General features: G+C 49.2%; 6 protein-coding genes across 12 annotated transcripts; all 6 read left to right on the top strand.

Moving 5' to 3' along the window:
* Window positions 1–438: 438 nt before the first annotated feature.
* On the top strand, window positions 439–11,153 carry LOC136963344 (DDB1- and CUL4-associated factor 1-like). The gene is made up of 26 exons (XM_067257450.1): window positions 439–578; window positions 1,262–1,385; window positions 1,578–1,654; window positions 1,739–1,812; window positions 1,951–2,064; window positions 2,178–2,315; window positions 2,473–3,111; window positions 3,278–3,379; window positions 3,977–4,135; window positions 4,324–4,503; window positions 4,639–4,851; window positions 4,997–5,166; window positions 5,327–5,451; window positions 5,576–5,820; window positions 5,957–6,742; window positions 6,905–7,182; window positions 7,503–7,710; window positions 7,827–7,909; window positions 8,003–8,087; window positions 8,191–8,424; window positions 8,578–8,671; window positions 8,753–8,869; window positions 8,953–9,026; window positions 9,155–9,247; window positions 9,390–9,639; window positions 9,756–11,153. Exons 2-26 carry the CDS (start codon window positions 1,270–1,272, stop codon window positions 9,830–9,832), a joined length of 4,731 nt encoding a protein of 1,576 aa, XP_067113551.1. The 5' UTR covers window positions 439–578; window positions 1,262–1,269; the 3' UTR covers window positions 9,833–11,153.
* Window positions 11,154–14,717: 3,564 nt separating this feature from the next.
* On the top strand, window positions 14,718–28,271 carry als2a (alsin Rho guanine nucleotide exchange factor ALS2 a). 3 transcript variants are annotated; one of them, XM_067255103.1, is made up of 34 exons: window positions 14,718–14,868; window positions 14,966–15,032; window positions 15,184–15,332; window positions 15,453–16,754; window positions 17,037–17,199; window positions 17,278–17,374; window positions 17,544–17,621; window positions 17,733–17,948; window positions 18,058–18,229; window positions 18,474–18,660; window positions 18,839–18,904; window positions 19,034–19,193; window positions 19,470–19,601; window positions 19,839–19,967; window positions 20,131–20,154; window positions 21,508–21,578; window positions 21,804–21,870; window positions 21,983–22,161; window positions 22,258–22,323; window positions 22,500–22,598; window positions 22,761–22,925; window positions 23,102–23,213; window positions 23,303–23,380; window positions 23,536–23,672; window positions 23,790–23,945; window positions 24,036–24,153; window positions 24,249–24,406; window positions 24,536–24,658; window positions 25,058–25,234; window positions 25,346–25,391; window positions 25,914–25,975; window positions 26,057–26,206; window positions 26,308–26,404; window positions 26,602–28,271. In XM_067255103.1, the coding sequence occupies exons 2-34, from the start codon at window positions 15,013–15,015 to the stop codon at window positions 26,638–26,640; spliced, it is 4,995 nt and encodes a 1,664-aa protein (XP_067111204.1). In that variant the 5' UTR covers window positions 14,718–14,868; window positions 14,966–15,012; the 3' UTR covers window positions 26,641–28,271. The 3 variants fall into 3 exon arrangements, 2 of the variants coding, with proteins under 2 accessions (XP_067111204.1, XP_067111205.1); XM_067255104.1 differs by lacking the exon at window positions 20,131–20,154; XR_010878861.1 differs by lacking the exons at window positions 24,036–24,153; window positions 25,058–25,234; window positions 25,346–25,391; ... (2 more) ...; window positions 26,308–26,404; window positions 26,602–28,271.
* A 1,904-nt stretch (window positions 28,272–30,175) lies between these two features.
* On the top strand, window positions 30,176–37,341 carry mpp4a (MAGUK p55 scaffold protein 4a). Its single transcript, XM_067261149.1, has 21 exons — window positions 30,176–30,230; window positions 30,696–30,817; window positions 31,072–31,149; window positions 31,275–31,358; window positions 31,526–31,657; window positions 33,964–34,045; window positions 34,150–34,235; window positions 34,331–34,402; window positions 34,535–34,731; window positions 34,945–35,006; window positions 35,140–35,163; window positions 35,302–35,339; window positions 35,456–35,480; window positions 35,616–35,630; window positions 35,787–35,828; window positions 35,929–36,096; window positions 36,194–36,274; window positions 36,380–36,473; window positions 36,571–36,679; window positions 36,884–37,024; window positions 37,153–37,341. The coding sequence occupies exons 1-21, from the start codon at window positions 30,176–30,178 to the stop codon at window positions 37,339–37,341; spliced, it is 1,896 nt and encodes a 631-aa protein (XP_067117250.1).
* Window positions 37,342–39,610: 2,269 nt separating this feature from the next.
* tmem237a (transmembrane protein 237a) lies at window positions 39,611–42,589 on the top strand. Its single transcript, XM_067257334.1, has 10 exons — window positions 39,611–39,682; window positions 39,934–40,068; window positions 40,225–40,315; window positions 40,440–40,594; window positions 40,780–40,909; window positions 41,034–41,225; window positions 41,344–41,417; window positions 41,841–41,928; window positions 42,136–42,257; window positions 42,384–42,589. Exons 1-10 carry the CDS (start codon window positions 39,616–39,618, stop codon window positions 42,449–42,451), a joined length of 1,122 nt encoding a protein of 373 aa, XP_067113435.1. The 5' UTR covers window positions 39,611–39,615; the 3' UTR covers window positions 42,452–42,589.
* A 1,053-nt stretch (window positions 42,590–43,642) lies between these two features.
* On the top strand, window positions 43,643–60,312 carry abi2a (abl-interactor 2a). 5 transcript variants are annotated; one of them, XM_067251700.1, is made up of 11 exons: window positions 43,643–43,767; window positions 50,687–50,854; window positions 50,981–51,157; window positions 51,648–51,748; window positions 52,940–53,089; window positions 55,087–55,211; window positions 55,718–55,957; window positions 56,523–56,711; window positions 57,072–57,158; window positions 57,551–57,721; window positions 58,456–60,312. In XM_067251700.1, the coding sequence occupies exons 1-11, from the start codon at window positions 43,651–43,653 to the stop codon at window positions 58,629–58,631; spliced, it is 1,701 nt and encodes a 566-aa protein (XP_067107801.1). In that variant the 5' UTR covers window positions 43,643–43,650; the 3' UTR covers window positions 58,632–60,312. The 5 variants fall into 5 exon arrangements, with proteins under 5 accessions (XP_067107801.1, XP_067107763.1, XP_067107782.1 ...); XM_067251662.1 differs by lacking the exon at window positions 55,718–55,957; XM_067251681.1 differs by lacking the exons at window positions 55,718–55,957; window positions 58,456–60,312 and adding an exon at window positions 58,347–58,431.
* A 617-nt stretch (window positions 60,313–60,929) lies between these two features.
* LOC136932920 (secreted phosphoprotein 24) lies at window positions 60,930–62,221 on the top strand. The gene is made up of 4 exons (XM_067228238.1): window positions 60,930–61,070; window positions 61,345–61,472; window positions 61,685–61,807; window positions 61,952–62,221. Exons 1-4 carry the CDS (start codon window positions 60,956–60,958, stop codon window positions 62,153–62,155), a joined length of 570 nt encoding a protein of 189 aa, XP_067084339.1. The 5' UTR covers window positions 60,930–60,955; the 3' UTR covers window positions 62,156–62,221.
* Window positions 62,222–67,492: the final 5,271 nt, after the last annotated feature.

Raw genomic sequence — 67,492 nt, 5'->3', positions numbered from 1 at the left:
CAGTATGACTCACAAAATAGACAGCTTCAGGCAATATGGACGTGGAGGAGCCAATGTACTGGCTTAAAAATCTGAATTTAACAGTTTATGACATTTAATTAGTTCAGTACATAAACAGTAACAACATATTACTTTTGCCAAAGCCTCAGCGAGCTATAACTTGTATTTATATAGCTTGAATGAGCAATCATAACATTGTCTTTGAACAAATAACACATAATGTTTTTTTGTTTTGTTGCTGTCCCTCAGTATGAGGCACAGCCCCTCCACCCCCAACATACACAAATTTCTGCATCCATTGTTGTTACCAGTACAACCCCAGATATTCTATATGGGCAGTAACAAGGTGGAGATTTTCTGAACGGATGACATATTAGGGGGGATAGAATTTGAAAACTTGGCAACCTTGCCTGTGACGTTAGCAACGTGCAGTCGTCAGTGAAAACGCCAAAACAAGCATGTGAAAGTTTTAGCTAATACTTTAAAAGCTAATGAGCGTTGTTCTTTGTTCTCTAAAATTCAAATTAATAGGTGTAGATGACATTTACACTGGAGTATTAAACGGCGGAGGAATTAAGGTAACTATTTACAGTTGACATTGGCGCTCAGCTGTTGACATGTTGTACTTATGTGTCATGCTGCCTCTCAAGCTAGCTAGCTAGCTAGCTAACGGTAGCTGTCAATGTGTCATCAGTAATATGGCAATAGTTATAGCCAAGTGGAGATATCAATCATGATAAGAGATGTTAATGAAAAACAACCATAAGGTTATGAAAGTGCGCCTGCTGATCACTTTCAGTCGTCTAAGATGGTCAACTACCTAGCTACCATATCCTGATCAACTAGCCTCATTCTAGCTAGCTAGCTAACCAGCTAGCTAATGGTATGTAGCAAGGTAGCTAGCTACTTATGAATCTGGGTGTCCAGTGCGACCAGCCAGCTACTAGACTAGCTGCTAGCTAGCCAACTCCCTTGAAAGTTCGATCTAGCTTCAGCCGGTTAAAGCCACCTGTTGTTTGGTCAGAGTTAAAGTGACAGATATGTTGTTGTACCTCAGATATCCCCCCTATATTGAATATGTGTCATCACTCAATATGCTATCAGGGTATCGATTCTTTTTCATGTTACTAGTACCTGTTGAGGAAACGTTCAAGAAGGAAGGAATTAGTATCAGTCCTTTCGAGTAGAATATAGTTTCACTGACAGCAATATCGACTTTAAGTGTAGGCTAACTGTCTTGCCGTCTCCTCTCCTCTCACAGGCGCAGCCATGGATGCTCCTGTGGTGGAGGCGGTGGATGCCAAGGCAGAGCTGACCTCCCTGCTGGAGACATGGGAGCACGAGCAGCAGGGCAGCACCGACAACCTTGTCTCCACCCTCACCAAGTCAGTCAACAGCGACAACCATATCCAAATGTTTCCCTCCACCTAATGCATTTCTTCTTCTCCGGCTGTTCTTTCTGGCAGCATTGAAATAGCGGTTGAGCCCTGGCTTGTCTCTAGCAGCATATGGTCTTTTGATGAGGCTGATTATTGTATGCTGTGGTAAAGATGTAATGGTTTACTTTATGTTTTCAGAATCTCTGAGCTGATTGAGAAGGAAACAGAGGAGTATCACAAAGCAGACCCTGATCCATTTGATGATCGCCACCCAGGTGACTGTTCTTATTCTTACTCAAGACTGTGGGCACACAGTGTTTCATAACGACCAGATCATTAACGTGTGAGTTTGTTTACAGGAAGAGCAGACCCAGAGTGCATGCTGGGACATCTACTCAAGATCCTGTTCAAGAACGATGACTTTACCAACGCAGTGAGTCTTATAAGGGACATTTGTCTGTGGTCATTTGAAATGTATCCCATTTGACATCCTTTTTAAATGTGTTTCGAAAGGAGATTGGTTATTGGTCATTGTACTCAATATTTTTACTGTGTTTGTGTGTCTCTCTAGCTGCTGAACAGCTACGTGATGACTAGCAGAGAGCTGTGTTTGAACACGGCTGCCTGTCGCCTGCTGCAGAACATCATGCCCGGTCTGGAGACTGCTGTGGTCTTCCAGGAGAAAGTAGGACTGCCTCTACCACTTCTCTTCTCAGCAAATAGGATTTGTCATGAATATAGACCCCTGTTTGTCCCTGATTTGTTATGTTTTGTCTCTGCCTGTGCTGTCTCCCCCAGGAGGGCCTGGTGGAGAAGCTGTTTTCTTGGGCCAGGGAGGCAGAGAGGCCCCTGTGTACCTATGCTACAGGCCTGCTGGCCAGAGCCATGGAGAACCAGGAGATCGCTGCCAACTACCGTGAAGAAAACTCTGCTCTGGTGGGTCACACAGCCTGCACACAGCCCCCCCCCCCCTCCACCATCACCTCCACACACACCAGATTCCACACCATATTTTAAAGAGCATTTTGCAAGATTTAATTCTCAATCCTATATCACATTTCGAACCCTGGGCTTTGAACTCTTTAACTCTCAGGTGCCACTTATGGTGCAGCGGCTACGTGAGCTGCTGGACAAGGAGGACCAGGATCATCAGGGGCTGAAGAAGACTGAGAAGCCCCCGGACTCCCTGCCCCCTGAAGAAGAGGCGGCAGAGAAGGAGGAGGGGCAGAGTCCGAGGAAAGAGGAGGAGAGCAGCAGAGAAAGACCAGTGTTCAATGCCAGATCCAGACCGTCTTTCCAACTGGGTTTAGCCCAGAAGACCAGCAGCCGTGTGGCTGGCAGTGTGAAGCCCACCCCAGACCCTTTGTACCTGGCTGCCACCCCAGAGCTGAGCCTGGGGGAGGCTGAGGCCAGGCCGGCCACTACGGGAGTCCTTGGAAAGAGGAAAGCTCCGTTAAGGGAGAACGGGAGGAAGGCCAAACAGAAACTGAACTTCCTCTCCGAGCCTGAGGCCGGGGCTGAGGCCGGGGCTGGGGCCGAGGCTGGGGCCGGAGCCGGCCCGGACTCTGGGCAGGAGCTGGAGAGGAGTGCCAGCGAGCAGCTGGTTAACAGCAGCTGGTCTGAGATGAGCTCCTGGGTGATAGGGAACAATTACCGTCTGTTCCCCCTCACCCCCGCCATGGAACAACGCCTCATCCTCCAATACCTCACCCCACTGGGGGACTACCAGGAGGTAAGACCCACCCCCCACCATGAAGGCCACCTGGACCCTGACATGAGAACACCCAGACCTCGTCTGAGGGGCCTGGAAGTCCTCTGGGGACATAGACTCATAGTAACTGTGCCATATGGACCATAGAAGCTGGTCATTCTCTTTTTCTCTCACTGCTTTCCTGTAGCTGCTGGCTGTCTTCATGCAGTTGGACACCAGAGAACTGCTCATGCACTACATCGACCTCAAACACTCCAGCGATGTCCAGCTGACCTTTGAGGCTCTCCTGGTAAACAACAAGACCTAGTCCTTAAGCACACACATCAGCTGAACGTTTGCGCCTCCTACCTCCTGGGGCTGACTTGGTCTTAGAAAGGCGATTGTGTCCCACTGAATGTTTTAGTGATGAACATCAGAGGTAATCCCTCATAAGAGCAGAGCAGCAGGGATTGTGTAGCGGGGGAAGCTAACTGCAAAGTTCTTTGAGTAGTCAATCCGTCTTCCATTTTTTCTCCCGCAGTGAGTTTTTCTGGGAGTTTTTCCTTGTCTTCCTTGAGGGTTTAGGTTGGTTGAGGGGCAGTTCTATGGGCGTATGTGAAAACCTCTGTGACATGCTTGCGTGTAAAAAGGGCTATACAAATACATTTTATTTTGATTTGAGTCTGTGATTGTTCACTGTGTTCCAAACATCTCCTGATGACCCTCTAGAGCGCTAAAAAGAGTTCCAATTAGGTCACAGACAAATGGAAAGAAGTTAACCCATTCTCTCTCTCTCTCTCTCTCTCTCTCTCTCTCTCTCTCTCTCTCTCTCTCTCTCTCTCTTTCTCTTTCTCTTTCTCTTTCTCTCTCTCTCTCTCTCTCTCTCTTCTCTCCCCCCCCCCCCTAGTACCTGGCCTCCCTGCTCCTGCATAAGAAGTTTGCTGCCGAGTTCATCTCTCACGGAGGGGTTCAGAAGCTGCTGGAGATCCCTCGGCCCTCCATGGCAGCTACAGGAGTCTCTCTGTGTCTCTACTACCTAGCCTACAACCAGGATGCCATGGAGAGGGTGAGACCATCTCACAGACACACACACACACACACACACACACACATGGCAGTACAGGCTATGCTGTTCAGATTTCTATCGGAACGGTTTTTAAGTTAAAATGTGCTTTCCCCAGGTGTGTATGCCAACACTTGCGTGCGTACCCCAAAGTGTGTACGCTAACTGTTTGTCTGTGTGGGTGTGTCCAGGTGTGTATGCTGCAGGACTGGGTGCTGTCGGACATGGTGGCCTACGCCCTGTGGCTCCTGGAGTGCTCCCACGCCTCCGGCTGCTGCCACGCCACCATGTTCTTCTCCATCTCCTTCTCCTTCAGAGCCGTCCTCCAGCTGTTCGACCAGCAGGACGGACTGCGACGCCTCGTCAACCTGGTAACGACGTCCGCTAGCTAGCGAGCGGCTAACAAGCACCACAGTGTAGAGGCGCACGCCATACGCGTGACGAAGCAGTTAGGGCTAGGACTGTCTTTCCTAACAGTCGTGCTTTCCCCCGGGCCCCCTCTGTAGGTCAGCACCCTGGAGATCATGCGGAGTGCCGAGGAGCAGGTGTCTGTGCTGAGCGACGACCAGGTGTTCTCCAGCAGGCAGACGGCCAAGCACACCTGCATGGCCCTGCGCAGGTACTTCGAAGCCCACCTGGCCTGCAAGGTGGAGCAGGTCAAACAGTCCCTGCAGCGCTCCGAAGGGGGCGCTCTCGTTCACCCTCAGCCCTTCTTCAAGGTCAGGGACGGCTGATCGCTCATAAGAATGGTTCAGTTTGAAACGCTGTCTGTGTCCGATGACTCCCGTCGGCTTGCTCGACAGAGCCGAGGGGGAACGCTGTACTCTGTGACCCGAACAGGATCGTGTCATCTCATTGTTCCAGGCGTGCACCTACAGTCGTGAGCAGGTGGTGGAGATGATGGAGTTCCTGATCGAGTGCGGTCCTTCTGAGCTCCAGTGGGAGCCCGTGGAGGTTTTCCACAAGCTCACCTGCATACCCCTCATGCTGCAGCTCATCTCCATAGCGTGTGACTGGAGGACCTACTATGGCAGGTCGGTGCGGCCACTCACTCGCTAACACGCGCTGGATGGCATCGCTCTCCTCAACTCTTCAGTCCGTTCGTCGATTTGAGATTCATTCCCCCCCCCTTTCCCCCCTTCCTTCCTTTGCTTCTCTCCGTCTCCCTCTCCTCGACCTGCTTTTCTCTCCCAGGAGTGACACGGTGCGCTATGCCCTGGACATCCTGGCCATCTTGACGGTGGTCCCCAAAGTGCAGCTGGTCCTCGCGGAGACGGTGGACGTGTTCGACGAAGGCGGCTCCACCGTCTGCACCGTGGGTGAGTCTCTGTCACCGGCAGCACCACCCTGACTTGCCTCCCAGCCAGGTCACAAACACACGAAGAGCAGTGGTTTGGTCTCTTGTTTCCGTGGGGCTTTTCTGACGGGTCTCCCCCTCTCCAGGCATGAGCATCATCTTGGGCGTGGCCGAGGGGGAGGCGTTCGTGAGCGACGCCGAGATCCAGAAGTCGGCGCTGCAGGTGATCACCAACTGCGTCTGCGCCCCCGACCAGAGTCGCTCGGCCGTGGGCATCTACCTGGCCGCCACGCCCCTGCGGCCGCAGCTCCACCCCCACCAGGCGCCCGCCGCCCCGGAGAGCGTGCTGTCCAAGATGTGGCAGGTGGTCCAGTCCAACAACGGCATCAAGGTCAGCCGCCGAGAGCGTCCCGCTCCGTTTACACATCAGGCACGGGTGTAAACCAGTCCCGAACACCAGGCTGCTCTGGAACACCAACAGTTCCAAATGTGTGAGCATTTCTGTTTTCCTTCCGCCTCCTCTCCAGGTGCTGCTCTCCCTGCTGACGGTGAAGATGCCCATCACGGACGCAGACCTGATCCGGGCGCTGGCCTGCAAGGCCCTGGTGGGCCTGTCGCGCTGCGGCGCCGTGCGTCAGATCATCGGCAAGCTGCCCCTGTTCAGCGGCGGGCAGCTGCAGCAGCTGATGAAGGAGCCCGTGCTGCAGGACAAACGCAGCGAGCACGTGCGCTTCTGCCGCTACGCCGCCGAGCTCATCGAGAGGGTCTCGGGCAGGCCCCTGCTCATCGGCACCGACGCGTCGTTGGCCCGTCTGCAGAGGGCCAGCGTGGTCGCCCAATCGCGGATCACCTTCCCCGAGAAGGAGCTGCTGATGCTGATCAGGAACCACCTGGTGGCCAAGGGTCTGCTGGACACGGCCAGCGCCCTCACCAGGGAGGCCCAGCTCCCCAGCTCCGCCCTCCTCGCCCCCTTCTCGCACCCCTGCGCCTCGCCCTACCCCGCTCTCGCTGGCGGCCTCCTCTCCTCCTCGTCCTCCTCCGCCGCGCTCCCCAGGACGCCGCGGCTAGCCAACGGCGTCGCGGCGCACCTCGGCGCCCACGCCGGCCAATCGGCCGCCGCCTCGTCCGCCTCGGCGTCTGTCCTGCCGCAGCCGCACCCCTCCTCCGCGGCGGCCCCTCCCCACGGCCAAGGCTTGCCGCTGGTTGGCCGGATCCTGTTCTCGCGGGAGAGGCCGGGGTGCAGCCCGCCCGAGTGCGTGGGGAGGAAGCCCCGCGTGCTGCGCCAGAAGTCCGACCATGGGGCGTTCATCCAGGTGGGCGCCAGGATCCAGAAACCACATCTCTGTGCTCCCCACCGCTAACATATCTTGGATATCGGGAACGGTCTTCCTGATATTCATGCGTGTGAATGCTTCCCAGTGATCCCTGACCGCCCTGTCGTGTGTGTGTGTGTGTGTGTGTGTGTCCTGCTCCAGAGCCCAGCCATGAAGAAGCAGCTGGACAGGCACCTGCCCTCGCCCCCCGCCCTGGACGGCATCATCACCGAGTACCTGAGGGAGCAGCACGCTCGCTGCCGTAACCCCGTCACCACCTGCCCCCCCTTCTCCCTCTTCACCCCCCACCAGTGCCCCGAGCCCAAGCAGAGGCGCCAGGCGCCCACCAACTTCACCATGCGCCTGTCCAACCGCGTGCTCTACCCCAAGTACGGAGGGGTGGACGGGGGCAGCCTGGACAGGCATCTCATCTTCAGCAGGTAGGGTGGATTAGGAGTCCGAATTGGACATCTGACATGCAACGCTTGTCGATGGGGCATTGCGTAACACAATCAATGTCCCCCTCCCTCTCTCTCTCTCTCTGTCCCTCTCTCTCTGTCCCTCTCTCTCTGTCCCTCTCTCTCTGTCCCTCTCTCTCTGTCCCTCTCTCTCTGTCCCTCTCTCTCTGTCTCTCTCTCTCTGTCCCTCTCTCTCTGTCTCTCTCTCTCTGTCCCTCTCTCTCTGTCCCTCTCTCTCTGTCTCTGTCTCTCTCTCTCTCTCTCTCTCTCTCTGTCTCTCTCCCCTCCCTCCACCCGGCCAGGTTCCGTCCCATGTCGGTGTTCCGGCAGGCGGAGGAGAGCGTGAGCGTGTTCACCTGCTGCGCGTTCTCGGCGCGTGAGCGCTTCCTGATGCTGGGCACGTGCACGGGCCACCTGAAGCTCTACAACATCTACACCGGCCTGGAGGAGGCCAGCTACAGCTGCCACAGTCACAGCTACAGCACCATCACACACCTGGAGCCCGCCAGGGTCAGCACACACACACACACACACTTCCTCATTGCTCCTTAGCTACTTGCAGATGCTTGTTTTCAGATGCGTCCCTTGGTATTGAAATATCGCGTCTGTATCTTGTGGTCTTCCAGGATGGCTCGTTGCTCCTCACTTCGTCTGCCTGGAGCATCCCCATGTCAGCCCTCTGGAGCATGGACTCTGTCTTCGTCATGAAGTTAGTCTCTGAACAGGAAAATAAGTGTTTTCATACGTAGCTTTTGAAAAGGAGCCGTTCTCACCGTGGCTTTGGGTTTCCTTCTTGTTCCAGGCACTCGTTCTTGGAGGACAACTATGTGGAGTTCAGCAAGCTCTGTCAGGACCGAGTCATTGGCACCAAAGACCAGATAGCGAACGTGAGTCCCCCTTCTATTGGACGAATCTGTTCTACGATCCATCTTCGAATTCTGTGCAGTTCTCTGTGTGGACAAGTTAGAGGAACCCATCTGTTGCTTCTAGATCTACGACATCCACACGGGCCAGAAGACCCTGACCCTGAACGACGCAGGATTGGCCAGCAACTACAAGAGGAACTGCGCGACCTTCGACCCCACCGACGAACTGGTGCTGAACGACGGCGTGATGTGGGACGTGCGCTCGGCGAGGGCCGTCCACAAGTTTGACAAGTTCAACATGAACGTCAGCGGCGTGTTTCACCCCAACAGACTGGAGGTTATCATCAACACTGAGATCGTATCCTTCAACATAGTCATTAACCCAAAGCTACGAGAGCTTGTTAAGTTAAACACCATGTAAAACACAGGCTACAAGTCTAAAAGGGACCAAAATAAGTGTCTGTGTGTGTGTGTGTGAGAATATGTTGACCAGCCTTGACTGTGATGTCAGTGGGACTTGAGGACGTTCCATCTGCTCCACACTGTGCCAGCCCTGGACCAGTGCAGGGTGGTCTTCAACAACAACGCCACAGTCATGTATGGAGGTAAGACACACACGGGCACATTCACTGGCACATTTCATGGTGGGGTTTTGGCATGTCTTAAGTTTGCCCCCACCTCCCTAGCCATGATGCAGGATGCCGAGGACGTGGATGTCAGGGTGATGGGCATCGACCAACAGATGAAGAGTCCCTTCGGTTCCTCCTTCAGAACCTTTGACGCCACAGACTACAAGCCCATTGGTAGGGGTCTTTTGACCTACTTCCTGCTGGTAGACGACTGTCAGAACATGGGTGCTAACCATGTTACTTCTGTTTCTTTTCAGCCACAGTTGATGTCAAAAGGAACATTTTCGACCTGTGTACAGACACTAAAGACTGCTACCTAGCTGTCATTGAGGTAACTATAAGTACAGTTCATGTAGACCACTTCCATTTTTCTTTCTTTTTGTCTCTCTTTCTGTCTAACCTCTCTCTGTCTCTGTCTAACCTCTCTCTCTGTGTGTGTGTGTGTGTGTGCCCGTTCAGAACCAGGACCCTCCCAGCATGGACACAGTGTGTCGTCTGTATGAGGTGGGCCGACAGCGGCTGGCAGAAGAAGGGGACGAGGACGAGGATCAGGTGAGATGGCTTCGGAAACTTCTAGAACCAAACACAGCGTTGTCCCATCAACCCCAACACTACAGCGTGTCCCATGAACCATATATACAACTAAATACGTCTGTGTGTGTGTGTGTGTGTTCACACCCGGCTGTCTCATCAGGACGACGACGATCAGGACGACGACGACGACGAGGATTCGGACGACGAAGATGACGACGACCTAGATGACCTGGATCTGGACACGGACCCTCTCATGGCTGAATTAGCCAATGCCAACGGGGAGGACGGCGGGCATTTAGACTCCTCCCCCTCGGATGACGAAGTGGTGGCTCGGCTCCTGGAATCTATCGGCGATGATGACGACGACGACGACGACGACTCGGACGCCAACTTGCTGGACCTGGAGAACAGTGGGTAGTCCTGTGTGAGGGTGTCTGACCCAGCAGGGGGGGGAGGGAAGGGAGAAGTGTGCGTCTTCGACACGCGTCTTAGACACGCGTCTTACGTTTGTGTGTGTTTGTGACAGGTGACAGCTCCGACAGCTCGGGCAACACTGACACCTCCGACCTGGAGGACCAGCTCCTGCTCTCCTTTGATGACTGACGAGGACGAACACACAGGGGCCACAGAAGAACACCTAGCTCCCTCTGGTGGACTGGAAGACCATCTGCGAAAGTCAATCTGATGGATCTGAACTGGACTGTTTGAAATAAATCCGATTGTGAAGCCAGGGGAGTGAGTGGTGGGGGCTAGGCCACAACGGGCTTCATCTTCTCAGGGTTATGTGGCTGCGGCTGGGGCTGGGCCGGTGGGTGGAATAGGTTGTCGGAAATGTACACATTTCTGAAAGAATTCAGAATTGTGTCACAAGGGGACACTACATGAAAAGGGGTTGTCGAGAAAGAAAAGGAAATCTCCCCTCCCATTCCCCATAATTTTATTTTTATTTTTCGAGGTCAGTTTGTTAATTTTGTTTTTAACTTTGCTTTTTATTTATTGTTTTGGAACTGACATTTTTGAGTGGGAGTAGCAATGTCATAGCAGGCAGCTACAATATAGTCCAGTCAGTGGAAGCTGGTTTTATAGATACGACAGCCCATTGAATTCCACAGCTCTTCAAACGCAGTCTCACATGGTGTATCACAGTGTTGGTGTGTGAAGACCTCCAAGTTATGCGGGCCTTTGGACCTGCTGGAGAGCTTTCAGTGTTAATTTATGGACATCTATTTTGATTCATGTTATGGTCGTATGATGGTGACAATGTGAATCAGTGTTGTGGTATACTAGTGAACTGAATGCCAGACTCCTGCAGGGCTGTGCTGTTTGGTATATTAGTGCTGTACTCTTCTCACACTCAACCAGGCAGAGCCGAAGCTAGCTGTGCTATTTTAGCCTGGCAACAGGCTTTTGGAAAAGTGTGCAGAGGAGACAAAATTCAGTTTGGTATGATGTGAGGTTATTGTGTTGCTAAACAAGGGGAACAGATTTCACACACAGTTTGAGAAGCTTTTCATAGCAAAGAACAAGCAATAAAGCCTAATGTGGCTTTTCCATTTTCTCTGTTATGGATGAACACATGATCCCTGACCTTCACCCTGTCACTCCCTTGACAGATGGGACTGGTAGAAGCAATGAACTATTGGTAGACATACCACTGACCCATCAGTTGCTTGTCTACACCTGTCCGATCTTCTCATATGTAAGTGTGAATGGGGATATAAGGGTTGTTTTGTAACGCTGGCTCCTCCCCTCGCCACACCTCTCCCTGTTGGGGAGCAACTGGGCACACTCGCTCTTTGTTTTGACCTTTGTTTTGGACAGGTGCTTTTTTAAGTTGTCCTTATTTGCAAAGGGCTTCAATATACATATCTTAAAAGCTGTCCTGTTATAGAGTAACTCTATTTTGATATGTAAGAAAATAAAAGTAAAACTAAAAAAAAATTCAACTTGGTGTTTTTGTTCATGTGAAAAGGGGATTCACTTACTGTTTTAAAGAATGATATTTTATATAAATATATTGTAGAATATCCAATCAGTCCTACAATGCAAGTTGGATCCCCCTGTCCTAGCTAAGTCAGACTAACGGGGATCACAGGAGAGTGTTCCCTCCTGGGCCATGTTACTCAGTACAGCAAGCAGCCCGGGTGAACCCACTCTTGGCCTGGGCCAACAATCAGACGTTTTATTTGATTTGGCCAGAGAAGGGTAGTATGCGTGCTGAGCGCAGGCCTGGGAAGAGTGTAGAATGACTCTGACCATGTCTACTCTGAGAAACAACACTGGCCACAATGGTGTGAGAGACTAACAGATTCAACATGATTTGAATGTCAACACGTTCTTTTAGCGCATATGGCCAAACATCTAACATGGTCAGTGTCGATGCCAGAATCTAAACATGCAAGGTATCTGTTTTACTATGGTCACATTCGGGGGCTGTTGTGTCAGAGACTCAATTAGATGTCTCGTTCAGACAACCTCTGGTTGTTCCTGTGGCACCATGATCTGAGCTTTGAAAAAGGTGAACGCGCCGTTGCATCACACACAACTGTGTGTCCGAATGAGAGAGGGAGAGGAAGGGTTGAAGGATCGCATTCGTGGGCCTCTCTAGACTCCCCCTTTCATCTTTGCACCTGTTCCTCATTTTATCAGCCAAGCGTGTGTGTGTGTGTGCTGCATGAGCAGGCCAGCGACACGGCTGTCAGATTCTTTCAGGAAGAGAGAGATTCCCTCTGTCTTATCCCCCCCCTGCCCTGGTCCTTACCCCTGCCTTTAACCTACACCCCACCTCGCACACATGTTAAAGCAATTAATCCTTCGTCAGACGTCACCACCTGTTTGGCCCCTGCAAACTGAAGCCTACACCCCCCCCCCCCCTCCCTTTCTCTCTTTTTTTTCCTCTTTCCTCACAGCCGTGGCCCCAGAATTTCCACTCAGTCACACGCATACATTCACACACATGCATTGCACACACAAACACAAGCACTCTTTCCTCTTCCCATCACTCAAGACCAGGCTGACAATCTCAGGCTTTGATCACTGTTCCATTACCATGGGACCATGATGGGTCCTGGTTTCTCCTCCCCCCCCTTTCACCTCTTCTCCTCCCCTGCATTCCCCCATCTCTCCATCTCTTCCTCTCGTAGTTCCCCTCCCCCAATCACAATTCCCTCAACCCCCACCTACCCCCTCTCTCTCTTTCTCCTTCTGCAGCTGTTTCCTGTGAACATAGAATGATGGAAGATCTCTGAGGATTTCAGTACTCTATACGATCTGTCCTAGTTCTTCCAGGATGACATCACATGAGGGATCAAATGGATGTGCAGCTACCCAACCCTGTGTTTTAGTTGGCAGGCAGTACAGACATGTCATCACGGAATACCTGCATCAGTCCAGACATTTTCTAAAAGACAAATGAAAATTTCACAGATCAAAGCTCACTGTTTACTGCTCACTGAGTTGTATATCTTACGCTGTACAACATGTAACCCCACAGAGAACAGCCCTGTCATAAACCTTTCTTAGCTGTCATGAGAGAAACCTGTTAAACCCAACGCCTCTAAAACAATTCCTTGGAAATGTTTTAAACCGCTGGAGCAAAAGGCCACTGAAGGTTTTAATGTATTCATAGAATGAGAAATCTAAGTAGGCCTATGACAGGAATTAAAACCACATGGAACCATGGGTGTGGAACATTCCAGTAATTCTTAAGTGATGTGTCTGTAGATCACTTATACAGTAAAATATACAATCCTCTTTTCTCTTTACTGACATATGTAAAGAAACAATTTGAATAAGATTATAGGATTTGAAGAAAAGTCTGAGATGAATCCCTAATTGTATTTACATGGATTTGATCACCAAATCCCCTCTACAACACTTTTTGCAGTATGAGCACCCAGAGCCCATAGTTCTAGACAGACAGCCCAACCTAACAGAAGCCACATGGCATTTGTAAGTGACCAAGAACTCACCCGTGTGGGAACCAAGTAGCCTGGGGAATCTAGCCACAGTGACAGACCTGACATGTTGAAAAGTGGAGCCAGTCATTTCTCTCCCCATTTCGTGTTTGTGTTTATGACCAAACATACTTAAACGCCGGGCCAAACTCTACAGGGCGAAGCCAGAGTCGTTTTATATAGAAAACACTAAAAGCGCAAACAAGCCGGGATCACGAACACGGGCATATGAGGGGATATGGGGAGATGGTGTGCGTGTGAGAAGCTGGGCTGTGCCCCAGAGCCCTGTGGAGATAGGGTATACCTGCCAATCCCAGCCTGGCACATTTTATAAGCTGTGGTTTCCCTCCACAAAACCAAGAGATTTTACTATTCCTATATTTTATAACCCTTTTTTTGTTGTTGACTGTAATTCCACACAGCACAGCAGGCCCCTGTTGTCTACAAGGAGATCTGAGTTGGTATCCCAGCCTATCACTTGTTTGAAATAGGATTCAATTGGATGCAGATGAACCAAATACTATCTCATTGTACTTCATGAAACACACATGCTTTTTACAGCTTCTTCCCAATAAAGGAAACAGACCAGAAAAGCTTAAAGGGTTTCTCTGCAAAGCTAGAGTTTATTTGCACAGTACAGCCAGCCAATTGACTTGTCTGGCAAGACAAAAACCTGAGAAGTTAATGAGCTCCTTCCTGATGTTGACGTGCCTGAAACGCTTACCCTCCAGCAGAGGGCAGCATTCCGTTTTCTTGACGAGGGAGGGAAAGAAAGCGTTTCTGTGACTAATTATTTAACTTTGTTAAGGTGGGACTTACGTGAAAGTAAATGTTAAAGGTAGGATTCGATCTGCCAAGTGGAGGCATGTAAGTAAGGGAATTTTCCCTTAATTCTGCACAGATAGGCCTGTTATCAAATAAGATGATATTTTATAACGCTTGTGGTTAATGATGTAGATATGACATGTCAGCTCATTGTTGGGTAGGTTACGATGCTTCAACGTGTCTAAATGCCATGCATTAGGAGTGAAACCCTTGTTCCGGAGTATATGGTATGTAAAATATGTATTGTATGTGGAGCATGTTGCATGTCGGTGGTAAACCCAGATGATGAGGCAGACAGAGGCCTCAGATGTGCTGGATAGACATGCAAACATGACATGTTATAGAGTAGACCTTTAAACAAGAACCGACTGTGATACACCATTTACCAGTAAAAAATCATATTGGATGTTGTTTGATTCATGTTGCTGATGATTCCCAGTGACAAAACACAACCCACATTATTTGGGGGAAACATCAGTTTCAAAATCGACTGAGCAAATAATCTAACCTCCAAATTCAATTCCCAGTTAAAAAAAAATCAGTGTACATGCATTGACCAGGCATGGACACCGCAAATAGCAACGTGGGACTTTAATGACGTGTAGAAATTCCACAGCGCAAGGCAAAGTAACTTGCGGTCGCCGACGCTTTTCGACCCTCTACGGACACCGTACAAAGGCAGGTCCCTGTGTCTACAAAAAAAAATACTTGACAAGTTGTGAAAGAAAGTTATCTTCACAATACAGCACAGATTTTTGTCTGCTGATTTTGGACGAGTGACAGTAAGATATGTAGCTAATACCAAATATGAGGTACTAGTCCAAAATACAGACGACACTAACGCGAAGAAATTGTTTGGTAAGTTTTGCCTGCTAGCTAGCTAACTGTAAACAGTATAATGTGGTCCATTCAGTTTAGCTGACGTTATATAACTGTCTTATTCCAATCGTTGCAGTAACGTGCTATTATCAAATCTGTGACCTGTGAAAAGGAGAGGATGTAATGCTGGACGAAAATAAAAGGTACATAGCCAAATAAATATCCATTTGGCATTGTATCTGTTCACATGTGCTTGTATGTGTGCTTGTAAAGTGAATACGGGTTATTTATAATTGAGTTGTCATTGTAATCAGTCTGTACTGGGCTGTGATATGTCTGCTGTACTTTCCTCAGAATTGAGGAGGAAAGGTCCCCTGGAGAGAGAGGCTTGCTCCACCTCTGGAGAGGCTGCAGTGGGAATGTAAGCCCAGAGTGTCCGCTCCTGTCTCGCCCTGTCCTGCAGGTTTCCCTGGGGGCCTGTCATGGACTTCTGTTGGCCGAGGGTGAGTCTGCCATTCTGTGGGGGGGGGGGGGGGGGGGGGGGGGGCTGGGGGGGTGACCCACATATCAATCATGTTACAGTAAGCTTATATGCTATCTGCTCGTCTCCTCCTCTTCCCCAGGTGGGCTGGTGTACAGCTGGGGTGACCTGTCCTGGAGGCAGGGGCTGAGGGTCCCCCCAGCAGCACCCCTACACGAGGACACCCTGACAGGCCAGTGGGTCGTGTCGGTGGCTGCCGGGAGCTTCCATAGTGGGGCAGTCACAGAGGAAGGGGCGGTCTACATGTGGGGGGAGAATAATTATGGCCAGTGTGGCGTGTCGGAGAGGGGCCTGCTTCCAGAGCCGACCCTCGTCAGCGTGCTGGACTCGGACAGCGTCCCGCCTCAGGTGGTCAGAGTAACGGAGCTGTCCTGTGGAGAGCAGCACACTCTGGCGCTGTCTGTTCAGCGTGAGGTGTGGGCTTGGGGAAGTGGCTGCCAGCTGGGTCTTGTCTCCAAGACCTTCCCTGTCTTGAGGCCCCAGAAGGTGGAGCACCTGTCAGGGAGGCATGTGATACAGCTGGCCTGTGGGGCGTTCCACAGCCTGGCCCTGGTTAGAAGTCTACCTTCCCAGGACTACGTTACCCAGAAGACCTCGGACAAGTGTGGACAGTGTAAGCAGCTGCTAAACTCCCATACTGACTATGAGGACCACAGCATCATCTCTGACAGCCACTACTGCCCGCTGGGGGTGGAACTGGAATCAGGCCGGTGGTCAAGACAGTCGACCCCAAAAGAGAGACTTGCGGCCTGCCGTCTCCCTCATAGCGACAGCCAATACCCTGAATCAGTCCCAGGCCAAGCCCAGGGCCGAGTACAGGCTTTGGTTCGAAATACACATTTAGGTTGCCCCGACTCTGACTCTGACTCAGACTCTGCTCAGTTCTCGTTGTCTGTTTCGCCATACCTTCTTGAAGAGGCCTCTCAGTCCCCTTCCACAGAGTCTAACAGAGATTCCACACCAGAGCCCCCTCCACAGGAAGATGGCAGCCCTGGAGCTCAGACAGACGCCACAGATTCCCCTCCTCAGAGAACCAAACTCTTTTCTGATAATTACGAGCTCAAAGGCTTCTGTAGTAGACTCTCCGATCCCTTATTGGCTGAGCTGACTGACAGCACTACTGGAGAGGCCCTCTTTGATGGACGCCTTTCTTCAAGTTATGAGGAGCCCTCTCCTGTAAGGACCCCCTCCAGCCTGTATGGATCTGCCCAGGGTCCAGGGAGTGTGTCTGGGGGGTGGCAGGGCAGGAACAAGGCTCAAGGTGGGCGTCGGTGTGTGGAGGAGAGCTTTCAGGGCAAGAAGAGCGCCAGTCTGGCTGACATACTGCTGGAGGATGCTACAGCAGCCAATAGGAGGAGATCTCTCCCAGGAGCATTCTCTCATGGTATTCAGTTAAACGTTTATCTATTGGTCTCCTATACGGAACTTCATTAATGTATTTTAAGGTTTCAAATAGCCCTATGTGGTCTTATCTAGTTAGAAACTTCTTCGTTTTTTTTTTATGCATTTCTGCACTTTCAGTTCATGTCCTAGACCACTTCTTGTGTTTCATTCCATAGATCGGATGTATTAAAGACTCTTTCTTCCTCAAATTTAAATTTAAATGTCTAAATGGACACTTCTCAAATTTCTCAACTGTTTCTCAACTGTCCGACCCTCTGGGCAGCATCGCCAGTTCTGCCCAGAGGGAAGTGCCGAAGGGGCAGGGGGAACGGGCCGGCGCCTGGAGTGGACAAGGCTGAAGAGCAGCTGCCCTCCCTGGCCAACGAGGTGTGGAGCTGGGGCAGGGGCCAGGAGGGTCAGCTGGGCCACGGAGACCACATGCCCAGGTCGGACCAACACACGCACATATACGGCCCATACATGTGAATAGTTGCTCAGACTGAAATATGCCCACGTCTTTCCAGGCTCCAGCCCCTGTGTATAAAGACTCTGAACGAAGAGGAGGTTGTCAGGGTGGCCGCAGGGACATATCATTCTGTGGCCATCACTGCAAAATGCCAGGTACCACACACACACACACATACAAACACACATGGTGCTCTCACACGTACATTATTGGACGCGTTATTTCGTTCCTACTCCTACATCTGACCAAATCGATTTAGTTCTGAAGGCAGAGGCATCGGATTTAATGGGGCTGCTGTATTTTATAAAACGTCGTTTCTCATAGGTCTTCAGCTGGGGCAGCAACATGAGTGGCCAGCTAGGACACATGATGAGTCCTACCACTCGCCCTCAACAGGCCAAGGTACCGTACCCCACTGTGTTATCACACGTGTATTCCTCTACCCTGGCAACTGTGTGTACAGTACGTGTGCATGACTGACCAGCTCTGTGTGTCTCCTGCGGGCCACCGTAGATCTCAGAGGGGATCCGTGTGTGGGATGTGGCGGCGGGTCAGAGCCACTCCCTGTTCCTGGCGGACGGCGACTGCATCCAGCCCGTGCTCTGCTACGGCGGACAGCGGGACTCCCCGAGGTCAGCGCAGGGGTCACCTCCCAGGTCACGGGAGAGGTCGTCCGCCAGAGGAGAGATGCACACAGTCAGACCGATCCTGCTGCCCTTCTGCATGGACGTGAGTACCCGATCGGTGGGCCGCGTTGAGGACGTGATGCCCAGGCAGATGCCTGTGTTTGGTGCCACAGAGACGGCCTGGCTGTGTAACGTGCTTGCTGGCGCTGCAGATGGGCTACGTGAGCAGCGTGGGCTGCGGCGGGCAGAGCTGCGCGGCGCTGGCGGACCACAATGTGATGGGGTTCATCGGCGGCATCCACGAGCTGGCCGCCTCGGAGAGGAAGTCCTACTGCATGCTCGCCGACGTCCACAAACGCGTGCTCTGTCCGCTGCTCAAAAGAGGTGAGATGAGGAGAGGTTCTTCACAGTGTCGTCATCGTCGCACTCCAAACGGTAGTTTATCAAATCAAAGGGGCGTTCTATTTGTGTAGCCCTTTTTAGAAACAATGTCACAGCAAGGGCTTCACAAGGGCTCAAATAAGACGTGGATATCTGTCAGATAGGAAGAGACCTCATGAGGAGCTATTCAGTGAGGGATCCCCTCCTCCAGAGATGGTTATGTTCCTCTTCTGCCTTGGCCCTGCAGTGTGCTCGACCTTGGGCCCGTGCAGCCAGCTCTTCCAGACTCTGGGGGACAGTTTCAGTCGCCTGTGTCAGCTGACAGGACAGCACTCTGTGTCCCTCACTTCCTTCCTGCGTCACGCCCAGAACCGTGACATCACAGGCCTGCTCCTCCTCCAGCACTCTGCGCTCTTCCTGAATACTTACAAAGAGTGAGTACACACCTGCTACCGATGAGGACTAAAGTAGCACAACCAAGCACACAGCAAATCTCTCTCACAGCCTCTTCTATGGCCAGTCTAAAGTGATCTTTTGTCTAAAACTGGAGAACTTCCTCTCTCCTTTCCTCCCTCTTCCTCTGTCCCCTCTCCCTGCCCCCTCCCTCTCCAGATACTGTGGTTCAGTTGGCAACTTCCAGGTGATGGGAGGCTTCCAGGCCATCACGAAGCTCTCTGTGTAAGACGTGGTGTTCTTCCACTTTAACCCAGTCTATTCAGACGAATGGTCTCCCGTCACGAAAGCCCTCATTTGCCATCTCACTCCTGTCTGCTGCTCCTCCCTTCTCCTTCCTGTTCCTGCTCCCAGGGAGTGTTTCGGTAAGAAGCTGGAGTTGCTGAGGCAGCTGTCAGACAGCCCAGAGAAGGTCCTGCTGGGGGATCTGCTGGTGTCTCTGTGCTACATGCCTCTGGAGCAGCTCCACCAGTACAGCAGGCTGCTGCTCAAGCTGGCCACCTGCTTCGACGTGGTGCGTGCTCCGAGCCCCCCCCCCCCCCCCCCCCCCAGGCCTGCCTCGTGTCTCTGATGACTGCATGGGAGCTGTTTTTAATTTGCTTGACGATGACATCTTTTAATTGCTTTCAAATTATGAACTCAGCACATACACATTGCCCGAAGTATATAATTATTGTTATTATATGAAATAAATGATCAGTCATGGGAGACGACGGTTATGTTAGTGAAGTACCTCTCCTACGTGGTGAGAAGCAGCGATGACTCATGCTGTGTTTGCGCGGGGGAGCAGAACACGGAAGCCTACCAGCGCCTCCAGGAGGGCTGCTCCGGGTACGAGGACCTGTCCAACAGCCTGCGGAGGAAGAGGAAGGAGGCCGAGAACACCTGCCTCTTCTGGAAGACCTTCTCAGGAAGGACCACGGTGAGTGGTATCAACTCCTCCCACTCATGGCTTCATTACCATGGCTCATTACAATAACGTACTGGTTGTCAAGGTGACTTCAAAGTGATTCAAAGGGCCCTAGGCTTAGGACTGGCTTTCCCCCCCCCCCAAACGGTGTGTGTTGTCTCCCCCTCATGCTGACCGAAGCCTTGTCTGGCTCATGGAGTAAAGGTGGATGTTGTGTTGTTCTGTCTCCGGTCCTCCTCCCCCTCACAGGACTCTCTCCGCCTGCCCCGACGTCGCCTGTTGTGTGAGACCAGCAACAAGTCCCTGACCCTGCAGAACGCCGGCAGGTTCTCCGTCAACTGGTTCATCCTCTTCAACGACGCCCTAGTCCACGCGCAGGTGAGGCCCTCAGGAGTGGCCGGGGGCGTGCAGGGGCGAGCTTGCCTGCAGCGCTGAGACACGGCAGTAAAAAGCTGACTGGAAATAACATTGTAGGGCCATTCTTCCTGAGATATTTTGTTGTGACTGAGCTGCATGTTGTGTTTGTCTCTTGTTCTATCAGGGCACCATCCCCTCTAAGGGCTTTGTAAGTACTTCATGTTCAGTTCCATACCTAGCTGTCAGCTTTGCAGTTGTCTACCCAGTGTTCTGTCGCCTCCCACCTTTGTGGTCCTTTGTTGTCGGTATGGGTGTGTTTGTCGAAGCTAGGTGTGGGTTTGAGAACGGAGCTGGTTTTAGTAGCGCAAAGCTCCCGTAAGTGACGCACGGTATTTACTCAGCAAACACCCGAACTGGAGCTGCAGGATGAGTTCCAACACGATATGTGAAGGCGAGCTCGCTGTACCATGATTCTTAAAATCCTACTTAATTCTGGTCCGGCGCTGCTGTGTTCACTGTCGTTCGGCCGTTTTACAATAGGCCATGTTGTGCAGTATCACTCGACAGGCAGTCGCTAAGTTCTTAATCTGTCTGATTTCCTTTTCAGAATGTAGGCTGATGGTTTATTTGAGGCCAGACAGACCCCGAATGGTGAAAGTGATGGGAGTGAATGCCCCTGTGCAGCAGAACACCTTGTTGTATCTGTGTCCCTGCTCCAACCCTTTGATGGCTGCTCTGCAGTCTGCTGCGTTACCGTGGCGAGCGGCTGCTTCCCCCGTCTGTCTGTGTGTTTGTGTTTGGAGTGTGTCTGCTGCGCTCTCCTTGCCTTTGATGCGTTGTGCCAATATCTTTGATCCGACGTGACAAATAAACTGCCATAAGCGGTGATTCGCCTTTGGTGTCGAAACTTGTCACTCGTGACAGAATCCCATTAAACCCTCTCTGGTACTGGCACTGTTTCTCGTGATTAAACTTTGGTGAAATGACACAGTTTTAAAACTTTTCCTAATTGACAGACATGACTTGTTTTGAGAACACCCTCCCCCAAATTGTTGTGGGAGGAGATCTCACCACCTGATTGGTGCCGGGGACCATTGAAAAGTGATGTGTTGTCAAAGCAGCTGTGTGGGTTTGAGCCACTTCCCAATTTTAGGCCATAATCACATTAGTGGAAAGCCAAGAAATGACTGTTATTTCACTAAGATTAGCAGGTTTCACTATCGTTCACACTTACCAACCCTCCCAAGCAGATCCTTTACAAAGGGGAACAAGAGGCCCATCCACTAGCTAGGCACAGATTTATTGTCGGCAGTTGAGCGAATTTCATGTCTTTGCGAAGGAACTGTGGAATTCCACGTTTATTCTTCTGTTGCAAACCACAAGGTTATAGCTACACAGCCAGACTATTGTGACAGAAAGGATTATGTTGTATAAGGCCATGTGCCCTTGCACAAATTGCGCAAGTGCAAGATGATGACTAATAGTGATGTTTGAGAACGTTAGCGGTAATAGTTTTTGCTGTAGATGTTGTTTTGAATTCCTAACTCGTGTCTCCCCTCAGTTCTCTTCGCACCACGTGTACCCTCTGGCCATCCTGTGGGTGGAGCCTGTTACCCAGGAAACCAGCAGCCTGTGAGTCCTCTAGTCTTTGGTTGTACAGGCCTACTGTGGGTTGTGTTTACCAGTTTGTGTGTCTGACTTTGAGCTTTTCTGTCCACCGAAATACTGCTGCACCTATGATCTTCTGGTGTCCTTTCTATTTGCACTATACTGTATATAGCTTTGAAGGAAAGTGTCTGCTAAATTAATAAAATGTATAAGGTAAATGTAATGTTAAAGTATTTTGTGCTCTACCAGGTATGGCATTAAGGTGACCACACCAGAGGAGAGTTTCACACTGCTAGCTACCTCACCTCAGGAAAAGGTAGAGCTAGAACTAGTCTGGACAACCCCTTCTTTAAGGTTTAACCTTGATGTGCAAGTCACATGACTCTGAGTTACCTAACTCTCCTGTACGTGCGTGTGCTTCTCTGCAGGCAAAGTGGCTGCGTGCCCTGAACCAGGCTGTGGAACAGCAGGTTGTGATGGGGGACAGGGTGGGGGTGGGGGGCGTCCCCGCCGTGGCACGCTCTGCCTCTTACACCTTCACCAGGGAGGGCCGTCTGAAGGACGCCACCTACAGCGGGCGCTGGCTCACTGCCACGCCCCACGGCAGGTCGGTCGCACACACGGAAGTCCCTCGCGCCATCCTAAAATATGTATTTTTTTGTCTTCTTCTTACTTCTTCTGATGACATCTAATCGTGTTTCAGGGGGACTATGAAGTGGCCAGATGGGAGAACATACACAGGAACATTTAGAAAGGGATTGGAGGATGGGTGAGATAGATTAGTACAATGTCAGAAGATATCCACCACTGTTGACTCTTGGTTAGGACCTCGCATTCTCCTAGATGTTAATCATTGATTAGTTAATCATCTACAGGAGGACTGTGAGTGCTAGCACTGATAGTGTCATCCATTGTTGCGTTGGTGTGTTTTTCCCTGGCTGGTAGCTATGGAGACTGTCTGATGCCCAACAAGCTGATGAACAAGCCTGATCGTTACCTTGGCCAGTGGAGGGAGGGCAGAATCCATGGTTTTGGGACCTACAGGTCAGTCTACCTGCCTGTCTCTGTCTGTCTGCATGCATGCCTGTCTGCATGCCTGTCTACATGTCTGTCTGCATGCGTGTGTCAAACGCAATCCTAGTAAATGCCTAGTGTGCATGACTGAGTATTTGAGGTGTAACAGTGGAGTGTGCTGTACCTGGCTAGGTATGCCTCCGGGGAGGTGTACGAGGGCTCCTTCCACGACACGCTGCGTCAGGGCCACGGCATGCTGAGCAGCGGCAAGCTGGCTCGCTCCTCCTCCAGCGTGTTCGTCGGCCAATGGCTGCAGGACAAGAGGACCGGCTACGGTGTCTTTGATGACATCACAAAGTAGGTCCCTCATCTCCAGGACGGGTCCGGTCCCTACCAACACAATCTCCCAGTAGCTTCCTACAGCTAAGATTCATGTTTAGTTTTTTTTACTAGCCAGTGGGTTCACTCTTGGTATGATTTCAAACACTGTGTGATGTGTGAGTCCGGTGTTAAACTCCCATATGTTGTCTCAGAGGTGAGAAGTACATGGGCATGTGGCTGGAGGACCAGCGCCAGGGCAGCGCTGTGGTGGTCACCCAGTTTGGGTTGTACTACGAGGGCACCTTCAGCAACAACAAGATGACAGTGAGTGCGAATTCAATGAGGGGATGTTTTCATGAGGTGAAGAATGGTCTCCCTCATGTGTGGTGACTGTGTGTGTGACTCACCCTCAGGGCACCGGCCTCCTAGTGGTCGATGACGATACTTCATTCCAGGGAGAGTTCTCCGACGACTGGATACTCAATGGGAAGGTACTAGAAGATTCTGGGGAAGTTGTAGATGAAGGATGCAATGCACCATTGTGGTATTGCACACTAGTCTATATGGAATATTCTCACTTTTCCTATCTTACTCTTTCTTTTTCATTCATTCACTCCAAACACACGTGTGCGCCTCATCCTTTCAGGGTACCTTGTCCATGCCTAACGGGGATCATATTGAGGGTCAGTTCAGTGGAGAGTGGGCCACGGGACTGAAGATAGAGGGCAGGTACACTAAGCCCAACCTCTACATGACAGAGAGGAGAGAGAGGGCCTGTGAGCTGTAAGTACAGACTGGTGTGTTTGTGGGCGGGCAGTGGGTTATGTGTACATTGTGTTAATGCACATGTGTGTGTGTGCCTACATGCGTATGCTTATCTGTAACTGTGTGTGTGTGTAGTAAATTGGGTCGCTTGGCAGTGCCTGCCGATCAGAAGTGGAAGTCCGTGTTTGAGGAGTGTTGGAGAAGGCTGGACTGTGACTCACCGGGCCAAGGGGACCCGAAGAGGGCCTGGGAGAAAATAGCTGTCACACTCACCACAGGTCACAGAAACAGGTAAAGAACACACACACACGCACACACAAAAACAGATTCAGACATTTCCACACAGATGCACGTAACGGGTATGTGTGTGTGTATGTGTAGTCCGGAGTTGTTGAGTCGTAGTCAGAGGATGACCCTGGAGCAGCTGGAGGTCATCCCTCAGCACGTCGGCCCGGTCACCACCGTCCACTACAACAGCATCAGGCGCTACCTCTCCAAGGTCCTGCCCTGCCCTCTCACACGCCACCTCTCCAAGGTACCACGCCAGCTTTGTGGCCCGGTGATTAACGCCTGTCTTCCGCCGGCCCTCCCCAGGCGTGTGAGACCCCCCTGCACCCTCTGGGCTGCTTGCTGGAGACCCTGGTGACTGCGTACAGGATGACCTATGTGGGGGTGGGCTCCAACCGACGGCTGCTGCGCCAGGCCGTGGAGGAGATCAGGTCCTACCTCACACGCATCTTCCAGCTCGTCAGGTACACGGCCAGAGGACTCTACGCTGCTCTGCTTTCTTCTGTGCCCTGCCCTGCCCTGCTCATCGATGGTATACACAGGGATATCCTTCACTGCTCCCAGGGGTAACCCGTCTCCCCTGGTGTCTCCAGGTTCCTGTTCCCAGACCTCCCAGAGGAGGGAACCTTCATCCCAGAGTGTTCCTCCTCCCCAGCCTCCAGCCAGCCAGGGTGGCTGGGATCTCCTGTCCCCCTGACAGAGGCTGGACAGCAGGGGTGAGTCTGCCCTACAGAGCCTGACTGTGCGGAAGGAATGACTGCGAGACTGTGATGATGACTGAGGCAGATATACCTTACTAGAAGTCTAGAGCAGTGGTTCTCAACCCTGGTCCTCAAGTACCCCCTGTCCTGCATGTTTGAGATATTTCCCTGTTCCAACACACCTGATTCAAATGAATGGTCGTTAGCAGGCTTCTGCGTAACTAGATAACGACCCATTCATTTGAATCAGGTGTGTTGGAGCAGGGAAACATCTCAAACATGCAGGACAGGAGGTACTTGAGGACCAGGGTTGAGAACCACTGCACTAGAGTATAATACGATTCCACACCTCTCTTGTCTTGTGACCCCCCCCCCCCCCCCATTCCTCTCTCCCCGGGGTCCCCCCTCCTCTAGCTGTGTGGTGAGCAGCTCCAGCCTGCTGCTGCCCGTGCTTCTGCCCCGCCTCTACCCCCCCCTCTTCACCCTCTACTGCCTCCACCAGGAGAGGCAGGAGGCCGACTACTGGGACTGTGTCATCCGCCTCAACAAGCAGTCTGACCAGGCCCTGCTCGCCTTCCTTGGGGTGCAGGAGTGAGTCACGACACACACACACACACACCTGGTTGGATCACACTGTGTTTGATGAGACCTTGCCTGACCCCCCCCCCCCCCTCATGGTGACTATTGTGTATGGTGTTGTAGGAGGTTCTGGCCGGTGTCTGTCTCTGTGCTGGGGGAGCAGAAACAGGTGAGCCCCACCCAGCTTGTCCAGCCTCCTCTCCGCTCCTCATCCGACCCTCCAGTTCCACAGGTCCCCCTCTGCCTTCTGTCTCTGCTGCTGGAGACTCTGCTACCCAAGTGCTCACCCCCCCCCCCCCCCTCAACACACACCAACACATATATTCCTCCTCAATCCTTCTCCTCCTCCCCCTCTCACTCCTCCTCCCCCTGCTCCGGCTGGTCCGGATGTCAGATCCTCTTTAGCAACTGCAGGACATCTGGGAGCTGCTTTGCTGGGCTCGGGGCCTCATTCTATAATACACACCGCACTCTATCATAGTCCTCTTATATAAGTTCATGTCCTGATCTCATCGGCCAGTGACTCACTGTAAACAAACGAACGAAGGGGGGAAAAAAGCACAGGGTCGTGTCAGGGAAGTTTTTGTTTGTCAGTAAGATACAGATTAGAAGAATGCTACAATATGACATTTCCTGGGGAGTAATGTTTGCTCGTGCCTGTTTTTCAAACCCTTTTCCTGTCCACTCCCAGGTCCTCTCCAGCACTAGAGACGCTTGCTTCGCCTCTGCTGTGGAGACCCTTCAGCAGCTCAGGTAAACACACTCTGGTCCAGTGTTGCTGCTACGTTACCGTCAGAACCTATTATGTTACATTCCTCTCTTCTCTCCCCGTAGTACCACATTCACTCCATCAGACAAGCTGCTGGTGATCCACCTAACCTTCAGAGAGCTGAAACAGGAAGTACAAACCCTCCTGGATGGGAACTTCCTGTTGTCCATGGACGACCTCCTCCCCCTCTCCCTGTACGTGGTGCTCAGAGCCAGGTATGACCTCATCGTCATCATCCAGAGGAACTGTCCGAGGTGGATGTGGTGTGCTGTGAGGATGTGGGTCTGGCGACGCTGACGTCGTTCCCTCTGTGCAGGATCAGAAACCTGGGGGCCGAGGTGAGCCTGATTGAGGACCTGATGGAGCCGTGTTTACAGCACGGAGAGCTGGGCCTCATGTTCACCACACTCCAGGTACACCACACCTTACACGCACACCTATTACATATCTACGTATACTGGATACAATAAACGACAACACAGAATACAGTGAAAAACAGAGACCCGCCAGCTAGCTGGATTCGAGCTCTGGTTTCAGATGATCAGTGTGAGTACTTTGTTTACGAAGTCATTGTGGTTCTCTTGTCTTGTGTGTCTATGTGTCTGTCAAGGCTTGCTATGTCCACATACAGCGGGAGAAGACCACATAATGAGGGGTAGGAACCAGGGGGGGGGGGTCTCCTGGCATCAGACTGTGTGGGAGGTACAAGCTCTAATGATCTCACAACATTGTACACTGACTACTTACTATGTCCACAACCACATGGAGATGTGAACCAAGACAAGGCAGTTGGATGGTAGATATTGAATGTTTCTGCTCTACCTTGGTGAACCAGGGAGACCTCTGAGAAGAACCCGATAGCTCCTGTCTCTATACTGCCTCTCTCCGTCACAACTCGACTGTTTTGGCCCTCCATAGGGACCATCGATTTATGACTAAGCTAGAATTAAGTTCAATTTCCTCCAGTGGCTTGATCACTGGTTACATAATAGTTATGTAAATGTTGATTTGGGTGTGGCCAGACTCATTCTAAAGGGAGTTACGACGGAACGTTGAGTTATCTTAAAGGGATAGATCATGAAAAGCTCAAAACAATGGAAAATGTTTACTATTTAAAACTTTTATGAACAGAAACATATGGGAAGTGTCTACTATGCTGCAATTTTATTTTTTGAATTGAATTTATTTTTTCTAATGTATAGACTAACAATGTTTTTCACTCATCTTAAATGACAGTGGATTGTAACTGCGTGTTAACTACTGTACTTAAAGTATCAATAGAGGAGATGGACTGCTTATAAATGCTGCCAATTCATGTTATATATATATATATAAGAATTTATATATATGTCAAGCTACTGCGCACATTTAAAACAGTTTTGCAATATTCTTGAAGATATTTTCAGATATTTGATTCAAGCATCCAATTTGTGTGTGTGCTTGTGTGAGTGCGATTGCGTGTGTGTGAATGTGTGCTGCTGGTTGCTTTGTGCGGTGAGTGTGTGTGTGTGTGTGTGTGTGTGTGAGTGACTTAGATCAAACTTGACACGGCAAGCATTTCACCAGGCGTTATTAGTGTGTGACTGATAATCCTGAGCGGTTTAGAGACACGGTTCATCCAGAGACAGAGTCCCTGAGGGAGGGATCCTGATCTGGTCTGTGGCACCTTCGTCTTCCTGGTATCCTGACTGTCCAGTCCCGTGACTGTTTCAATTCAGTCCTTGTTTAGGCATTAATGTATATTCATGAAGTGATGAGGGATTACCTATCTATTTGACTGATGATCTGATTTTTAGTACAAATGTAGGATTCCGAAAATAAATTCATCCATGTGTTTATATTGCTTTCATGGCAGTGTGCTGTTTGAGATTTCTAAAGCTTGAAGTTAACCGCACCTTTCGAGGAGATGATGTTACTGTGTTCCTGCTCAAACTGTTCACTTATGTCTGTTGTAACTGTATGAAAACATGTACCCAGCCAGACTGAGGCCTCAGTCTTTTGTCTTCTGCTCCAGTTTTTTACAGATTGTCCATCATCATGTGTTGGTCTTAAACCATGGTGAATTTCACAGATGCTTGTAGAGTGCGCTTGCCTCAATGAACAGGCACATTTGATTGAACACTGAATATTATGTTGTTGTTTTTACTCACAGCTGCTTTATACTGTAACCACTGTTTGAAAGTTAAGAAATTATTGATAAATTAATGGGTTGTGTTGGTTGATTTACTGACAAATGGATGAAATGGTCACTTTCAAAATATAAATAAAATGAATGACCAAGACCAGAAACATCTCCTTGACTTTTGCTCTTACTACAACATGTTCTCCTTGCTTCCCTGTGTTTGTTGTGAGTCATAAATAGGCCTTATATTGGACAAGCTCCAGAATTGAGTTGTGTTAGTGTGTGACCTCATGGAAGTGTATTACTGGTAGTGGTGGAATTAAAGACTGTAGTGTGTATGTTTGTTTGGTGGTGGTGGTAAGGGTCTTAGTGACTGCTGGAAGGAGGATCAGGATTAACAGTGTGATGGGGAGTGACCCTGAGGGTTCTCCTTCGACTCCCACAGTGAAGAGGAAGAGACATCTGGGCCAATCCATAATCTCCCAGGAGCTGTCGGTGAGGGCGACCTCCTGAACTCCACAGTCACGTAAACCTGGGGGGTTTACAGCTTGTGTTGCTTACAGTAAATGTTGCTTCGTTGAGAGTGTTAATTCTTCTAAAATGTCGACGGATTAACCATAATTAATTTGGTGTTGCCATGTTAGTTACTCATCATGATTAAAACAGATTTCAGTGTTTACGTTTCGACTTTAAAATGACCAGCATTGCGCGTACGCACACACTGGTTTGACGTTCTCAATGAAGTCTGGTCTCTTGAATACCCAGATGTTGCTTTTCTCTTGGATTGAGCCCACCACCACTATTAACCACTGTGCGCCATGCTACTGTTAGCTGTATCCGCTGCCTGCCAGATACTTGAGTGTGGGGCTAAAAGCAGTGCTAAGAAGATTTGTGAGCCGGACCTGTCTGTATGGTGAAGTGCTCCCAGAGAGAGAGGGAGAGAGACAGGGAGAGAGAGATTGCTTGCTCGTCCAGGATTAAGTGGAGGATAGAGAGGGATTACAGGCTGCTTTCCCGAGGACGCTTTGTAGTAAAACCACGTACATGTTGACGTACCGGTCCTGGCTTGGAACCTTTACCCAAATATATTTGAAGGGATGGTCAACAGCTGAAGTTGACCGCAGACAGAGGACCTCTGCGTGTGGACATCAGGGAGGGACCCCTGCGGACTCTGGCAAGGTAAGGTTAAAGTCTGACGGTGGATGGTTTGCTTTTTTTGATGAGCTTTTACTCTGGGCCGGTGTGTAGCGATCAGCTTTACCCCTCACTGAGCAGCATATCACCACAACATCATCCAATCTCAATCTCTCAGTGTAACTCCAGGCATGTATGGGTGCTTTATCAGACCGCAATGTGTCCCATTCTGTAGGTCTTGACCCATGCGAGAGATGTGAATAGAGATTATGGAATTAAACCGAATCCCAGTAAACTCATGATATGGTTTCTTACATGGTCAAGTATGGTTGAGCTCGGGAAGCACTCCTCTAGTTTCTGTCTCCTGTTACTCATGCCTGCATTAATCTGTCACTGAACCGATGATGCAATACCTTTAGAATAAGGATGTGACATCGTAGGTCAAGATAGAATGTAGGTTCGAACCTAACCTCAACCCTACCCTTAACTATCAAACCATGAGGGTACAGAGTGTCTTATTTGGTATCAGAGTTATAAACTGGGCTGCTCTATGCTCCTCTGCCAGCAGAGGGGGTTTGCTAAGTGGCTGCATGACATTTAGTGGCCTTGCTTTCTGCTTCAATGATTAGTCATGTCCAGAAAAAAATAAAAATAAAATGGTCAAGACGTAGAACGAGGGATTAACTACAATGTCCTCCTTTCTAACAAATGAGGTAATAAGGTACGAAAGCTTGTGTGTCAGTTAGATAAGAACACACATAGGTGACCTAAGATGGATCCGTAGTCCACAAGACAATTAGCACAAGACAGTCATTTCCTATGATCCCAACATGACTGGAGTTCTGTGGTTCTAATATATTTGTATGTGAGCTTGTTTTGGTGAGCCCTCTGGTTTCTCTGCAGTGAGACCGGTGCCCTAATGTTCACCATGAGAGACGCGCTAGAAGCAGAGGAAGGCCCAGTCCACCAGCAACATGAACATGGTAGGACACACACACACATTCCTCACCTCATTATAAGATGTTTAGATTAGTAGCTCCAAGGAAGACTTATCATTAAAACAGTTTAATCAATACTCTGTCTGTCCTGAACCTTGAACAATAATCACATACACACCACCCAATCTTAAACTTGTCTGCCAAAATGTAATCAGGGAGTCAGTTGGCTGAGCGGTGAGGGAGTCGGGTTAGTAATCCGAAGGTTGCCAGTTCGATTCCCGGTCATGCCAACTGACGTTGTGTCCTTGGGCAAGGCACTTCACCCTACTTGCCTGGGGGGAATGTCCCTGTACTTACTGTAAGTCGCTCTGGATAAGCGCGTCTGCTAAATGACTAAATGTAAATGTAATCAGAATTATCTTACTAGATTAAAAATGTGTGTGTGTGTGTGTGTGTGTGTGTGTGTGTGTGTGTGTGTGTGTGTGTGTGTGTGTGTGTGTGTGGTGGAAGGCCTAAGTGATGTTCTGCACAGAGTGGTGGAGGAGGTGAGGCAAGCGATCAGCAGAGATGTCAGTGGAGCAGAGCTGCTTCACAACCTGCTCAGCGCCCCCTGGCTGCATGCCCTCCTCAAGGTACTGCAGCTACTGTAGTGTTGTATGTATGTGTTATATGTGTTAAGTGTAAATCATGTCTTTGTTTGTACCTTCCTTTCTGTCTGTCAAAAAAAAGGCCTGACAGCCTTTTTACAACCCTCCCTCCCTCCCTCCCATTGTCCTTTCCTTCCATGGTTTTAATGATGTATTAATTTAGCCAACATATCATGTGTGTCCGCAGCTTGAGTCTGTTATGGCCTTTGACTGATAAATCCTGATCTCTGCCTTCCCAGGTGTATGAGTGCCTCCTGCAGTTCCGGACTCTTCTGCCCAGCCCCGTCCTGCCTGATGCCTCCAGCCTCTCCTATGAGGTCTGCCATTTAACACATTTTACTACTCTATTTTGCTTGTATTATATACAGTATTATATCATGTATTGCATGACCATGATATATGGATATGCCTGTATTGACGTGTATGTGTTTGCCTGTGGCAGGTCCTGCTTAGTCTGAGTGCTGTCCCAAGCCCCTCTGCTGAAGCCAGGGAGCTGTTCAGTCTTCTGAGCAGCCCGCACCTGCAGGTCAGTCAGGGGAGGGGACACAGGAAAGGGGAACTAAAGAACAGCACGTTACAGCATCATCACTGGTGTTTTAGCCACTCCACAGGCATAGTTAACCTGACTCGGCCTGTGAGCATCCCCTGTGTGTCTAACCAGCTGTCCCCCCCCCCCCCCACCACCCCCTCCAGGCCCTGCTCTCAGCCCACGACACGGTGGCTCAGTCTGACTACGAGCCGGTGCTGCCTCCCCTCCCTGATGACCTGCCTCAGGACGAGGAGGCCATGAGAATCGTCTGTCTGGTCAAGAACAAGCAGCCCCTGGTGAGGCCCCGGTCACTCCATCATTCAGATATGATGGGAGTCGAACCCTTGAGCTTCTCATCAGATGTCTGGTTGGTTGCTTCTGCGTTTGTCTCTCTGATTGCCTCTTGCAGCTCCATGCGTGGTCGTTTGCAGCTTTTTTGTTCATATCATGGTGACATGGTCTTTACTTTGGGTTACTTGCCCTCCTCTGCTTTTCATGCTTCGCTCCTTCATCTAATCTTGTCTCGAATCTGTCTGCACGCTCAACGTACACAGTACATCCGTAAAGTGACCCAACCCCTGTCTTTGGCTCGTAAGAATGGCGGAGGGGGGATACGCAGTCGCTGGAACAGCCTACGGAGACTCACCCTGGAAAAGCTGGTGCCGGGGAGGAAGGCGTGGTCGGGGGAGGAGCTGATAGACAGGGAGGGTGCGGACAGGTTTGCCTCGACGGGGCTGCTGCCCCCCCTGCTGCCTGGTCAGACCCGGCCCCTCCCCCGCTACGAGGCCACAGGAAGCTGCAGGTTGTGTCGACAAACTGGCCAGCTCTGGGGCCTCAACCAATCAGCTCCCTCTGTCTACAACACGGCACGTGTTGGTAAGAGGAGGAACAGGAAGTGTTCTTCTTTAAATCACTCGATTACTCAGTAAAAAAAAAAAAATCTATTTAATACTCAGCTACTTTGATATTGACATGACTTCCATATAAAGTTGAGTTTGAATAAAGCCTGAGTTTCAATAGGTTAATGATTAACATCTCCACTTTCTCCTCATTTCCATACAATCTCCACATGCCTTTCCCTTCCCTTCATCCCTGGCCATCCAAGTCTGTAATGCTACCGAAAAAAACACAACGGAGCAAAAAGAAATGAATGGAACAGACAATGACAATGCAGATTATGCTTACCCTCCATTTCCCCTCCCAGCCTTCAGTCAGACCACACCCAACTCCCCCACATGCTATTCCTCCACAGGGGGGCGCCCTCGGACTGTCCCTACCTCGAGGGTAACAGCCCGGGCACAGACGGCACCCTCTAGCCCCATGGCCAAACGCACCAAAAGGCTAGGTACCGTCAACCGCTTCCACCGCCCCTCCTTTGATCTGACCAATCAACAACATCCTTCTCTGGATCGAACCGATCATCAGCGTCCTTGTCAGGGACCGACCGATCAGTGGAGCCCTTCACTGGATCTGAAAGATCAGAAACGTCCCTCCGTGGTCAAACAGGCCAGTGTGGACGAGCTGAGGTCAACGGTGCAGACGGTGACCAGCAGCATGGAGCACAGCACCAGGGACGTCCGCCATCTTGGCCAGAGGATGGTGAAGGCCACAGAGCTGATGTCAGACAGTGTGGAGGAGAACGCCCAGGCTCTCAACCTGCTGGCCGAGGTCGTCGACAAGCTGCAGGGCCTCATCGTCGCCAGTAAGCCCCCCGAGGCCCCACGGCCCAAACCCTTCCCTCCTCCCCCTGCTCGCTTTTACCGCTCCACCCCCACGCCCTCCTCCTCCTCCTCGCCCTCCTCTTCCTCCTCCAGCTCTCTCCACGGCTATGAGGAGGGTCAGTGGTCGACCCGAGGAAAGGCTTCCTCGGGGCCAGGCCTAAATGGGAGGAGCATGGGGAGAGGGCCTATCGTTGTCCCTCCAAAGACAGAACAGGCTCAGCTCTCCAATGGGACAGCATCCAGGCCAGGGGAAGAGCCCCATGACCACGACACCACAGGCTGCCTTTCTAGCAAGAAGCACAAAAAGAAGAAGAAATAGAGCAGGACATAGACCTGCTCACTTCCTGTCGTCTGCTTTGCTGAGATTTCCATGTAAGAGAGAGTCTTCTCTGATTGTTGCCTTCAAGGAGCATCTCAGTGCTAATACCAAAGAGAAAAATGGCTGCTTAAACATAATTTGATCTAAGGGTCTTGGGACCCTTGCCAGTGATGTTGCAAACGGTGAAAGGTACATGCTTAAAGACAGTGGTCAATCCTTCAATGTGTCTTGTTCCCTTGTTGTTCATAATTTCATACAATTAACCTACGACACCTTTTTGTCCGTCTTGCTCAACTCCATCTTTGTGTGACGAGTGTGTGAGTCATTGTCATCACAGTTCATCTTAAAGAGGTCTACCTCCTCCTTCATCTGATCAACTGTTCCTTAGGTTCCCTGCCACTGGCAAGATCATCTCAACTCTTCATTCCACTGCCTTCTAACCACCATCCTTTTGCAATTCACCATTGTGTTCTTTGCAACAACTTTTCCGGAAACATCTGTTTAATGCTCAGATAGGGTTTTCGAATCTCTCAAATGTTTGTGTGAAACCTCTCTATTCCAGGGAGCAACTATAAAGAAGGACGAGGACACAGGAGAGATCTTCATTGCCCGGGTAATCAATGGAGGCTTAGCAGATCGCAGTGGTGAGTCCTCAGATGTACTGTACATAACACTGGGCCACATGCTCTGGTCCCTCCTCAAATGTATGTACTGCACTGTACCATACTGTGTGTGTGTGCCTATGCAGGTCTTCTGCATGCAGGAGATTTGCTGGTGGAAGTGAATGGAAGCCCGGTGGAGGGTCTAGACCCAGAGCAGGTCATACAGATATTGGTCAGTCTTCCAACAGGCCACTTTCTCACAACAGTTCGTTAACGCTCTTGTGTCACGGCTGTACTTTACTCACCGATTCCTCACACCTCTCCCAGATCCAGTCTGAAGGAACTATCTTGTTCAAAGTGATCCCAAACACACCCCGGTCAACCAACAGCCAAACTATGGTGAGTGGACACTTACGCAAACCTTTTGAAGTAGTCTTACAACAACTTAACTTCCCCTAATTTTACAGTATAGATGAATGATGAATGCCTATATCCACCAGTCAGATTGCACTGTCTTCCTCTGTCTCTTAGTTGCGTGTGCGGGCCATGGCAGACTACTGCCCCCAGCAGGACCCTGCCATCCCCTGCCCTGATGCAGGCATGGCCTTCAGCAAGGGAGACCTGCTGGAGATTGTGGACCAAACTGACATCCACTGGTGGCAGGCCAGGAAGCTTCCCAGCATCACTTCCTGTGCTGGCCTCATCCCCTCCACCAGCCTGCTCAAGAGGTCAGGTCACATGACTGTGTTTTTTGCCCATAGGTTGGACGGTGTCCACACAAGGTTCATCATCATAACGCTTGAGATATGAAATTCAACACTGTTGAGTGTAAATATTCAGCAGAAGCCACTATCTTTGTGATAAGTGTGTTTGTGGTGAGTGTGTTAAGTGTTTTCAGTCATCTGATGTTCCTCCATCTGTCTCTCGTCTCCATTGTCCAGCAAACAGAGGGAGCAGTGGTGGTGTCAGCCATTTCAGGCTCACACCTGCTCCAAACCCTGCGGTAAGTAACTTCTTGTTTTATTCTGTCTCAAAGTTAACACTTCTTGTTTATCCCAGTTTCTGTCAGTCAAGTTTCAAATTTTGAAAAAATATTTTGACCATCTAACGGTTTCCTTTGTCGTCTGTGCTGCTAGTGAAAATGCCTGATGATGGCAAAGGTATGTACTGCGGAAAAAGAGAGATAGATATGCTGGCTAGCTGGGCTCAGTGGTGTGTTGAATTAATGTCATGTTCTCCAGTGCATCTGAATGACGCTTCTCTGTCTAATTCAGTTGTGTCTGTGTTTTTACTTCCAGAAGAGGACACAAAGGATGCTGATGACAAATGTATTAAAGCAGGTAAACTTACATTCATTACTCTGTTCTAGGACATCCATCCCATTGTCATATTGATACATTCAGAAGGAGATACTGTTGGTATACAATTACATCTCTTCTCTTTTCTCCATAGATGAGGAAGATTTTGATTCTGGTAGGTAAGTCTTTACGGACTCACATAGAGAGTTCAGATATAGTGTATAAGAATGAAGCAGAAACTAATTGTCAGCATGACACCATTATTAACCATCTTGTATGTTGCCTTGTCTTCCTTCTCGATACTGATACTCTAGAGGATCTCAGAGAGGGTAAATATGTTTGTTTATTTCAGACAAGAATTACCAATTATTTGTATTACCATGTTTAACTCGGTCACTAAATTGCGAATACAGAAATTATTTGGATTAGTCTGCTGGAGTGCGACAGTCATGTGATCGCACCTCTGTCTTGTGTTACCTCCACAGAGGAGGCTGAGTCAGAAAGCAGTGTGGATGGCATCTATACCGGTAAGCTGCCTTTATTGTTGCAGTGAATACTGAACATTCACACACAGTTGACTTCTGTGAGGTGAAAGGTCACGGTGATGATGAGGATGTTCTGTCCCAGCTGGTTTCCGGCGTAGCTTCCGGATGTGGAGGAGGACGGCATTCAGGAAGAGACGCCAGTCCTGCTACTCCTGCTCACCCAATAGCAGGGTTCTTACCAACCCCTACGAGGAAGTGATGACCTACCAGCGCCCCCCGCAGGACCCCCACCGCCTCATCGTCCTCGTGGGTGAGAGAGCCTTGCTGGGGTTTGGAGTTTGTGACATGCAGAGCTCACTGGTGAGGTGAGGTGTGGTGATGATGTGCGGTTTCTATCGGCACTGTAGGTGCTTCTGGTGTGGGAGTGAACGAGATGCGCAAAAGGCTGATCACTCTCAACCCAACAACCTTCCAAGGACCAGTGCCTCGTAAGTATGCCATACGTTACTTTAATATTAACACGTCATATGTAGGTACACTGTTATCATTTCTCTTCCTGTGTGTGTGTGTGTGTGTTTACCATTCCTCTCCAGACACAACACGTCCACCCAAAGATGGAGAGGAGCCCGGGAGAGAATACAATTTCATCACCAAGGAGCTGTTTGAGGACATGATCTCCAACCACAAGTAAAATGGATAATTTCAACGACAGGGTCCATCTCCTGTGTCTTTTTCCGTTTTTGTGGCGTGACCCCCCCTGCCTATGGTCTGTGTCCCCGGCCAGGTTCCTGGAGCATGGGGAATATAAAGGCTACTCGTACGGCACTAGCTCTGACGTGGTCAAGGACGTGCTGAGCAGCGGCAAGATGTGTTTGGTAGACGTCGAGCCACATGTAAGTTCAGATGGATCGCAAGTAATGCGTCATAGTAGTACACCCCAATATCAGTGACATGAGGTTTGTCATTATCGAAAGAGGAATCCTTTCGTCAATAATTTGTCGGGATTTGACAAAACAACCCCCCCCCTACGTGTTCACCAAGTGACATATTACAAAGTCAGGTGCGTCTGCCATGTCTATCCGCTTGTGTCTTGTCAGAATGTCCAGTCACTGAGAACAAGGGACTTGAAGCCCTACGTCATCTTGGTGAAGCCTCCCGGTACGGAGCGTCTCAAACTGACTCGCAGGGAGGCCCACGCACACATCATCACCAACTACAACGCCAACCGGCCCTTCACAGTGAGACACAGCTCATTACTTTGCAGTCCTCGATCAGCTAGTAGTTTCTTTCTCCTCCGTGACGGCAAATGAATTTCCTTTCTGCCACAAACTCGCTTCCACCACTCCTCCCCATCCTCTCCCCCCAGGACGAGGACTTTGCGGAGATGGAGGTGACCACCAAGCTGATTGAGTCTAAGTTCGGCCAGTTCTTTGACAGTGTCGTGGTAAACGACGAGCTCCAAGATTCCTGCATGCAGCTGTTCACAACCATCCTGCAGGCCCAGGACGAGGCCCAGTGGGTCCCTGCCGGGTGGATGAGCCCCGAGGAGCCATGAACAGAACGAGGGAGAGGATGGAGAGGAACGATGATGCTATTCGGAGTGTTTCGATGGCTATTCGGAGTGTTTCATAATTCGATGGTAAAGGTGATGACACACCCTGACTGCCTTCATAATTATGTTCGACCACTGGTTCAAAGAAGGAAATGTTTTGGGATGACTATGGATAACTTATTTAATCGTATGGTAAGCATTTAAATAGATTTGACCCTTGACTTGACCATGTGTCTTGAGAATTGGTTTCATATGTGTGATTATGTGCCAAGCAGATGAGCCTGTTTGGTGTGTTATGTTTTGTGATCATAGCATATATTTAAATCAGATTCAGTTGATACCATTCTGATACTGTACCATGGACTTGTAAGGCAGTCTGCTCCTCTGGTATTGAGAAGAACGGTTTGATAACTGTCACTGTTCTGTGCATTATCATTTATTCAATTATATTATATACTGTATTTGTCTCATCTGAGTTAAGATCTGAGGTTGGGTAGACTTGTGAATAGTTGCATTGTGTTCTTTTTGCAGTTACACTAAATGGTATGTATGCCAGTAGCTTTTGTAAACCTAGTTGAATAAAGCCTTGCATTTGTTTATAAACAGGTGTGTATTTCCTTCAATAATACTATGAGCTTACACAGAACAAGTGCACTCCACACCAGACTAGTGTGTCCTGCAATGTGATCTCTGCCCGGCTAGTTAATCCCCCTCATGTGCAGATGAAGGTCTATGGGGGATTTAGCTCTGGATTAGGCCTCAGCCTCAGACCTGGTGTCGTCCTCTGTCCTACCACGCGTCCTGAGAGGTGGAGAAGCAGGTAATTCGTTCACACTTTCTTCTCAGGGATTGTTTGGGGGCCTTGTATGTGAGATGAACAGTGACAGTCATGGCATGAACATATCAAGCAGACTGGGACAGCCAATGGTATCTGCTGGACGTATCAGAAGGACTTAATGCTGCTGTGCAACAACAAACAACAAAGCACCATTTTAAGGATAATTTGTTTGTTTGTGAATTTGTTTTTTGTGACATAAGTTTATGTGTAACGGTTAACAGGATGACTGGGTTGTCGTTTTAAATCGGTCTTTCTGGCAGTTCTTAAATAAAATAGATTTTGGAACTTTGACCTTGGCATCTTTGCTTAGCCATCACTACAGTAATGCCTGTGATGTCATGTCTGTGTCATTGCATTGGAAACGGACCATACCTACCTGTCACCTGTCACCATGCCAACTGACGTTGTGTCCTTGGGCAAGGCACTTCACCCTACTTGCCTCGGGGGAACGTCCCTGTACTTACTGTAAGTCGCTCTGGATAAGAGCGTCTGCTAAATGACTAAATGTAAATGTAAATTGGATTAAGTCTCTTAGACCTAAAGATTGCAAGTAGATAGGTGGCGTCATCTGTTAAGATTCATTCACTAGGGAAGACAACAGAGACATTTTCAATCAGTGCTCTGTAACTTTGCAAAGACTTCAAAACGCATTCACCAGAAAAAAGGACATTTCTAGCATGGAAATACACTGAAAAAGATAAGAGCCTCTCTCTGGTGTGAGGTGGGGAAGTGGGAATAATAATGAGGTTTATATCACAGACCTGATTTGCCTTGTAATCCACTCAGGCCATATCAGAGTGCAACGCAGAGCAGCCCACCTGTGGCGCAGGCAGAGCTATATCTGGCATAGGGCTGATTTAAACCTGCTGAGGAGTCGTCTTTACTCCCCTGCCACTGCCAGCCAATCACAAGGCCCCGTCACAACCAAGCTGCTCATCTTCCAATCAATTGTAAGCTGTTTCTCAGGAGCCTTCTCTCAGGATGGACTAATGGGTCATAGCAGGCTGCAAGAGAAGCCAGGTGGAAGCTCTCCCCTGGGATCGATGGACTGTTGACAGACTTTCTCCTGATGCTTTTCTCTGACATGGTTGTTTCTTCTCTCCATGGTCGTGGTGGGACACAGTAAGGACAGTAAAGGTGGTGAGCAAATCTATAATGTATCTCAGATGTATGTCTCTGTCACGTACTGTAGTACGTTTGTTGTGTGCTGTAGATGGTCTGAACTATGGGATGGTGTCAGAAATGAAATGCCATTTATAATTCGGAAATATTACTTTTAGTTTTATCATAATCGGCTGAAGCCCTGTAACTTTACCTCAGCCGTCAAAGACCTGATCTAATTATCTCAAGCCGGAGATGTTACAATCAGACCAACAGCTAAATCCTTTTCAGTTTCATTAATTTCATTAAATAGCCCTGGCCTCTCCTCTCCAGACAAAATGCCACTCGCCAAAACCAAGAAGAGGAAGTCAAAGAAGGAGGCGAATGATGTGGAGGAGCCAGAAGGTGGGTGACTGTATGCTTTGTCTGGTGTCAGGCTGCATGGTGGAACATCAGAGTCATGAGTTTTTGTAGAGCTTTGGAACAGTAAGATGTTCCTCTGCCCATCACTTGTAATGGGCTTACAATGATCTTGCCACCACAAAGCCTTTTTAGGAATCTCACCACCAGCACTAAAGGAAACCTGTAATCTGGGTGTATGACCCTGTATGCCGTGCGACACACATTGTTTTTACTGCTGTTGCCCTCCATCCCAGTGGGCATGGAGCACGGTATAGAGATGGAGGGCCTTGCCAACCGCAGGCAGTTTGAGATCAGAGATCCCCTCACCCCAGAGCCGCAGGACGTCCCACCACAGAAGAGGAAGAAGAAAAAGAAGGCCCAGACTCCAGGTATGATGCCAGTTATCCCATACAGTTATACAGCAAATACATCACCTGGTGTGAATGTTTTAAGGAGAACCTGGAATGTTCATTATAAAGATTGAGTGACTGGTACAGTAAACAAAAGATCGGGAATACTCAAATGTACTGTGTTAACTCCTTCAGACCTGGAGGGGGAGCAACCTGACATGACGAACGGAGATGTGGTGGAGGCACACACAGACGAAGAAGTGACGAAGAAAAGCAAGAGGAAAAAGTGAGAGACATAGGGCACTGCCATGTACTGTTCCAGCTCGTGACTTATTGCATTATGTGGCACGGAGATGGGAGGGACGATCATGTCTTCAAAAACGTCCTAAATTGTCTCTTTATCACAACAGGAAGCCCAAGTTAGCGGAGATGCACTACACCAACGACCTGGGAGTGGAGGATGATGACATCATCACTGATCAATCCCCTATCCCCCAGCATTCCCTGTTCTCCGCCCCTCTGGGCCATAGCCAGCCTGTCAGCAAGGTGTTTGTGGAGAGGAACAGTACGTGTCTCCTCCCTCCTAAATCCAACACTCAGACTCAGTCACATCCACATACGGACAATGTAGGGAGGATGACATTGTGTTACTTTAAAGCTCCATTAGACTAATAGCCTTGTAAGTGTAGATGAAGGCCAGTTTCTAATTCCAACGATGCTTGAACCAGAGTTGTTACGTTCTCCGACCAGGGCGTTTTCAGGCCGCAGAGAGGGTGGACCTTCCCAGGCACACTGACCACATGGACCAGATAGACTACATGGATGTCCGGCCCATGTGGACCACCAGGGACGTAGCCATGAGGGTACATAGTGGCTTCAGGTCAGCAGACACCCTTCACTGAGTCTGAGTATTGTATTCTAATGTTTTCCCTTTTCTCTGCTTGTCTTTCTGTGTCTGTCAGAGAGGAAGAGCTCTTGACATTCAGCGTGTGTGTTCTCCACAGGGTCATTGGGCTGTTCTCCCATGGGTTCCTGGCAGGCTATGCAGTGTGGAACATCATTGTGGTGTACGTGTTAGCTGGGGAGCAGCTGACCACTCTCCCTAACCTGCTGCAACAGTATCACCCCCTGGCTTACCCCGCCCAATCCCTGCTCTACCTGTTGCTGGCCATCAGCACTGTCTCTGCCTTTGACAGGTAGCTACCAGCAGTGGTTGGTGTAGTGCAAGGGTGTGCAATCCAGCCAATCTCTTTTCTGTGTCTCTCTGGGACTATTCCTGTTGTCAGTAAACCATCTGACCTGTCTTGTGTCCAGGGTGAACCTGGCAAAGGCCTCCATGGCTCTCAGGGGCTTTCTCACAATGGACCCTGCTGCTCTCGCCTCCTTCTGTAAGTCACTGTTACATATATGCAGACATGGAAATTGAATATGAATTATTATGATATTGGGTTAATGTAGAAAAAACTACCCAAATATATATATATTTTTACAGTTTGTAAGTATATCCGCTATAGAAAATCACAATACAACTTACATACATACATTTGACATGGGCATAAGTTGTCATTAACCTAATCAATTGGAGAAAAAAAATATATAGGCCGGCATTATTATCCACCAGCCAAGCTTAAACTGTGGTATTACTATCAAAAACTAAGCCGATTATGAAGAAGGAGCCATTGAATAACTTGACAGAGGATCAGCCAACCAAATTCTGTTTTCTGTCACTTTTCAAAAGGAAGATTTACATACTAGTTAGTCATAGAGAGGTCTGTGTGTGTGTTCAGTCCATTTCTTTCCCTCTTTCCCAGTGTACTTCATAGCACTGATCCTGTCCCTAAGCCAACAGATGACCAGTGACAGGATCAACCTTTACCCCAGTGCTAATGAGACTCTATGGTAAGCTTCGCACACTGGTTTCAGGTGTCAAAACAATTGCAGTTCCAGCTCTGCATGTTGATGAAAGCTGCAGTCGCAAGAATGAGAAACATGAATTCTCTGGAATTTTACCAGTGTCTACCTATCTGCCTAGCTGTCTGTTTGGGAAGCATTAGAGTCTGCTTGGAACAGCCTACATTCTGTACCTATTATTTACCTGTCCCCAAGGCCCCCTGGGTCAGAGCACCAGATCCTGCAGCCCTGGATTGTGGTCAACCTTGTGGTGGCTCTGCTAGTGGGCCTGGCATGGGTCTTTGTCTCCACCAGGCCTGACATGGACTACACTGAGGGTGAGGACATGACACACAGCAAACTGGCACTCTGCACATTACACTCAAGCTGCTTCCATGGCTGATTTAAACTGTTTGGGATTGATAAACCGTGTCAAGAGCTGCCAACTCTTCCTTTGTTACCAGAATTTCTGATGGCGATGGAATTGGAAGAATACCCTAGACATGACGAGAGACTGGACCTTCCAGCCTGAACCCCTATGTTCCTTCTGATGTTTCTACTGTATGTACTGTTTGTGTTGGCAACATTGTCGTCTTATTCACTGTTTTAAATATTTGATTTTTTGTATCATACATACCATAGCTTTTTTGTATCACATAGACCATGTATATTCCGCAAAGTAATTTTATAAATACAACCATGTGAAGAAATGTAATCTGTGTTTGATGTGACAGCTTGTGCTCGAGTTTGATGCCGTACCAGAGCACAAACTGGGTTGGCTGCCAAGGGTTCACTGGGGGCATAGTATGATCACCACACTTTAAAAACACAGCATGCCTACTTTAAAATGTGTGGAGCCAGTATGGGCATAGGGGATTTGTGTGGGCCCTTATTTCCCACAACAGACCAGTACAGGGTCCAAATTGGCTTCTGTACTGGGAAAAACCAGTAAACACAAGTCTGGTGCAGTGTCTGATGTTAGATGTTGAAGTTAGACAACAGTTTTCAAATAGCATCTGATAAAGTTAGATGAACGTTAGCGAACTGTCCATGTCCAGTGATCATCTGTGTGTTGTTCTTACAAGCCATCTGCAGGGGGAGGTGTTGTCTCAAAAACATTGAGGAATCCCAGGGTTACTCCGTTCACAATACATAATTTAGCTCTTCATCTGTAACCCCTTGGATAAATAATTTGATCCTACAGAGTTGGCTATCCACATAACAATTTATTTTAAAGTTGTGAGCAGCAGTTCCCCTATGATAATTATCGAATATGAGTAATAGCCACCAGTTTGTCGTTCTGTTTTTAATCCTGAAAATTATTTATGAAGGTCGGATGTTCTGCCTTTAAAAGCTGTTTGACAGAACACCGTGGGCTTTTTTATAGGAAAGATCTCAAGCAGCTGAAGCTGGAAATTAGTTCAAAGAGTAGTGGGGGAAGTTGTAGGCTATACTAAACATTCTGGCATGGGGAGAGACAAATGGTGTGGTCCAAGAGTTAGTTCTTTCATACTTTATCACAAATGGAAATGTATATTTCTTAAAAGTATTGTTTCAACAGAAATTGATATGAAGAGCGCGAACACAAAGGCGGCGAACAATCCCAGTCCTGCATTTACTAGAGTAGTGTTTTTGAAGAGGGGAGGAAGTTGCTCTCCCTCACTCTAGTTTCCTGCGCAAAGGGAGCAGCGTTCGCTTGTGCACCATAGTACTGTAGTAAAAGATGTAAAGATGGCGGAGCTACAAATGCTTTTGGAGGAAGAAATTCCAGCGGGTCGAAGAGCTTTACTGGATAGTTTCACAAATCTCGAAAGGGTTGCTGAATACTGCGAAAGCAATTATGTTCAGGTAACGTATACGAAAACTGTCGCGTGCGTTGCTAAGCAATAAGTTAAACAAGGACTAGCTAGATAACATTAGCTAACGGTTTTCCACGTTTTAGGTTTAGGAATACAAGCGGATACTGTCCACGTTCAATCATACTTTTATCAAGCCTGGAATAGGAGTAGATAGGTTGGGAATATTACGCCTTTCAAATGTATTTTTTATTACCATGAAATAACTTACTGTCTCGTCTTGTTAGTTTACTAGCTATTGAGAAAGAACTCGGTCATTTGCAGTGGCTCGCGAGCTTGATAACAGATTTCTGAATGGAGCGTGCATTTTAGATCTCTATAATGTCAAGACTAGCAACCGTAGCAAGCTGTAGTAGGAAAGCTAACTGATATAATTAGCTAGTTGTATCTTGCACGTAATAGCTATTTTAGCTAGCTAAAACGTATGAAATATGCACAATGTCAAACTTATTTCTTAAAATAAAGGCGTATGCCAGGCTATTTGCTGAGGAACGTCGTTATCATTATCTCCAGTTTTCTCATCTCATATGCGACTCAAACAGTGGGCCTACATTTCGTTCACAAATTACATATTTTGCAGCAAATTGATGTTCCATAAATGTATGTCTAAATTGGTACTGTAATGTGCGAATGATTCATTACCATCGGTGGGTCTTGGCTTGTATGTTATAGGCTTTACATTGACATGCGCTTCACACTGACAGCTGAGCAGTGAAGTCATTAGTGATTTGTTGCTGCCTAGTAGTGCCTACCTTTTTAATAGGCTGCATTATATAACATATTGTCCCTTGCACACTGGTAGCCCAAAAGCTTTAATAAGTGATGTGAGGTACACTGTTGAGTGCTAGGGTATGCCAGATTAATTATTCCAAGTCACTGTAGTCCATTCTGTTGTTAACTCCTGCCCACTCACAAGCTGGGCTGGATAACTGTTCTAGCCCTCGTCTGGCAGGCAGGCAAAAAAATAAAAAAAATGAAGACACCTGTTACTTCCAGCTCTTCATGGCCACAGATAGAGATGGGGGAGTGGGGAAACTGGCAAAATATGTTCATGTCTTTTCTGCCAAGAAGAACTAAATCAAAGTGAATTTCTCTAACTGGTGCATACAACGGCCAGTTAGGTAGGGCTTTTTGATTTGAGCGAGACAGCAGGCTGTTAATCTCTGAAAGAGACAGTTTAATACCGTGATGTAATGATTATGATGATATGGGATACTTCAAGGGCATGTTGGGACTGTAGAGAACCATGTCAGGTTACAAAAGATCAGAAGTAACGACTTCTGCAGTAGGTATTATCTATTATGCTTATTATTTTGCGGTGGCTTTCGGGCTGAGTCTGTGGAGAACATGTCTAAAAGCCAGTTGTTGATGGGAGAAAGCGTTGTTGTTGTTCCTGGTGGCCTATATTGTAATGTTTTGTTCTCAAGGCATTCTTTTGTTCAACCCCACAATTGTTTTGCTTTTTATTGATAGCCCTCGGCTCTCTATTTCATTAGAGTTGCACAGTCTTGTTCTCAAGCCTAATAGCTAAAAGCTATTTGTGATTCCTTCAGTGGCAGACTGCTGCTTTGGTTTTACAAGGTCCCCTGTGTCTCACGGCCTGCAGCTCCACGCTTCTCCCTAGACCTGCCTCAAGTTCCCCCTCGGTCTCTCTTAAATATTTAGATTGTCGGCTTTTAGAACTGAAACACAACTACATGATTTAGCACACTACGACATTGTTACATAGCTTTTATCTGGAAAATGAAGTTCAAGGAGTTTGTTTATCTTAGTTTATTTCAGCACTTGTGTTAGCAGTAGTATACTACTAGAGCCTATTTGCCATTCAAAGCATAGGCTATATTAACTCTTTTGCCTTGCTTTGGAATTTCTAATAAAATATGCCCTTAATCTTAGAACATCTCTCTCTATCTTACTCTCTCAATCACGCTCTCTTTTTTTCAGTGTTTAAGGTGGCACACTGTACTTTCACAAGACCACCATGTATGTATCGCAAAAACCTACCCAATGGTAGCTATACACTACTTATTTCTACTCCTGCCTCCTGTTTTTTGTGTGTGTGTAAGAAAGCCTGTCTTACTAGAGCATGTGTAAACACAGACGACGTACACATGACTGCTTCCCGCTCACACAGGGCCCTGCCCCTGACATTTTCCAGCTGAACACTCAGCGGGGTTTGGCTCGAGGGGTAGAGACAGGCTGAAAAAGACAGGAGGGAGGTATTATGGATGAGAGATGCGGGACAGGGTCTGGAAAGGGACTTCAAACAGGATGCAGTTGTAGACAATGACACGTTGGACAGTCAAACGTAATGAGACATAAAGAAGGGCGAGCTAGCAGAGGAGAGCTGTTCCATCTCAAAATAGAGATGGAACAGCATGAGTGTCGCAAAGGAGAAAGACTATAGTAGTTGGGACTGACAGAAGGTATTAGGTTAGTTAGGGGAGTGGCAAAGTCCCCATTACCAGCTCGGCTGAAATCACAGTTCTTGTTGCTGCTCAACACAGATGGTTATGGTTATGGTTAGCCCAGAGTCCTCTCTCTCCTCCTCCCTTCCTCCCACTAGAGACTCCTTCAGGTGATTGGAAACAGCTGAATGCTGGGAAGGCAGGATGGAGTTTACTGGGGATTGAAGGGGAGAGAGTGTCCCTGCCTGCCTGCCTGCCTGCCTGCCTGCCTGCCTGCCTGCCTGCCTGCCTGCCTGCCTGCCTGCCTGCCTGCCTGCCTGCCTGCCTGCCTGCCGGGCTGTTTCTTGGGTTGAAAACCAAGAAAATGTACAATGAAGTGTAGGCCTTGCCTACATGGTGTCTACTAAAGGACGAATGTTTCAACTCTCATCACCACTATGGAACATGAGTAACCCAGATTAGAACAGCCTTTTCCCATTGTTGGTTCAGTGTTGAACTATGGATAATGAGATGAGGTTTGGCTTCACATTAAAGGTCATTTCCTCAACTTAATTAGGCCACATCCTAGAAATGTTATGGCTATATGTTTGTCTAATGCGAAAAGCTTGTATTCAGCTGCAGTTAAAGCAGTCTTGTTTAAGGACAGTATAGATGTGGAAGGAAGGCTACAGTTAATGAACCGGTAATACAAATCAGTACAGAGAAATTGGTGATGTATTTAATCTTTAATGTTTAAATGATTGATCAGTATGTTGAGACAGGGCTGGCGTGAGGTAGGCATGGTCTGCTATTTATTTATTTTCTGTGAGAATGTAAATACTTAAGATTGAGGCTAAATTAGTCTATGAATATGTCCACATGGAGCAGAGATGCTTTTGTCATTGTCTAAGTGATTATCAGAGAGTAAACATGATGATTGATGCTGTAATTAGAGTATTTTCCAAACCTGCCAGATGAAGTTCATAATGGGCCAATGCATCACTAGCTGTCACAATGTAATGGGATTTGCTGGCCCTGGAAGATAGTGATGGCCTGTCTTGCTTGTTGAGTGGTTAATGAGTTTAAGCCATGTGCCAGAAGGACTTATCTTCTCAAAACATGTAATTTTGTGCAGATTTCACCTCATTGAACCATGCTTCGAATATGAGTTTGAAAGCCGTTTGAGCCACATTTTATACTTTGTCCAAACTCCAGTTATGGAGTAGGCCAGTCTATTACCAAGATGTTGTTGGATGTAACACAGCTGCTGTGCCACACTGTCACACAACACAATCCTTTTAAGGCAAGGTTGGCAGTTGGCATCCGTACTCTGGTCTCCGACAGGGTCCAAGCAGACAGGAGAATAAAGAACTGTTCTGTTACTCCTGTCTGCTCCAGATGACTGGTTTATAATGGACCCAGCTGGACCGGAACCAGGAACAGGCTCTCAGGAAGAATCACAGACCACATCAGGGGAGGAGTAGAGAGGGAAAGAGGGGATAAATAGAAAATGGAGAGAGATGGAAAGAGGGACAGAAGACTGAGAGAAGGGAGACAAGGAAGAGTTGAGCTAGTCTGTTGTAGGGTGTTTTAAACCAGGAATGAAGGTTCAACCTTCAGTCTCTTCCTCTGAGATTGGAGCCCACTCAGCCACAGCCGTGTGTGTGTGTGTGTGTGTGTGTGTGTGTGTGTGTGTGTGTGTGTGTGTGTGTGTGTGTGTGTGTGTGTGTGTGTGTGTGTGTGTGTGTGTGTGTGTGTGTGTGTGTGTGTGTGTGTGTGTGTGTGTGTGTGTGTGTGTGTGTGTAGGTGTAGGTGTAGGTGTAGGTGTAGGTGTAGGTGTAGGTGTAGGTGTAGGTGTAGGTGTAGGTGTAGGTGTAGGTGTAGGTGTAGGTGTAGGTGTAGGTGTAGGTGTAGGTGTAGGTGTAGGTGTAGGTGTAGGTGTAGGTGTAGGTGTAGGTGTAGGTGTAGGTGTAGGTGTAGGTGTAGGTGTAGGTGTAGGTGTAGGTGTAGGTGTACGTGTACGTGTACGTGTACGTGTACGTGTGCATGTTCTGTATCAGTCACAATCAGCCACAGAACATTTATGTTCTGTGCCGCTCCTAAATGCAGAGTGAAACCGCCAGGCGTCCATCCATGGTTGAGTGTGGTTGTCTCCACCATGATGCCCTGCCCCTCGCTGTCCCCGGGCGAAAGAAAACGGGCCTCCAACTAGGTCACGACTAATGGAGCTTCAGTCTTCTGGCACAGAGAGGCAGGCAGGCAGAACGAGGGGGCGAGGGATGGATGGATGGATGGAGGGGAGGTAGGGAAAGGAGAAAAGAGAGGGATGGATCAGGAGAGTTGAGAAAAAGGAAGATGCGAAAGGGAGGAGTGTGAGTAAGGGAGAAACGGAGAGGGAGGGAGGAGAGAAGGGGGAGGGGAGCTACAGTGCTGGAACATTGTGCTGTCAGTATTTGTAACAGTCGTCCTGAACCATTTGAAATCTCCACGCCGCCTGCAGCCTTCACACACTACAAAGCGGTGGACCCCCCCCCCCCGATGTTACATTGTGAATGTATTTAATGCAAGTCCTCATTTCCTCTTCTCTCCTCTCCCTAGCTACAGCTTGGTGTTACGTAATGTAATGTAAAAGGTGGTGATCAGGCAGCAAGATCATTTTCTGTTCCTGACTAGCCAGACCCCCCCCCCCCCCCCCCCCCCTTTCCAAGCCCCAACACCGTAACCTGTGTTAATCCAGCATGGAATCCAATCATTGTTCTTAGATTGCTTCTCCACCCAGACTCTGTGTGACCATGTTCGTGTCTTAGGTTGATAACCATTCGTAGCAATTTTCTATAGCGCAACCTAAGCCTATAGCCTAACCTAATTCCAAAAAGACACAATCACATGGACAAATGAAGCTGTTGCTGTATTTATAGGAGGTGCTGCTTCCTTGCAGTTTCAAGTCTCCATTCTGTGGACATAGCCCTCTTCTCATTAACCAGCAGAGGATTGGCTGACTATTCAGGAACATATTGATCCACAGTGAGAACTGATGGGTTTTTGGCCGGAGTGATGCTCTTGTCATGCCACAGCTGTGAGGGTTGTCGCAAGGGTGGGTCATCTCAGCTGTCCCATTCCACTGATAGATGGCTGAGGGGACAGCAAGCTGCTTGCTAAGCTACTCATCATCACACAGCAGGGGTGATGCAGGGTGGGGGAGCAGAAGAGAGGAGCAGACCTTGTCCCCTCAAAATCCTCTGCAGGGCTTTCTTATTGTGCTTAAAGGCCCGGTTTGGAGTTTAAAAAATGATGTCATTTGACAGATGTTTTTATCCAAAGTGATGTACAGGGGGAGATTTGAACTTAAGATCTCTTGATCTGCAGTGAAATACTCCACCACTGAGCTAGGAATATCCATCCCTATTTCCCTCCCAGCTCCCTCCTGGTCTGTTCTCCCGTCCTCCATCTGAATCAGCAGGACAGATGTCGTCATTGTTGGACTGTTGTGAGGAAGGAAGAGGGGGGAGTCCAGGATTGTAGTGATTTGATGCAGCAAGCAGACACACATTGGTGTCACTGTATTTGTGTTTTCCTCTCTTTTCCCCCCTTTGGTGATGGGTGGGGGTGGTGGGTGTAGGGGGGTGGTTGTATTCATGCTGACCTACATGCCTGCCTGCTTGCCCCAGTTCAGACACATTCACTTCCACTGATGCTTGGCCTCATCCTGATGTAGTAGCTATGTTTAGCTGTGTGTGTGTCTGTGTGTGTCTGTGTATGTGTGTGTGTGTGTGCGCGTGTATGTGCCTGTGTGTATGTGTGGTGTCAGTCCCCCCGGTCCTGCCCAGGGACAAAGCAGCTGATTGAACCTAGCCGGCCTCTCTTCAGTGTGCGCGTGCGTGCGTGTGCGTATGGTCATGTGATCTGTGCTCTACAATGCTGCTTCAGTAGAAGTGCTGAGTCTATAACATTCCACCTCCCAGGAGGCAACAGGCTCCCTACTCATCCAGCCTGCCCCATTCACTACCTCGTTCACTCTGCCCTGTGTGTGCATGTCTCTGAGCTTGTGTGTGTGTGTGTTATCTGTCCCTCTCACTATGAATAGTTAATCATGTCTCTGTAATCGTCACAATGTTGTTTTAGTGCATGGCGACTGGACCCTTATTCACCTCATGACACAAGAACAGCTGGATTCATCAAAAATGCATAATGAACGATGATAATTTCCAGTCACACTAAATCCAGAGACAACCCAGACTATGCTCTTAGTTAGTTAAATGAGGTTTAAAGCACAGAGCTTCTACAGTACTGCAGGCTGCATGGTGGAGCTGCAGACCCACAAACAGATCAGTTAGGATAGCCGTGGTGCGCTGACGACGTCTGACCGAGCATAGAAAAGACACTGAGGCCGATGGAACCACTTCATCCATCACTGCTTTGTAACAATGAGAGGGAAGGCAGGCACGAACAGTCATCACTGAACCAGCAGCTGCCCTTGGATGAACTCTCTGGTGATCTCCCTGGCCCCTCCTCCTCTCCCTGCAGTGTCCAGACAAGCAGCGTGCCCTGGAGGAGACCAAGAACTACACCACCCAGTCTCTGGCCAGCGTGGCCTACCTGATCAACACTCTAGCCAACAATGTGCTCCAGATGCTGGACATCCAGGCCTCGCAGCTGCGACGCATGGAGTCCTCCATCAACCACATCTCGCAGGTAGGAGCACGGCAAGTAACACACACACATATACCTACCATAATGGGGTTCACTCATGTTCCAATTGAATGCACTCAACACCCGTCATATGATTTCTTTCTCTGAATCTCTTTCTCCCACTTTCAGACGGTTGATATTCATAAAGAGAAGGTGGCGAGAAGGGAGATTGGTATCCTGACGACCAATAAGAACACTGCCCGCACCCACAAAATCATTGCGCCAGCCAATCCGGAGAGACCAGTGCGCTACATACGCAAGCCTATTGACTACAATGTTCTGGACGACACCGGCCATGGAGTCAAGGTAGGCTGAGGGGGGGGGGGGGGGGGGGGGGGAAGGAGAAGCACACTGTTTAGCTGTTCGTTCTTGAAGCGTGTTTTAACAATGAATCGTGGTTCTGTGTTGTGTACGGCATGCTTAGAGCACTATAAACTTTTTCTTTCCCTTCTATTTGTTTTCTCTGCTCTTCCAATGGGTGATGGTTGGCATGACTCAAATCACTAACTTCTCAATGCTCTCTCTCTCTCCTCTCTCTTTTTCTCCTGCTTTCGATCATGTGTATAGTGGTTACTAAGGTTCAAGGTAAGGACGCGCCATAGGGCCCTTTTTGAACATCCAACATGCACAGACAAACACACAGTGGCTCTCCATACATGGGCAACTGCTGTGGAGACGACCTGTCACTGAGAATGTGTGTCACGTGTGTGTCCTGATTTATAACCCTAAACTATAAGTGTGTGTGTGTGTGTGTATTGTGGTTGTGTTGTGATTGACACGTCCTCGTCTCCTGCAGGTCAGCAGTCAGAACATGAAGATGGGCGGGGCTCTCCCCCGCACCACGCCTCCCACTCAGAAGCCCCCCAGCCCCCCTATGGCGGGCAAGGGCACCTTGGGGTATGTGAGAACTCACACACACACATGCACACACACATGCACACACGACATGATCTAATCTATTTATTAGGCTGTGCTATAGTCTGTATGTCAGTTGTCGATACATGTACATGTTTTCATTGATTTGGATGAACTGTTTGCAGGGTAATGCTGCTGCCGTCTCTCTGTGAATGTCCATGACGACATGACAAGTGAATGTATTTGGGACTCGACGTGAATTCCTTGCAGGGTTAGCATGACGTCATCTCTGAGAGCTTCTTGCTGTGATATTATGTTGTCTCTGTGTGTCTGCTGGGGGCAAGAAGTTGTAGTAAGGTGTCAGTGGTTACAGTTACGATAGGGAAGTGACAGTTTTCATCTGAGCTGTTTTCTCTTATCAGTGACAACTCAATTGAGGCTAAGCAACCATTGGGATTCAACGGTACTTAATTTAAAAAGTGCTTTCGTCCCTCAAGGGGAATCGGAATGACTAGTGTTTTATCTGATCTCTCCGGCTACCAGGATTTACTTTCATCATCATCCAGTTATCTCTATTTTAGTCACACCTCTTCTATGTGACTGTTTACAGAACTCACTATAACACGCACACAGTAGCCAGATGGCTCGCAGGGTGACTTCCTGGATGCTTCCTGTCCAGTGTGTTTGGAGCCAGCTGGCCACCTCTCCCTCCCCATTGGCTGCCTCTCTCTTCCTGCTCCCTGCTTCCACAGGCATGCTGGGAACACAGCGGAGCATCCTGGCTCTGACCATGGAGCACACAGCCTTGCTCCACCTGGACGAGCAAGGCCAGAACTGTCCTGCTGGGCATGGGCTCTCCACTCACATCAGAACTACTTCTTTTCTTATACGATCTCATAAATAGTTTTTTTTTCTCCCCTTTCTCTTCCAAACAGGTGACCAACAGGATTTGACATTACTGCTGTTTTATTTTGTGGTTATTTTAGTTGACAATCCTTTACCTTCCATCCTCCCCCAAATCCAGCTGTTGTTAGTATGGTTGATGAGTTGTCACCGATTCATAGGGAGAACAGAACAGTCCACCGATGAGCTACCGAGAAAATGATCACTCTTGAGCCAACATCATCAGCTGTGTCTTCCCCCATTCGGGTCCAAAAGGCCGTTCCACACCAGCCATGTCCATCTCTTCATCTGTCTTCTCTGGGTGTTAAACTTCCTTCCTGCCCCTTCCAGGAGACACTCCCCCTACAGGACGCTGGAGCCAGTGCGCCCGCCCGTCGTCCCTAACGACTACGTTCCCAGCCCCACACGCAACATGGCTGTCGCCCAGCAACCCAGCCCCGCACGCACGGCCACCCTTAACCAGAGGACTCGCACGTACAGGTACCGCTACTCGCCCTGCTCCCACCCCCCCTCGCCGCCTCACCAAACCAATCGCAGATTCATGTACCCAGGATGCATTGGGGGGCCTTCGTATGGCCATGACAGAATGGAAACTGAAAGAAGCAAGGAAGATCTGAAGAGTGGGGGTGTTGCTCAACACTGTCAGACTGGAATCACTTTTTCCGCCATCCTCCCCCCCCCCCCCCCCCCCCATCCCCCCTGCTGATTTGCCTCCCCCTGGTCTCTGGCTTGAGAAGTAAGAGGGACCGCTGTCATCGAGCCTCGTCTTTTTCTTCCCTCGTTCTTGTGAAGCTGTGCCCTGAATGACTGCAGAGTTTTATATAACTGATCCGTGCCCCCCCCCCTCCTCTCGTCTGTTGGAGTCTCCTGTCCTCAGCTCTGTCCAGAAGGGAGGAGTCGTCCTGCCACAAGCTTGGAGATCTGACAGAAGGAATGTGCTGATTGGCTTATTAGTCTGCTCTCATGTTTCGTACCATCCACATGGTCTGGAGATCTGGAATGTTCCATGTGAGCTTTGAGCCAGAGGAAAGCAGGCAGTGCCATAGAACACACACACCCCCATCTGCCTGGCAATCAGCAGTGACTCATCTCTGAACAGAGATCAACTAGATGACAGAATTGAAGAGGGAAGTCACAGACGACCAGAAGTTTTAACTGGGAATACTACAAAGTATTTTCTGAAGAATCAGGAACATTTTCAAACGCAGAAAGCACAAATGGAGGTTGACTGGCTTGGACTGATGATGAAGCTACAATGTGCGCCAGAGTGAAACGCAAAAGCTTCTGCCCAAGAGCGACGTTCCCCATCTATTAAAGCCCATGAAGTATTTATAGTAGAAAGTCTGTTTAATCTGCCTTCATAGTCGCTCCTCTTTCATAGCAGTAAATACGCATCCTTTCTTTTCTCGCCTCACCCCTCTTTCCAAAATACCTCTTTTGTATTATATTTTCTGTTTGGTATTTTATTTCTGTCTAATTGATCCTGCTTTTTTGTTCAGCTTGGCATCGCCGCTCTCTCTCTCTCTCTTTTGCTTTTCTGAAGACTCATGCTCTTTCTCCTCAGCGGTAACCTCCATCCTCGCCGCATCGACTAACAAATGCTCTCTCACTCTTTTTATTATTTGATTTTTTGAATCCTTCACTCTTAGAATTCGCTCGTGTGTCAGCACTCGAGAGGGCTTTCTCATTTCTTGGGTATGATGAATGACATAGATTTTAATCAACAAAGCAGCCAGTGGGTACTGTAGAGACCGCGTGATAGGCACTTGGAGTGCCTGGGATTCCGTGTCGCGGGTCACATCTTCACAAGATTTACTACCTTACCTCTGTCACAATAGATGGGCCGTTGATGTTAACATGCACGGTGCGTTCCTATATTCTCTGTATGGGAATCCTAATGGGTTTCTACTTTGAAGAGTTGTCTCCAGCGCCTGTGTGAATGTGTGAGGAATGAGAAAGCTCTCAGAGAACCTACTGACCTAATCAATCACCCATAGGGGGTCTGGAACCCACCTCAGCTATTGCCTTCCAGTCATTGCCTTTTTTTTCTCTGTTCTAGAACACTCCGCTGCTCTATGCTGTCTGTCTGCTATCTCTTCACTCGATCATTTACTGATGTTATTGCTCCAGAACCTTCTAGAGCTACCTCTCCTCCTCAGTCATACCTTTTCGTTGTCATTGCTCTAGAACCTTCTCTCTCTCTCTCTCTCTCTGTCTCTCTCTGTCTCTGTGTGTCCATAGCTGGCTTGTTTCTAACTCAGCAGAGCAGAGAGACAGGATGTGTAGTGTTGTTGTGCGTCTCACTCTGGTACGTGTTCCCATGTCTCTCCTAGTCTGTGTCTCACTAGTGTGTTAGTGTTTTCTGTGACACGTGTCTTGTGTCAGTGTGGGTCCAACAGTGGAGCTAGTGCTTACTGTGTGCGTGTGTGTGTGCGTGTGCGTGTGTGTGTGCGTGTGTGTGTGTGCATGTGTGTCAGCAGTGGAAGCAGTGGGGGCAGCCACCCCAGCAGCAGTCGAAGCAGCAGTCGAGAGAACAGCGGGAGTGGCAGCGTGGGGGTGCCCATCGCCGTGCCGACGCCCTCCCCACCCGGAGCCTTCCCAGGTACACACACCCAGACGTCCCTCTGGTCACCCAGCCACAACGCTTCACTGGGCTGCACCAACGCGCCTAACAGGAATGCTAACCAATTAACATAATTCCCTTTGAAGTATTGGTCATTTGTTATAGAAGTATTACTTTTTTATCTATCTATCTTAGTATTTATTTTATATATAAAAAAACTATTACACAGGGGTACGTGTCTACTTGAGCTTTCATAGCAGTGCCTTCTCAATAAACTAGGCATGTTTAGACTAAAGATCCTCAGGGTTTAATAAATGGTTAAAAGTTGTCATTAGTGTGGAGTGAGTAGCTTCACAGACTCCCCCTCCCTCCAGCTCTGCTGACCTCTGCAACACTGACAGCCTCTACCCCCACCCCACCCCCCCTCAGCCAAACCCAAACATCTGTGTGCCGTTCTGACGTGCTGGTGTCCTCTGTCTCCCCCTGCCCTGTCCTCTCCCCTTGTTGCCTCCCGTCTTCTTAAGCCTCTACTTCCGGGGTCACAGGCACCTCTGCTACGCCACCTAACTCCGCACCACCCTCCTCCTCCTCCTCCTCGTCCTCCAGCACTGCCGCCGCAACCCCCGCCCAACCTAACTCCCCACCCGCAGCACCCGACCCTTCTCCCCCCACTAACCCCGTCCTTGCATCCGAGGGTCAGTCGGTTGAGTCCGAGGCCCCCCCTTCCTCCCAGCCCCCCCTCTGTGCGGCCACTGCTGCAACCTCCACCACCACCCTTGTGCCAGGTGAGTGTGCCCCCCATCCCTCCCCATCACCCCCTTCCCAGACCCACCCAGCATCACCCGCCCCACCTCGTCCTCGCCCACTCCCATCACCCGCCTGGAAGAATGCAACGTTCCAGAAGGAGAGTCAGCCATTAGCATTTCTGTCTGCAGCATTGTGAGCGTGAGCCCCCTCATTCTGTTTCAATGGCTTACACCCTCCCACTGACAGCCCAAGTCCACACTCCTGCCTTCACACCTCATCAGGCTCATTTCATCTTGCATGTTCCTGGTGCTTTGAAGCACTCTTGTATCTCACCCAAGGACATGTTTTTGCTCATTTAGATAAGTTGAAACAGGTGCCTACAAATCCCAGAATGCAAGAGGAAGAAACTAAGGGCCGTTGGGGAGGATTAAATACAGTTTTTTGCCAGATTGTATAACTGTATCAAGTTTACAGTGTGCATATTCCAGATATGGTACCTCTTAAAAAAATATTAAGAAAAGAGAACTGCATCAATTGAGAACAGGTACTGTTTAACTGCTGTTGTGTGTTTCCAAGATGGTTGATTCCCTCCTTGTCCTCTAGGTGGCATGGTTCCCCAGTTCTACAGTATGAACCGACCTGTCCCCAGACAGACCTCTCCCCCAGTGGGGGGGTCTCTGCCCTATCGTCGGCCCCCCTCAGTGACAGGCCAGCCCATCCTCCCTCAGAGCCAGAGCCAGGTCCAGAGCCCCAGCCAGCCCAACGGAGGGCCTTACTACAACCAGAGCCCAGGTAACTCTCCCACCATTATGACACTGCAAGACTACAAGTCCCATGAGTCATTCACATGCCGCGCCTACAGCTAGGCCGCCCAGCCCTCTCTTGTGGGGGATAGGCCCCCGGACCTTCTCTGTTCCTCCTCACCACTAGGATCTCTGCAGACATGTAGATGTGCTGGGTGATATAGAGTTACTTCTCCATCCTCGGCATCAGTCTGCCTGCACACTAACCGTCTCCTCTTCTTGACCTCACCTCCATTTCCTTCTCCTTCCACAAAACGATTCATCTGTCTGTCTTCCTTTTTTCTACTTCCTTCTCCTTGGTCCCTGTTCCACCCTCTCTCTCTGCTCCACCCCTGCTTATGTGGCCCAGGCTCGGTGGCTCCCCCTCCCCCCTCCATCCTGCAGATCACCCCCCAGCTCCCTCTGATGGGCTTCGTGGCTCGGGTTCAGGAGACCAGTAAGTGGCTTTCAGCCTTCCCATAGCTAACAGCCCGCCCCTCTGCCGCCATGCACAGACAACCTCTCACCTTCTGGTCCTCCCCAGTGATGATCTTAACACCACTGCTGATGTGATATGGCACGAGGAGTCGTTTTTTCTCTCTCTCCCAAACACGACTCATTGAAGAGAGTGTGAGTGTGTGTGTGTGTGTGGGAGAGAGTCCATGTGTGCATGTGATGGTGTCTTTTGGAGTTCCCAGCATGGTGACTTGAATACTGCATGTCCCTGCCATCCAGGCTGCCTCGGGAGACAAAGCACGTTCCTTTTCTAGTGTTCGTTTTTAGATGGGTGTGTATGTCTTCCGGTGTGTGTGTGTGTGCGTGCGTTCTAATGTCCCCCTCCTCCCCCAGTCTCCGACGCGCCCCCCCCGCCCCCCCCAGCCGAGGAGCCGGTGTTTGAGGAAGTGGAGCCTCTGCCCCCTCCAGAGGGCTACGAGGAGGAGGAGTCAGCCGTGGTGGAGTACAGCGACCCCTATGCTGAGGAGGACCCCCCCTGGGCCCCACGCACCTACCTGGAGAAAGGTACACACACACACACCTACCTGGAGAAAGGTACACACACACACACACCTACCTGGAGAAAGGTACACACACACACCTACCTGGAGAAAGGTACACACACACACACACACCTACCTGGAGAAAGGTACACACACACACCTACCTGGAGAAAGGTACACACACACCTACCTGGAGAAAGGTACACACACACACACACCTACCTGGAGAAAGGTACACACCTACCTGGAGAAAGATACATACACACACACACACCTACTTGGAAAAAGGTACACGCATACACACCTACCTGGAGAAAGGTACACACACACACACACCTACCTGGATAAAGGTACACACCTACACACCTACCTGGAGAAAGGTACACACCTACCTGGAGAAAGATACATACACACACACACACCTACTTGGAGAAAGGTACACGCATACACACCTACCTGGAGAAAGATACACACACACACACCCCCAGTCCCTCTCTATGTCTTAGCTCTACCATTGTCCATTTCTCTCATTCCCATTCAGAGTGTGAAGGGATTCTTGTAGCGAGTCAAGATATCTGCTGTCAGATCAATGTCGGCCTCAATCTCTTTATTTGATCTCCTATTCCTCCACGGTCTTTTTGCCTCAGATAAAGCACTCTCAGATCTGTGGTTATGTGCCTCTCCTTGCGGCGGTAATCTCTGCCTACACACAGATTAGTCACGTATGACAGTAATGAGCACCTGCGCCCCCTCTAGTGGTGGCCATCTACGACTACGCCCGGGACAAGGAGGACGAGCTGTCCTTCCAGGAGGGCGCCATCATCTACGTGATCAAGAAGAACGACGACGGCTGGTACGAGGGCACGATGAACAACACCACCGGCCTGTTCCCTGGCAACTACGTCGAGTCCATCATGCACTACGCAGAGTGAAGCCCCGCCCCTGTCTCCCCCCAGGCCCCTCCCACAGCCTTGTGGCGTGGTGGACGGACTTGGCGTCAGTGGGATTGATGTGAATCGTGTACATGCATGGGGGAGGGTGGGGGGAGGGGTGTTCAGAGAGATGAGGGGATGGAAGAGGAAGAACGCTGCAGAAGGACTCTTGAATTGGTGGGGGACAACAAGAGGAGAAGAAGAGACAAGACCCTGTTGCTGTGGTTTCCTGTCGCCACTGAAGGAGACATGGTACAGAACTACACTATTAAAAGTCAAAAAACGTGTCCAAAAAACTACAATAACAATCATTTGTGTGAGACCAGATGACGGACCCGGTTGTAGCGCTGTATTTCCTGTGTTGTGAGCGTGCTGCTGACGGCTCGTGCCGATGGTCCTCCTGTCCTGAGAAAAGCTGGTCTCTCTGGTCACACCTTCAACTGTTCTTTTCTTTGATGGTGGCCTGAAGTCATGTGGGGAGGGGAGGGCTCCTCAGAGCCCTGTGCTGTTGGTTTCTCGTTCTTTAGGACAGACACTACGATTACCAACACACTACGGCACGGTGTCTGCAGTAGCCTTCCCGCTGCCTACCAACCGGCAGCAGTTCAGCCCAAAAGTATTGAACTGTTCAGGTTATACGACTCTTAACCATTTCCTTTTGTACATTTTTTGGTATGTATCTTTTTCTTTTCTCGCTGGCTCTGAATATTCTGTACTAGTGGACCTAACCAGATTGCCTAGTGGACTATGAAGATGTTGTGTACTGTATGTATGTGCTTCTTTGACTGCATGCTTGCTAAAATAGACCTACCGGTTTCTTTCTTTTTTGTTGCTTTGATTTCACCAACTTGCTTTACTAAACGTTTTGCCATCTAGAAGATATTGTTTTTATAAGTGGTTATCGGTTGTTATATCCTTTAATACATAGTTTCAGTCAAACTCTCAGATGGTGTTGGATATTTTGTGCCATATTGCGATGTTGTATACGTGTGTGTGTGTGATTTACAAAACTGACCAACCATACCTTGGTTCAGTCCATGGTTTCACTTGTGGTTCCCTCACTAAAGGGAATGGGGACCTACAAAGCAGTATTTGATCCTTTTTTAAGAAGCATTCAAATATATAACATGAATAGAACTCACTTGCATTACAGATTTGACTGGGAAGTTGTTTGTCTTAATGCCATATTGCAAGAATTGTTTGACATTAGGTCACTACAGCAATAAAACTGAACTCCGTTTTGTTTTGGCAATAATACCTGGTAGAATGTGATGTCATCAGAAACTTACTTTTGTAAGCTATTGAGTAACAAAAGCACACTGTTTTTAGAGTGAAGTGAATGTGAGATGAGAAACCAAGAAAACACTAACTGAAAACTATATTTGTGTTAATCCGAATACGTGTATATTTGAAGGACTGTATTGCTATGACAGTGTTATATTTTGGGAAAACTTTAATCAACCCCGAAAAAGAGCAGCTTGCCAACTCTGAAGGCTCTGATGATGAAACCTACACAGGTCTACTGGGCTCCTCAAAGACGGCATCCATACAACCAGGTTCTGTTTTTGTGTTTGAGTTTGGGTGACACATGCTTTGACAGGGGATTTCCAGAACATACTGTGTCTGTCAAAATGATATGAAAAACAATAAAATGGGAACTATTGATACTTGATATTTTAAAAACCTGTACGTTTCTGTGATCTTATCATTTCTGAGTTCTTATCATCTTTGATAACTAGTATCCACAAGAAGGCATTGAACACAAATTGACATAACACACTAAATCACTCAGAATAAAAATACATTTCTTTCTTGTCTAATAGATGTTTTTAGTGTTCACTGTGCCTGGCAGCTCAGACGTGGTTACTTTGTGTTGTGTCTAGTAAACACAGACCATTCCTCAACCCTGACCACCAAAACATAACTATGTGCTTCTGATCATTGATATTCTTCCATACTTTCTATATTATGCACTCTACGCTGACCTGGATTATAGCATCTGCTAAATGAATAAAATGTACTGTAAAAAAGTATGTGTATACACAGGGCTTGGTTAGGAAACACCATGACGATAGCCCACTACCAGCATGACGTGTAAACATTTAGAGATGAGAAAAAATAAACTGTGGTATCCTCAGGCTGCATTATTGTATTGATTGAGCATGTTTACCTCCAGTGTGGTTACCCAGTGGCTCAACAGGCCAGAACAGGCCTGATATCAAACACCTCTACTGAGCTATCTCACGACACAAGCACCAGAAGAACGCTGAACAAGAACACAAGGGAACACTGGAGCTTTCAGAATTTCTTTCGATGCAACGTTTATGAATATTTATAACAACAAAAGTAGTTATCAGGTAGGTACAGGAGGTTCCGGAAGAGATATGACGTCGTCGGGACTGGTCTTGCTGGTTCTGCTGCAGTGCCTGTGCTGCTCAGGTGAGGATGATCAAGTATCGTGTGTTGTGTTTTCCTTGATAATGGAACATTCTAGAATTTGAAGTATGCCACAAAGTGTATAATTAACGGTAAGCAAATCCTAAAACCGGCCCCAGAGACGTTAGACACAATGCTACCCTATTTTTAAACAACTAACATATGATAAACATACTTTGTTGCTATTGAACAAACCCAAACTTGGGAGAAACCCAACCCAAGGTCTGAATTCCACAGGACCGAACAGATAGGTGACTAGTATGTCTTGTACCATCAGGTGTGCCAGTGCTGAGGTCCTCCTTTAGGCCCATGGCCCAGTGGGCAGTCAGAATGACACAGGACCAGATTAACCAGCGCTCTGCAAGACCCCGCCTGTTCAGGGTCGCCAACAGCGTCGTGGAACGGGTGAGTCTGCCAGACATCATAACAGTCTGGGGAGGACAGCCTCAATAAACTGCACAATAGCACCATCTTGTGGTTTATTTTGGTAATTTCAAAAGTAAACCAACCAGAACTGATGGCCTTTTGGACTTCACAATCCAACCTGTGCCATTATATGTACTGATAAAATAAGCCAATGATGAATAAAATATAATAGTCATTTTTATTTTGGAAAGATTGCCCAGGTGGATATGACCACCTATGATCTCCACCTGGACTTTGACGTCAGAGAGACCGTGTGTTCAAAAGGCTTGGAACCCTACCTGGATGTATGTCGTTTCAGAAGCAGGAAGCGACAGGTGAGCAGAATCCTCTCATAACATCAGTAAAATAATCTTTATCAGAGCTGAATTGACCTTAAAGAAGGGACTCAGGAGAAGGACGCACACTAACATTGTCGGCGCATCCTCAGTCAGACTGCCTCTTCTGTCTCCTGTCTCCAGATGGAGGTGTCCTGCTCCAGTGTAGTGCGTGTGGCAGGCCAGTTTAGCAGGCTTCAGAGTCTGGACTGCATGCCTGCCCAGAGCTCCAGCTCCGAGTCCAGCAGTGAGGAGATGATCATGTTGCAGAACGTCCAGATCTTCCAACAAAGCCCTGGGATTACTGTATGTGACGGAGCTCTCCGCTGTGCTCCCTATGTACTGTAGATCACTTTTCCTGTTGTTAATGGTCAAACGTAATGTCTCTGGAAATAGATGGACACACAGGAGGAATAAAGCAATACAAATTTCTTTCTCTGGTCTTTTCCTCCAACACAAACACACAAACGTTTATTGGTTTATTGATCTGAGGAAGTCAATCACATGAACCAAACACCATGATGTGCTGTCATGCCAGACAGCAACAACATCGTTTATCCGAATTCCGCTTGAGTGACTGTCAAACACCAAATTACGAGGTATGAGAGTTGAAAGACAACACATTTATCTGGAAAATTTGGCACTTCATGAGGATATCACTTTCCACTGATTGTTATAATAATATATTCACTTACTCATATTACTTCAAAAACCAAATCCCTTGACTACAAAGCAGGTTTAGAACAGTCCATTTGGTTGCTTAATTGCACATCTTTAATGATTAATTATGAATACTTTTCAAATATTGGTGAACTGAGCTACGATTGGGATTACCCTTAGTGTTAGACGGTTGTTTGTGAGAGTATGAACTGTCATATTTTCTTCCTCCAAAGCTGTAATAGCGTAATAATGTGGTTTGTATCATGGATTATTGTGCTGGCTCAGGAACCAATGGCGGTGCTCCTGGATGGTCAGCTGAGCTGCACTGTGAGCATAGTGGAATGTAGGTCACTGTGTTCTGACTCCTCCACTGACTGCACACATCACCTTCTGACACACACACGCACAAACTACTCAACTACTTGCATACACACACTCGACACTGTCAGAACCTCAGAAAAGAAGTCGTTGCAGTGATCCAGTAACTGTAGACATTTAGTAAACACACATACTACAAAAAAGACACATTTAGAAAGACTACAAAAAATGATGAGGTATGATTTGCAAATTTTTATTGTTCAGTTTAAATGCATTTTAGGTTTATGTCCCCGTTACGGCAGAGTATCTAAGAACGGCTCTGACTGACTTCAGGCAACTCCTCTGACCTTTAGACACAATGGTTTATTATCTCTATGTTGCCATGAAAATACTGAAGATCTGAAATGGACAATAGTTTGTAGCTGACTCAAAGCCATCAGATGTAGCAGATGTTAAGGCAGAGTTTTTCCACTCTGCACCAAAGTTTGACTAATCTAACGTCATGACAACAGTAGTGCAACGTGATTGGTTACAGAGATAGATTCTGACCTTGTCAGACTAATTGGCACGGGCTGCGTTCAGGAGGGCGATTTTCCACCCTCAACGTTTCAGACACGCCTCGGGATAGAACAGATGCCTACACGCCTTTCTAAACGTTGCAGAACGTTGCACCTTGCTGAACACAGTCCTAGTTTGAATTAAGACAGACACACCCACACACACACAGGTTGACAGAAGTTGTTCCACAGCCAGAGATGGTCTTCATGCTACAGTCTTACTCAGTACTACTAATGTAAAACCAGATGGGACACAGTGCCCACAAGTAGAGCAGTCCCCATCTTCAGACACACAGTACAAGAGAAGGCATTCATGTGATCCAACGCTCGTCCAACCTCGCTGACAGGATGGCTGTTGCGTGACCTGGGGGGTTCGTTCAGTGATCGAGCAATGAGAGGAAACATTCGCAGCGTTGTTTCTGACAGAAATGTGCTGGAGGGCTGTTATGGGGCAAGTCTTTCAATGCCACGGTGGTCCCACTTTTACGACAGTAATCAGAACCAACAGTTCTCAGTTTTAGCAGACACACGTCTGAGCATCTTGTAGTATGTGTTTAGTCTGTCGTTTTTAACGGTGCCCAGGATCTGACTCTGAGGCCCTTTCTAGGGGCAGGTTCAGGGTCAGTTGAGTGTCGTCCCTCTCAGGGTTAAAGGTCAAAAATCTGGAGAGGGTCAAATGGTCCTGGAATTAGGGACAGGGCCGAAGGAGGCCAGTAAAGCCAGGATCAGCAACTTTACAGACAAAAATATGTGACCAATAGAAATAAAGTGGGTTCAACCCACCCCCAATGTAACAGCCAATCCCAGAGGTGGACCTTCATTGTGCACCTTTTTATCTGAGCACCTTAAGAGTGTCATTGCCTTGTCAGTCATCTTCATCTCTCTACAGTAAAACTGCTGTAGGTTTTCAACCATTTTGGTGCAATTTGCAAACAAAAAATCTTCATTAGAATTAGCGTTAACACAATGCATCTGTACACTCTACAGACAGACAGACAGACGGACAGACAGACAGATGGACGGACAGACAGATGGACAGACAGACGGACAGACAGGGGATCTTGAGCCCCTCCCCCTGCTGCTCCCGCCCCCCCCCCCCCCTCCCCCAGTTCACTCACAAGGTTTAAAAAACAAAACTTTCAAATAATATTATCTTTCAGGTATTAAATAATCTTATATAAAAACACAAACTTAATAATAACATCCCCATTCCCTCCCTCCCCTTCATTACCCTAACATCCACATACATTTTTCTGTACACGCTCAATCCCCCTCTCCCCCTCCCTCCCCTCCCACACCCCCCAAACCGTTGCTAAGGTGACACCATGTCCTCTACAGGGCTCCATGCAGTACCAGTTATATTGCAGCAAGTTTCTTGTCCTTTATGTTTTTGTTTCTGTTTATATTCAATGCAAAGCGGCACAAACATGTGGGAAAGCTGATAGGTGGTCAGGCTTGCTTCTTTTCATTGGAGTAATCATGTAATAATAATAATAATAATAATAAGAATGAAAATCTGGGATTACAAGGAAGAGGATCCTAGCTCAGTCAGTCCAGGGTGGTTGCTATGAGGGGAAACAGACGGAGAGACAGAAAGAGTTCCGGAGGAGCTGACCTAATAGTCTTTAGATCCCCCCCCCCCCTGTCCTGGTTACTACCACTCCCCGGTTAGTTTGGTGCTTTGGTCCCGTTTGGGCGGGGCGGGGGGCGGACCGCGCCGTAGCGTTGCATAGCCTGAGATGTTGGCATGGGCGTAGCCTCCTCCGCTGGCTGGCCTGTGGTGGTCCTGCAGCAGCTCTGGGGGCGGCGGAGGCAGCGCCATATCGTCCATGGTCGCTACCGGCTCCATCTTGGAGGAGAGGCGGGAGGAAGTGAGCGAGCCGTGGCGCGAGACCGACTTCCTCTTCAGCGTCCGGTTGAGGTCTTCCAGGAAGTTGGGCTGCAGGGCCAGGTTGGTGCCCTTGGGGGACGTGGGGGGTATCTGGGAGCTGAAGGAGCTGTGAGGGTTGGTCTGCTGGGGTGGGGGGGACAAGGGGAGGGTCTCCTGCACTGTGTTGCTCCGCCTGTACACAGCTGCGGGGGGGGTCTTCTTCAGGGAGCTCGTTTTCCATGTCGAGGAGACAACAGGCGGGGTCTGGGGCTGGGGGTTGACCACCGCTACCTTGGGCGCCCCCGGGTGCAGGTCAGTCGGCAAGGGAGGCGGGGGGAAGAGCTCATAGTCGGGAGGAGGAGGGGGGAAGTAGTCGGCATCGGTCGGTGGGGGGGAGGGGAAGTCTAAGCTGGGCTGGCGGTGCTGTCCTGTCTGGAGCCCCTGCAGGGCCAGAGGCAGGTTGGCCAGGTTCAGCTTGCCCGGTTTGGGGGGCGCTGGGGGGCCCATGGAGGCATCCTTGGAGGGAGAGCCCGAGGAGGAGGCAGGGGAGGAGCCACAGGAAGATAGGCCTGGCTGACCAAATTTACTGACCAGGCTCTCCACCTTCTTAGGCCTCTCATCCTGGGCCTCGCCTGCCTTGATGCTGGAGTTGCGCTGGGGGGCGGGCGGGGGACCCCTCTTCCCCGCGGAGCCCGTGGAGGAGGTGGAGGAGGAGGAAGGGGACTTCTTGATGGGGGACCCCATCTTGATAGAATGGTGAGGAGGAGGAGAGGAGGACTGGGGTGGAGGTGGAAAGTCCAGGGTGCTCTCTGGTGGGGGAGGAGGGAACTCTGGGGACTGGGGGGCAACTTGCCCCCCGGGCTGCCATTTTGGCTTAGCTTTGACGGCTGGTGGGGACTGAGGGGGAGGAAATTTGGAGCCATCCATAGAGTTGGAAGGGGTGATGGAGGCCCCTGGGAACTGGTTGACGATTTGCTTGACCAAGGAGGAGGTGGGGGTGGGGGAGATGGGGGCGGAGAGGGGGAGGGTCTTGGAGGAGAAGCTGTGCTGCTTGGGCATCGTAGGCGGTGGCTGATTGGGGGAATGGCCTGTTGACAAGCTCTGCTGCTTTTTAAACGAGCCGTGATGAGGTGGGGAGGGGGAGACAGGAGAGATGGTCAGCCCCGGGCCAGAGGGTTTGCGGGCCGTCTGGGGAGGGAAGCCACCGGTGAAGGTTTTGGGTGGGGCAGGAGGGGGCAGGGTAGGGGACAGGGAGGACTGGTGCAGTTGTGGGGGAGGAGACAGGGCAGGGGGGGGGTGGGGGTGGAGAACAGTCATCCTGCAGGTCCTCCGGGGTGAATTCGTAGGCCATGTTGGGGAACTTCTGGGCCAGGAACTGTTGCAGGCCCGTGTTGCTTAGGGGCGGGTAGGAGAGCTCCTGGTCGAGGGGGGGGGGGAGGGGGCATGCCGTTGGTGTGCAGGTGGAGGGGGGGAGGCGGCTCTTGCTCCTCTGGGGGAGGAGGTGGGAGGTAGGTGGGATTGGGGCTCGGGGGGCCCATCTTCAACACTGCCATGGCCGAACCAGGGGCAGGCATGGCGAGCGGGGGCGGGGGAGGCGGGGCGGGGGGCACCGGGGCATAGGTTGCGGGCAGGGTGTTATATTGAGGTTTGACAGACTGTAAAGGAGGGGCTGGGGGGCCAGGGGGGCCAGGCTGGGGCCCCCCGGGGCCAGAAGGGGGTTTGTAATGGTTGGCAGACTGGGAGGCATTCTGGAGCCTGGCCAGGGTGCTGTACTTGACGTACATGGTGGGAGGAGCCGGCTGGTGAGTGGGGTTGGGGAGCGGGGGAGGAGGGGGAGGGGGGAGGAGGGGGCTCGGGGGGTGAGGGGGACGACTCGGGGGAGACGCTGGTGTAGCTGGTGCGGGACGGGGGGGAGGACTGGGACATTGTGGGCAACTGGAGGGGGTAGGGTCTGCTTATAGGGTCCACCCTCATCTGTAGAGAGAGAGAGAGAGAGAGAGGGACATAGAGAAAGAAAGAGAGAGATCATATCAGTAAGAAAACACGACATCAAAAATGTATGTTAATTCATGCCATGAATGAAATCTTGACATTTTCTGGTTCATTTGAAGACACGTTAGCATGATGCAATGAACACCAAAACACACACACACACTACAGCCCAGAGTAGAGCTGCCTGGATCACTCGATGGTCGACACACCATGCTCTTCACAAACCATGGTGAACCCATGTCTCTGGACCCGGTCTACAGAGTCCAACTAAGGTCCACACATGGTTGC

This window comes from Osmerus mordax, chromosome 2 (assembly GCF_038355195.1).
Source record: "Osmerus mordax isolate fOsmMor3 chromosome 2, fOsmMor3.pri, whole genome shotgun sequence".
NCBI classification, from domain to species: Eukaryota; Metazoa; Chordata; class Actinopteri; order Osmeriformes; family Osmeridae; genus Osmerus; species Osmerus mordax.
This window is presented reverse-complemented; position numbering and strand designations above follow the sequence as displayed.

What these genes read in the sequence shown, in the direction of transcription:
- LOC136963344 (XM_067257450.1), top strand. Translation starts at nt 1,270, where the DNA reads ATGGATGCTCCTGTGGTGGAGGCGGTGGATGCCAAGGCAGAGCTGACC. An exon ending in AGGCATCTCATCTTCAGCAG is followed by an intron (nt 7,183 to 7,502) that starts GTAGGGTGGATT and finishes CCACCCGGCCAG; the next exon opens with GTTCCGTCCCATGTCGGTGT. An exon ending in CACAGACTACAAGCCCATTG is followed by an intron (nt 8,870 to 8,952) that starts GTAGGGGTCTTT and finishes GTTTCTTTTCAG; the next exon opens with CCACAGTTGATGTCAAAAGG.
- als2a (XM_067255103.1), top strand. Translation starts at nt 15,013, where the DNA reads ATGCTGGACGAAAATAAAAG. An exon ending in CCTTCTCAGGAAGGACCACG is followed by an intron (nt 19,602 to 19,838) that starts GTGAGTGGTATC and finishes TCCCCCTCACAG; the next exon opens with GACTCTCTCCGCCTGCCCCG. An exon ending in TACGTGGTGCTCAGAGCCAG is followed by an intron (nt 26,207 to 26,307) that starts GTATGACCTCAT and finishes CCCTCTGTGCAG; the next exon opens with GATCAGAAACCTGGGGGCCG.
- mpp4a (XM_067261149.1), top strand. Translation starts at nt 30,176, where the DNA reads ATGAGAGACGCGCTAGAAGCAGAGGAAGGCCCAGTCCACCAGCAACAT. An exon ending in CTTCCAAGGACCAGTGCCTC is followed by an intron (nt 36,275 to 36,379) that starts GTAAGTATGCCA and finishes ATTCCTCTCCAG; the next exon opens with ACACAACACGTCCACCCAAA. An exon ending in GACATGATCTCCAACCACAA is followed by an intron (nt 36,474 to 36,570) that starts GTAAAATGGATA and finishes GTCCCCGGCCAG; the next exon opens with GTTCCTGGAGCATGGGGAAT.
- tmem237a (XM_067257334.1), top strand. Translation starts at nt 39,616, where the DNA reads ATGCCACTCGCCAAAACCAAGAAGAGGAAGTCAAAGAAGGAGGCGAAT. An exon ending in AAAGAAGGCCCAGACTCCAG is followed by an intron (nt 40,069 to 40,224) that starts GTATGATGCCAG and finishes TAACTCCTTCAG; the next exon opens with ACCTGGAGGGGGAGCAACCT. An exon ending in GGTGTTTGTGGAGAGGAACA is followed by an intron (nt 40,595 to 40,779) that starts GTACGTGTCTCC and finishes TTCTCCGACCAG; the next exon opens with GGCGTTTTCAGGCCGCAGAG.
- abi2a (XM_067251700.1), top strand. Translation starts at nt 43,651, where the DNA reads ATGGCGGAGCTACAAATGCTTTTGGAGGAAGAAATTCCAGCGGGTCGA. An exon ending in GCGAAAGCAATTATGTTCAG is followed by an intron (nt 43,768 to 50,686) that starts GTAACGTATACG and finishes CTCTCCCTGCAG; the next exon opens with TGTCCAGACAAGCAGCGTGC. An exon ending in GCGGGCAAGGGCACCTTGGG is followed by an intron (nt 51,749 to 52,939) that starts GTATGTGAGAAC and finishes TGCCCCTTCCAG; the next exon opens with GAGACACTCCCCCTACAGGA.
- LOC136932920 (XM_067228238.1), top strand. Translation starts at nt 60,956, where the DNA reads ATGAATATTTATAACAACAAAAGTAGTTATCAGGTAGGTACAGGAGGT. An exon ending in GCAGTGCCTGTGCTGCTCAG is followed by an intron (nt 61,071 to 61,344) that starts GTGAGGATGATC and finishes TTGTACCATCAG; the next exon opens with GTGTGCCAGTGCTGAGGTCC. An exon ending in CCAACAGCGTCGTGGAACGG is followed by an intron (nt 61,473 to 61,684) that starts GTGAGTCTGCCA and finishes TATTTTGGAAAG; the next exon opens with ATTGCCCAGGTGGATATGAC.